The sequence below is a fragment of the Microtus oregoni genome, unplaced genomic scaffold, assembly GCF_018167655.1.
Source record: "Microtus oregoni isolate MIOR12 unplaced genomic scaffold, Mior012 000034F_ref0000314, whole genome shotgun sequence".
In the NCBI taxonomy this organism is placed as follows: Eukaryota; Metazoa; Chordata; class Mammalia; order Rodentia; family Cricetidae; genus Microtus; species Microtus oregoni.
In genome coordinates this window covers 25206449-25274521 of record NW_024543093.1, presented here as the reverse complement: position 1 = coordinate 25274521, position 68073 = coordinate 25206449, and the positions used below count along the sequence as shown (strand labels likewise).

Genomic DNA, 68073 nt, shown 5'->3' with positions numbered 1-68073 from the left:
TCCTACATTTGAGGTACTATTCCATATCTGATAAAGAATTAAATACAACATAGTCTACAACTACATGGAACTGGAGATGTCTGAGATGGACTGTCTTTGTTAGGCACTTAAAAATATTTCAAAAGCTGACCCAATGTACCTCATCCTTGCTATCTTCTGAAGACATCACCACACTGCACTGTCAGCTTAGGCCCTTTGCACATCTGTTTCTTTTATTTGGAATGTTCATTCTTCTGCTGTGGCTAGTCCATTATACTTTTCTACTAATCTTTTCTTTAGAAAATCTTATTTTTTCCTAAACGAGACTCAGTCTTGTTGCCTTTATATGCATTTTACATCTTTTCCACAGATTTCTCCCAGGATAGATTTTGCATTTTTTTAAATGTGATTACTGGTTGGTAGTGTTCTCCAATAATTTATAACTTCCCTGAAGTCAGGAATCGCTCACTTTATTACCCATAATATTAAAATTGTATTGAGCCTACATTTTGGATGCTAAATAACATTCATTGAATAGATTACTGAAAGAGCCTTCTTTAGAGTCTTCTATGCACCTGCCCAAATGAATTTACCACAGGTTCCCATGCCTACTCCTGCCTTCCTTCCTGTTGTATTCTGAGTTATTCCTCCTGATTTGGAATGTCTTTACCACATCCTCATAAATCATCTTTCTACCCATAACCATGTGCTGTGAAATGCTCCTTTATACACTGTAAAGATTTGTCCCTTGAATTGACAGGAAGTATAAGCAAGACAAGCAGACTAAGGTTGCTGGGATGAAGAAGAATGGAGCCAGAGGTACAGCGAGGAGATGCAGAGGGAAGTAAGGTAGGCAAGCCGTACTGAGAAAAGAAATATGGTTAATTTAAGTGAAAGAGTTAGCTAGTAACAAGCCTGATATGTTGACTAAAAATTTATAATTAATATTAAGACTCTGTGCTGGGTCAGGAAAACTCCGCCTACAATCCTGTGTGTAAATAACACCATCCCTACAAGGCTTACCCTCATTCTCCTGCTATAAAGTCTCTCTTTCAAATGCATTCGTTGCATTATCTTTTAAAAACTTGGTTATTTACAGAGTTTACTATTGTTATTCTTACAGGTATTTCCTCACACACTAGGTTGGCCTATGCCATTACAAATTGATGCTGCATTCATTGTACATTCTTTTCCCTCTATCTGTGAAATCTCATTTTTTTCATTATTCCCAATGGGGATAGAGTCACTGTTCTCAGCTATGAGAACAGAAAAGTGATCAAAACCTAACCATCTGAAAAATAATGTTATTCTGTACAGGCAGGACTGTGAATAGAGGAGAGACACAAAAAACTACCAAGCAGCTCTGTTAATAACAGCTCAAATTTGGAAATCCAAACAAACAAAAAACCCAGAATAAAACAACAGCAACAAAAGATTCACCAGGAGCAGAAAATGTGAATGAGTCATGGTACTGTGGTAGACAGAGATTTTCTGTGTTCTAGCAGCTCCCAAATAATCACTCAGAAATTACTATTATTTATAGATGCTCTTCTGATAGCTCAGGCTTGTTGATAGCCAACTCTAACACCTTAATTTCACCTATATTTCTTATCTATGTTTTGCCACATGGCTTGGTGCATTCTCTCAGCACGACATGCCCACCTTGCTTCTCCCTCCATCTCCTGGCAACTTCCAAGACTTTGCCCTTCTTCATTCCAGCATCTTTAGTTTGCTTGTCCTGCCTTTACTTCCTGCTTGACTACTGGCCCATCAGTTCCTTATTAGTGATGAGAGTAATACATATTAACAGTGTACAGAAAGATTATTTCACAGCATTTTACCCTTTTTGTCTAATTAAAAAGGGTTTTAATTATAACATAGTAAAATTATACAAACAACAGTTATCAAGTAAAAATTATAGTTATAATATCTAGTTCATTTGTATTAAGCAAAATTAGAGAAAATATTCTATTATATATTTTATCTTTGTGACCTTTAAGGTTTTATACAAAAATTTATCTTTTTATCATAACTAAGAAAAACCTTAATTATGATTATCTAGTCTTCAACTCTGTCAAAGTCCCCAGAAGGGTGAAATGTTACCTAACAACAGAGATATCTGGCTGCTTAGGCAATTACCCTAAGTTCTTCTGCAATGTTGGGGCATCCATCCATCTTTCTCTCTCTCTCTCTCTCTCTCTCTTTTTTTTTTTTTTTTTGAGACAGGTTTTCTCTGTAGCTTTGGAGCCTGTCCTGGAACTAGTTCCAGTAGACCAGGCTGACCTTCAAACTCACAGAGATCCACCTGCCTCTGCCTCCTGAGTGCTGGAATTAAAGGTATGTGCCAACACTACCCGGCCCCCACAATGTCCTGGTTTCTGGATGTCCTGCAATGTCAGAACTGTGTGACACTTCTTCCTGGGAAGTACGTTCCTCCTCTGGCTAGAACAAAGGGTTCAGCCTTTCCCTTGACCCAGCATAAAATCCTACAGAAACTCCAGTTCTTATAGTATGATAGCCAAGAGAGGGGTACAAGCATCTCTCTTCAGAATGTATTTGCTTTTGCTAGGATGGTTGGAGCGAAGCATCAAAAAATATCTGTCAGAGACTAGTAGCTTATAATGTAATTGCATCACCTAGAAAACTGAGGCAGGAGGACCAACCTGAGCAAGAGGCCCTGCTCAAAAAGAGAAAATAAAACCCAGTTTACTATTTAGTGAACAAGCAAGTCAACATTGGCACAGCACATAGCTGTCTGGTATTCTGGTATTATATTAATAATATTAAGTTAACATTGGCACAGCACATAGCTGTCTGGTATTCTGGTGTTATATTAATGAAGAATAATAATAAATGTTAACTGCAGAGCAGGGGCCACAAACAAAGTCATTCGTTTCACTCTGCTTGCCTGAACAAAAATAACTGCAACATTTCATTTGGTTCTCATTTTAAATGTGAAAGAGGAAAACTGGGGTATAATGAGGAAGGTGTATAAATTCAGGGTGTTGTTAGAGCTTGAGCAATGAGCGATGAAGACGGGTCTACTACAGAGGAAGGCCTGTCCCCCTCAATATCATGACCATGTTTGTGTGTACACATGTGTGTGTTTATGTTTTTAAAAAAACATCTTTTAATCAAGAGTTCCTCACCAGCCAGTAGGTTTGTAACATTTTCTTAAGTAATTACTTTTAAGAGAGATAATTTTAGTAGTAGTACTGACAGGCATACATAAAATTATTTTGGAATGACACCTTAAATTACATTTTGGCAAGGGTTGAATCTTCAAGTATATTTTGCCTAATTAACTATGGAGATTTTTGATGATGCAATAACAGCTACTATTAGCCTCACTCCTTGAAATTCCTACCAATCAAAAAGGAATGAAATCTTTGAAACTATAATTTATTTTCTAACAGGGATATTTTTAACGAGGTCAAGTGTTTACCTGCTTCGCTAGTGCTATGTGCAGTTATGCATCCCAAGGTTTCCCTTCTCCCAGGAAAATGGGCCAGCATTTTGTCGGACCTTCTGCGCATGTTAAGAGTACTTCTCCTACATTGTAAGAATTATGATTCAGACTATTGGATCTAGTAAATGATTTAAATATCTTATCAGCTATGTTCTCCTTATGCATGCATTTCTTCAATAAATATTGATAGGATGTCTACAGTGTGCTAGGCTCTGTTTTCCAAACTTCGAAGACACTGGTGAACAAAATAAATAATAACCTCTGTTCTTAGGGAAAGCTTTTTAGAGGCAGAGGAGATGGAGAAGAAATAGGCTACAAACCAAACTAGCACACAGTAGGTGGTGTCAAATAGTGCTAATGAGGGATGGGAGACTGTGGTGCTAGACTATGAGAAGGCAGGGTAACTATCTTAAACACGAGGGGTGGTAAGGACGGAATGAATAACATGTGGGAACTTGCAGTGGCAGACCTCTTCAGAGGAGCAGTAAGAGTGTACTCTGTATTTCAGTCATGGCCAGAAGGCCATGGGTTGCAGTGGACCAGCCTGGGCATGGGGGAGTACATGGACAGGTGCAATTATTCTGGTGGAACGAAGATATTCTAATGAGATGTTTGTGCCTCTCCCTATGGCTCATCAGACAATTGAAACAATTGTCCTTGGAAAATTGGAATTTCCCCAAGAATTCCATGCCGGGAGAAGAAAAAGGCCAAAGGCTGGTGCCAACCAGAGGAGAAACTTGTCTTCCAGAAAGAGATTCCATACAGTTCTGTCAAGTTGTCAGATCACCTTTCAGGGGAGACAAGCAGAGATCATGGTAAGACCACACTTTGACCATGACTGTTCTGCTATACACTTTTCTCCATTTCTACTTATCATCAGGACCCAAGACGAATTTGGGAGTATGAGCACATTGCGTACACCTCTCTCCTCTTGAACATTTTCTATTACTGTATGCATAACCGTCTTATTGGGGATTGGTGGGCAAGACTAAGACCCAGGTGTAATGGATTATGTAAAAATGCTGTGGATGTCCAAATGGCGGCAGTGGGCAGTGGGTCCCTAGAGCAGCCAGTCCCAGGCAGGGACAGCGCAGTTCCCCAAGTGGCTGTAGTGGGCCATGAGGGGCAGCGAGTCCCATGAGGAGAGAACAAAAGATGGGCATGCCATGAGACCATGCTGCAGGTCTCCAAAGGTGGCTGGTCCCGGGTGGGGAGCCATGCAGCAGGCATGAGACAGACACATGGATAGGCATGAGGTTGGATATTTATTTAGTCTGTTATGGAAGAGAAGGGGTGAGGAGTAAGGGGAGAGGGGGTAAGGGAAGAAGGGGGAAGAGCAGAGAGAGACACACACAGAGAGAGGGGGGAAGGGGAAAAGTGGGGAGAATGGAGCGAGGAAGAAGCTGTCTCCGAGGGAGAGACAGAAAAGAGAAGTACTCAGGCTGAAAGCTGAAGATCAGCTTGCCTTAGTGGAGGGGGGAGTGGGCGTGGCTTGTCTCTTAAAGGGACAGAGCAGACCATTACACCAGGACCTAACACTAAGAACTAGAGTAGCACAGAGATTGCTGTGAATAACAGGGCTTGGTATCACCGTCTGTCTGGATTAAAGGTATTTGTTGAGGACCTTGGCGTTATAGTAAGGTAGGAAATTACTGTAGGTTCTGACTCAGGTTTTCTCTGTCTCTGTATAGGAGGACTATGGCAAGATCATGTGTTCAGAGGGTGTTCTGTTATAAGTCTACTGGTACACTTTCGGTAAGAGGTGACTATAGCCCCTGGCACAGTATTTCAGTGGAGACAAGCAGGTTTACAGTCAAATCTAAGAACCTTTGGATTCCTTAACATCTTTCTAAGCAGGGAGGGATAAAGAGCTGTTTGTCACGACTAGTAACAGGCACTATATGCTTTCCTTTTGAATTAGGGCAACCAAACGTTTAGTTTTACAAAATTGCTACTTTTCATTATCATTATCTTTGCGCTCATTATTGTGGGTGTGTGTTTGGCTCTGAGAAACAGCAACTCCTAATGAAAAGAATGTGTACACGCTTGTTGAGCTGCCTAATGTGCAGCTATCGATGCGGCTCTGCAGTGTGGTTAAAGGCTGATTCTTCTCTGCTGCTCTGAGAGCTCATCTGACATTCTCAAAACTGATGCAGTTTCAAAGGGTAGCGAAAATGTATCAATTATCCTGACATCTAGGTCTCTTTAGCAGATCTATAAATTTCCAATTTCCTTTGCCATCTTAACCATGGTAAATCATCTTGAACAAGATCATTCTTTTGAACAACAGCCTTCTTATTAGCTGAGATCAATTGAGATTAGAAAATGAAAAATACTCCAGACTCCGAGAACTCTGTATGAAACCACATTTGTAGGATGAATATTGAATGAAGATTAATGCGTTATTTTCAGCTTCTAAATCATTGATTTACAAATTTCTTTTCTACATTTCACTGCTGGATTAAACACTAATGTATGTGTGGATGGTTTACTTGCTGGCAAGCATTATCTTTCTCCCGCTGAACTTATATAGTTATGGAAGGGAATGATTTTTAATTTCAAATGTGCTTTGCTTTGCATACTACATGCGATTTTAAAAGTGCCTCATATTATACTGGGTGAAACAGTTTTCTATTGAATTACAAATCATTGACTAGATTCTTAATTTTAACTATTGATTGATTGTATCTATTTGGATAAAATGCTGGACCTTTAGTGTATGTATAAACCCTGTGTGATCTGAACTCTGGGTGCCTTTGAAGGAAATCTCACCAATTCTTTACTATAGACTTTTTTCAAACTCTAATACTATGGACTGGAAATATTTACACATATTGTGTGTAATGTATATTCTATTATAATTTTGCTGACATTCTTCCCTATTTTAATACAATATACTACTTTATTAATTGTCTGTCTTACCTTAACAAGACTGTAAGCTCCAAAGACACACTCAAGGGCTTGTTTAATGGTTAAGAATATTTAGTGCTTGCCTAAGTTAGGGTTCATGATGTGTGATGAAAGAACATGGTTATCTTGTCAGGTTTACTATCACTGTGGAAACACCATGACCACTGTAATTCTTATAAAGAAAGCATCTAGTTGGGGCTGTCTTACCGTTCAGAGGTTTACTTCACTATTAAGATGGCAGGAAGCATGGGAAACACAGGCAGACATGGTAATGGAGAGGTAATCTATATCAGGATCTGCAGGCAGCAGGAAGAGAGAGGGAGACACTGGGCCTGGCTGAACATTAAAATATCCAATCCATTCTCCAGCAAGGGCACACCTACTCCAAGGCCACACCTCCTACGCCCTGTCAAATAGCACCACACCCTAATGAGCAAGCATCCACATCTATGAGCCTATGAGAGTCATTCTTATTCAAACCACCACATGACCAAACACAACTTGGGAAGGAAAAGATTTGGTTTATATACCTTGAGTCACAACTAATTGAGGGAAGTCAGGGCAGGAACTCAAATAAGGTAGTGCAGCTTACTGACTGGTTTATCATGGCTTGCTCAGCCTACTTTCTTACTGAACCCAGGACCACAGCCCAGGACGGCACCATCCACAATAGGCCCAGCTCCAGCCCAGTCTTATGGAGGCCATTTCCTCAACTGAGGTTTCTTTCTCTCAGATGACCCTAGCTTGTGTCAGGTTAACATGGAACTAGGCAGCATACAGTTCCATCATGAAGATCAGAGTTAGGATCCCAGCACCCATATTGGGTGGTTTCAAACAACTGTAACTCCAGCTCCAAAGGCTCTGACTGTCTTCTGGCCCCTGAGGATACTCTCAACATGCATATCTGCATATACACTCAGAGATAATAACAATACAGATAAATTTTTTAAAAATTCACTCAAGAAAATGATAGCTAAATGGATAAAGGAATTTTTTTTATTGGGGCAATAATTTCCTTGTGCAAGTTTTGGGGACTTCTATTCATTTTTCTTTTTTAAGATTTATTTATTTATTTATTTATCTATTTATTTATTTATTTATTGTTTTTTTCGAGACAGTGTTTCTCTGTGGCTTTGGAGCCTGTCCTGGAACTAGCTCTGTAGACCAGGCTGGTCTCGAACTCACAGAGATCCGCCTGCCTGCCTCCCGAGTGCTGGGATTAAAGGCGTGCGCCACCATCGCCCGGCGATTTATTTATTTATTGTATATGCAGCATTCTGCCTGCATGCATTCCTGCACTGAAAGAAAGGGGCACTGGAACACATTACAGATGGTTGTGAGCAAACACGCAGGTGCTGGGAACCGAACTCAGGACTCTGGAAGAGCAGCCAGTGCTCTTAACCTCTGAGCCATCTCTCCAGTTCCTATTCATTTTTCAAATTACAGCTTAATTTTCACTTTTTCTCCCAACCTCTTCTTCTTTGATTTCATGACAAGATCTGTTTTCTTTATTATTTGTTATTATAAGCCCCAGTTTTCTCCTCAGAAATTCTTAGAACTTTCCTTCACTAAGTCTATCATTTGTGAGACAATTTGTTTAGCTTCTGGGTTCTCCCCTAAGCTGTATGTTCTGTGACAGCAGAAAACATTTCTATTTGTTCTTAACTATATCTCCTAATATCTCTCCCACAGTAGAGGATGTAGAGATGGTCCGTGTGCATCTGATAGATGAAGTGTGGATGGATGGGAGCTGGCTACATAGCTCATCACCCTTTGGTTCCCATGTTCTGACCGTTCATTGTTCTCTGTTGATTGCCTTGGCGGGTCAGTTAGTCTAGTTGTAACCCGCCTGGCAGTTCAGTTATTCCAGGGTCCCGGAGAGGCACTATCTGTAAGATATGTGCTGAGAGAGAGGAAGAAGGCCATGCTAGGTTTGTCAGAGCCTCCGTTTATTAGAGATGGGGTACAGCTTATATAGGGTAAGGAGTTGGGGGGTGGGCACAGGGGCCTGGGCTCTTGCCGCATGGTTTACGTTGGTCACGTGGTCCAGGAGGTTACCTTCGGTTAGGTCACGTAGGCCAGGAAGTCACAACTAGGAGTTGACACACCTAGTTCTCTAGATAGTTTGGAATGTGGGGTGGGTTCCGCTAACAGATAGCTCTCCATTAACAGCCAATTTGGGTGTGGGGTAGGCTCTGTCAATAGAATGATTCCTAACACAATTGGGGGTGTGGGGTTCTCTGCAGTCTCCCCAGGGTGATGGTTCCTGCAATGATTTTAGGAGGACACGGCTCCTGACAGTTCTCGCAGCACCACTACCAACAACAACAAAAAAAATGTGTAATTGGTAACCACCAGACAATGTTTTAATACACTGGATACATTTCTATTTAAGCATACATGAATGCAATAATGTTTATGGTATCCATTACTTTTTTAATTACAAAATTTTGAGATTTTCATATATGAGCACTGTATTTTCATCATTTGTAGCCCTAACTTCTCCCTTATCCCAACTCCCTCTCAAGTTCATGATTATATATATATATATATATATATATATGCATATATGTGTGTATGTATGTATACATATGCATGGCCTTTAGTGTTGTTTGTATGCATATGTTTTTAGAGATGGCTGATTAGGACTGGATAATCCTTACCCCCAGATGAAGTGCTACAGGCTAACAATAGCTGCTAAGAGAAGGATCAACCTTTCCCTTGGTGAACTTCCAAGGGAAGTTCATAGTCATAGGATCTATGACTTTCAAAGCCTCCTAACAACCTGTCCCTTCATTTCACATCATAATTAAACAAACATTTAGTGAATTTCTCTTCTGAACCAACTGGGGGCCTATATAATCAATAAAAAGAATATACTCTTACTGTGTAGCCTAGGCTGGCTTACGTGGAATACAGGAGCACACCGCTGGACTTCACCGGGAAGAGCAAAGAGTGAAGATTTAAGCCTGAACCATCTCTTCCATTTTGATTGCCTGTGTGAATCTGGTCTAGTTACGAATTGAATCTAAGGCACTTCATCTGCTGGAGAAAAATCAACTATTTTCATCCTCAAGTGTGTGGTCTTGAGGCAGCTTCACAAAAGAACTTCTGTGTAATTACAAATGAGTTAGCAGTTTTTTAAAGTTGTTTACAATAAATGTGTGGAAATAACTATTTTGTCAAGTTGTCTGCAGAGGACTGATATGTGTATGGTGTGTGTAAACACATGGTGGTGCTTGAGAGATTTGCCTTGGTTACTACTAACCTTAGAAGGGAGTTTCCTAACCAGCTTGACTTCCCAGCAGTTTAGCCATAGAAGACACCCAAGAAGTATGCAAACATGTTCTAGGGGCTTTTAGATAATTATCAAAGAAACTGCTTACATTTGGATACATACCAAATTAGAGCAAACCATAATGCTTTAGATGGACAGTAGGAAATGATAGGAACCTGTGGCTGTTACAGTGAGTTCCTGTGTGTGTGTGTGTGTGTGTGTGTGTGATACTAGTACATCTCAATGTTCAATTTTTCACAAAATTTCTGCTACATACACCACTGTTGGATAAAAATGGATTAATTTGCCAAAATAGCGTGCAGCATCAGCTACTGTTCTCAGGTACCAAGGTGAATTCGTCACCCACGGATGCCGTCTTTCGAGTAGTCTGTTTATGATCACTTACAGATTCTGATGAAGCTGCTCAAACACAGGACCCAGAACTTAGTCTAAATGCAGCGGACCTTGTTTTGGCGGCGTACTTCAAACAGGTTTTCAGCTGTATCCTAGCAGCTGACCCTTGCCCCTCCAAGAGATGGGGCTGACCACACAACCGTGGAGTTAAGATGATTTATTTTTTTCAGGGTATCTTCTACCTCCTGTTACTAGGATATTTATGGAAAGGTGGTAGACAAAGATCCAAACACAAGAGAAGTCCCATTTAAGGTTCAGATACACAACAATCACACTGCAAGCTTGGTATTCCTAATTACAGAAGTGATGTGACCACCAAGCACATACAAAAGTCTTGCAGTTAAGAAAAGTGGTGACTGCCATCTTCGGCTCTCTTGAAGACTTATGGAGATCATCTAATCCCAAAGGGTAGTCAAGTGTACATCAGCCTGCAGGATCACAGAAATGCAGAGGCCATTTAAGCAAGCCCAGCCTCTTCTGTGCCCACACTTTCACGATGGGACAAGTCAGTGTCCTGGACATGACACACGCTTAAGAAGACAGAATGTTCTTCTTAAGACAGAGAGTGGAGTCGGAAATACTGTGAGCTCTCTCATACTCTGAAAAAAGCAGTTTGCATATCTAGGTGGGCCACCTGCACTCACGCCCACAGTCTTTCAGAGCCAGTCAGAGGCCCTTGCAACGTGGGTTTGCTTTTCTCGGGTTATTTTTCTCAGAAGTCGCTCCGGGATGTGTCCCTACTGTGAATAAAACAGTCCCTCACTTCTGGCCAACTTTTCTCGGCTCCTTGATTCCCAGAGGGCTGTGGCGCCGGCGCCCAGCCTCCTCCGGGGTGGCCATCCGAGGGCGGGGCCGAGCCTGGCCAGGAAATGCCCGAGAGTGGGTGTCACCTGCCTAAGCAACTTGTTGACTCCCGGGAGCGCGGCCGGCTGGGTGTGTGGCTCACCTGTCTCCAGCGCACAGGGCCGCTCGCCCCCCACTGCCCAGCCATGAGCAAGTTGGGCAAGTTATTTCGAGGGACCCGCTCCTCTCGGGCTCGCGCGGCTCCCAGCCCCCAGGAGGCTCTGGCCCGCCTCAGGGAGACGGAGGAGATGCTGGCCAAGAAGCAGGAGTACCTGGAGAGCCGAATCCAGAGGGAGCTCGCCCTAGCCAAGAAGCACGGCTCCCAGAACAAACGAGGTAGGCTGCGCCCGCCCCAGGCCAGGCCTCGCTCACCCACTCCCAGCCCTTCCCCAGGGACAATCTGAAGCTAGATGTGCGAGTCCCCCCAGGCCATCTAGTTTGCCTTTCTAGGAACTGACCTGACCCCCAGGGCCTGGTGATTGAGAGGAGCTGAGCCAGGCACCTGCCAGGCAAGCAATAGGTTCAGCGCCAAAAATTCCAGTAATCGCCCTGAGCACCATTTGTATGTAATACTTAAATGACTCAAATCGATTAAAACTTTAAAGTTAGGATGAATATCACTGATCATTTTCTCTTGTCTTGGGTTTTAGTGGTACTTCCTTATTAAAATTATTTTCATGTGATATTTTGCTCATTGTCATTTTGTATATTATTTTTGAGTTTTAAGAATATTGCATTCAAAGGACATTTAGCTTGTGACTGCATTTTCTGGATCCCCCTTGGGTTTTATCCCTTGCTCACCACTTTCTAGCCCAGGTCTGTTGACTCTACTGCTGAACATACCAGTTTTCTCCTGTATGTTTGTATTCTAGCCGCACATGGTGAAGTGTGTTCTAATATGCTCTGGTTTATTTTGTTCCTCTGCTATTGAAAACTTCAGTTGCCTGTTGTACAGTTGCAGTCTTAAAGAAGAATCAAAGAACTAAATATTAAGTTTCCTTAACTGGCTTTTAGTACACACAAAGGACTTTGAGTCAATAATGACCCTTGAGAGCCTGTCATACCTTGAACCTTTTGCTCAATGTCAGAGTCCATTGGTTCGTTCGGCATTGTCCTCTCTGTGTAGGAGTAGGCCTCAAGAGCACGTGAGGTGTGCAGTGGAGGATCCTGCACTAGAAACGGCAATGAATGGTGCTCATGAATAAACTGAACACTTGTGACCCTGTGTCTGGCTTCTCTACTGTTAGGAGTTTTTCCTAACGCGAGCTCTCTGCCAACTCAAAAATCCCAATCAAGCCAAATCACAACAAGACAAATTAAAAAATATCCAGGTTTAATGGGATTCCTGCACTCTTGGGTGGCCCCGAGGGGGAACCATAGGGCACTAATGCAACCACCAGGGGGAAGGAAAAGAAACCAGGAGAAAACCGTTCAGGGAAGCAGTTTAAATAGACTGGGGGAGTGGTCAAGATTTTGGAGGGCACAGGGACAGGGGCCTCCAAAGATGGAGGCCAGAGACTGGGGGCTTACATTTACCGTGTCAATGATTTGGGGGAGGAAAGAAGCTTCCTCCTGCTCCTCCTCCTCTTGCCCATCCTCTTCTCTCCATCTTTGGTTTTCATCTTCTATGGTCTTGAGGATACTGAGGACAGAACCCAGAACCTCATGCATACCAGGCAAGTGCTCTACTCTTGGGCCACACCCTCAGTCCAGGTTGGTTACAGGGAAGCCTTGGGAAGAATTAGCTCATCCTTGTGAAGCTTCTTTTGTTCAGTGCAGGGGGAGCAGGACGTCTCCTGGAGCTGATCTTGAGAGCTCCACCTCTGAAGTCGGCCTGACACAGGCTCTTGTTATTCACTACAGAGAGACCAAGTTTCATTCTTCTCTGTAATTGTCTCTAACTTTTGCCACAATACAGTGCTGCTTAGAGCTAAGGGCTGGTTTCTATTTTATTCCATGTTGAAAAGTATTTTGGGAACTTATTCGGCAGCATTTTCTAAACAGAGACCATGCCATTATGGTTGGCTAGAGTCAGTATTCACGATGACAACACCCTTCCTCTTCAGTTGGTTGTGCCCTCTTAAGACTTGCTTAATGTCCCCCAAAGTGCAGACACCTTGTCGTTTCTTTGGAACTGTGTTTACCTTTGTTTCCAGTGGCAACTCAATGAATATTTGTTTAATAATATGAGAAATTGGACATCTACTTCTAGGAATTTATAAAATTGTGAATTTGCTTTCAGAGAATGAAGTGTAACATAATATGGATTATATTGGCTTCCACAGTGTTCTCTAGGTGACAGTGCACTAAAGTGTATCACAAGCTTATAAACAAGGACAGGACATCTGAAGGGAATGCCAAGTACCAATCCAGCTTCCTTAAATCGAGGAAGTTACAGATGCACTTGTGAGCAAGTAATTAATTGGAGTAAATATTGATTCATCATCATTTAGATTTCTGAGTTCACTGATGTTAGCCCAGGCTTGGGCTCCAGTGGCCCTGGGAATAAGTAGGGACTGGCTTCTATGAGACCATCTTTTATCTAAGCTATGGAATGAATTCAGTCATAGCCTATGCATTAGGAGCACCATCCAAAGTATTGTGTCTCCCAAATAAACCAAATAACTCCTTAGATACATGGTCATTCCCATCCTTTAGCCACTAAGAATACTTTCAGAAAGATTGGAAAATAAGACCCTATAATACCGAGCACTAAAGTTCCCTGGGCTACACAGTAGCTGTCATTTACACTGTAATCAGAGAGATGCAGTGTATTTTCAGTGGAAGCTTTACCTCTTTAGCTAGCCACCGAATGTGTCAGCATCCCAGCTGAATGGCCAGGTAGCATACATCAGAAACTACAAGTTCTTCAGTGAGGAATGTCTCTACAACATCAGAAGCTTGGGCAGCATTTTGAATACCCAAAGACAGCTTGGTGTTACTGGTAAAATGAGTAGCTTTTATTTTTTTAAATTTTTTTTTGAGACTTGGAATTCTCTGCATAACAGTGAAGACAATAAGTCAAAAAGGGTGGACTTCTCTGAAGCCCAAGCTCGGAACTACATGCCAAATAATCTGTATAATAATAACCGTATGAACTTCCTTAAGAAACTAGCTCAGGGTACTTATGAGGTCCCATGAGAAGCTCCTCAAATGTTTCTTCTGGAGTAAAATAGAGGACGTGGGAAGTAGAGATTTCTCATTCAAGTTTATGGATAACAACAGAAGGAAAAAAAAAGGAAGAAAACAGTCCCTCCAATTTACCAGCTCTTTAAATATCAAATCATTAACTTCTCAAGTTTAGTGGGCATCAGTGTGGTTCTAGGCTGGTCTCGAACTCACGGAGATCCACCTGCCTCTGCCTCCCGAGTGCTGGGATTAAAACATCATTTAATTCTTTCCTTACTTCTTTGCCACATCCCCCAGATCAGTGTTTTGCCTGCCTATTGGAGCCACCCGAGCCCTAGAGTCCTGCTCCCAGGGATTCAGAGCTAACTGCTTGGAATGGGAGTCAGGTATCAGGTTTTCAACAAAGGTTTCCAGATGATTCCTCCCTGTTGCCCAGTTCTGGGTGGAATTTTCTAAAGTTAATGAGATGGAAGAATCAGCTCTCCTCCTCTCCCCAGGTTTCTGACTTTCTTGTCACAGGCCTTGAGTATTTGTTTACTTCCTTTAGATAAGGAAGCATTTAACTCTTGGTGTCCCAGGCTGGTGGTATCTTAGCATACTTCAAACTAGCTGGCACATTGACTTGGCAAGACCCTTTGGAGGTGTCTGTTCTTATTTCTTCTTAAGGTCTCTTTTATAACATCCCAGACAGATGGCTGGGGATTGTGCTTAACTATAACATTCTAATGTTACTCTTATAATTTGACACAGAGTGTTTGTTGTTGGAGCTCAAAGCTTGGGCTTTAGAGCTGTCAGCCCTGCTTTGTTAAAGTCCTTGTAATGGGTTGTCCTGTCCCTTTAAGAGTCAAGCCCTACCCACTCCCCCCACCACTCCTCCCACCCCTCACCCCAGGCTAGGAGATTTTCACTTCAGCTCCCAGCCCAGCTCCCTGCCCTGTCTCTCTGGGAGAGGTGGCTGCTGCCATGGTCCCTCCCCTTCCCTTCCCTCCCCTTTCTGCCTCTTCCCTCCCCTCCCCTCCCTGTCCCTTCCCTCCTTTCCCCTCCCTTTATTCTCTGTTTCTTTCTCCCTCTCTGCCCCTTCCCTTTTACTGAATAAACTATCCAAACCCACTCTGCATGGCATGCCTGTCTGTCTCTGTCTCTCACCCGCCTGGGAGCCACAGAGGCCTCGGGTGCTGGGACCCAGCTGCCCCTCGGGTCCCGTTTTATCTAAACCACCGTAGTCCTTACACCAGCCAGCTGGCCTGTCTAGTTACTTCTCGTGTGGCAGTGACAACACAGACATCCAGAGCTGTGTGGATGAGCGACATCACTCTATGAAGCATTCGGTGCTTAGTAAATATCAGCCTCAGTCTGAAACAATATTAGTTGAAATTGGCCTAAATTTTGTCACAGCGCTGAGTAAATCTCCATTTCATTTCATATATTTGAGTACAGTGGTCACGTCTCCCTTTCCTCAAATGCCCCGTTCTCTTCCCTTGAAGACCTTTCTTGTGCTAAGACTGGCTTGCTATGCTGGGCTTAGAAAGAGGCTGTTGCAATGCCTGGGACAGGATACGGTGACCCTTGGAGTGAGTGTTGTCCTGGCTTACAGACCTGTGGCTCCTTATCCTGTCTGGTCCTGGCCCTGCTGCTTATCTGGCCCGGGGCCCCAAATCACACACATGGAGCAGGAGCTCCAAGTATGTAATTATGTGAGAAGGTGTGATCCAGTTGAGGGTCATCTGGAGGTCATAGGCATTGAGCGTGTTGATAGAAATGGGCAAGATAGGGAGAGCAGATTTGGGCAAAAAAAAACCCTCGGTGGCATTTTACAGGTGTCCAGTGAAACACGCTGCTGGGGCCATTGACCGTCCTTCTCAAGGGTCTGTTTGAGGATGTGAACCTGCAAGCAGAATCCTCTATGGAAACGAGCTAGTTTACTTCGGGGCTTGGGCTGTGAATGGGCAAGGCTGAATTTCCTTTTGGAGTCTGGATGCAGACTAGTTCACTGGGCTGGTGTCCTTTTGGAGTGGGGCTGTGGACACAGGCCGCTCTAATCTCAGTTTGAGGAGCCCTTTGTACTGTTGATTTAACTTTTTAGGTAGTTGTCTTTACTAAATTCTCCCGTCAAAGACCTGGGGACTTTGGTGTGAAGAGAGCTACTGTGGAGTCCGCTGGCTGAGGGACGGTGAGGGCAAATGCACTCAGGCTCGGGTAAGGCTAGACAGCCACAGAATGCAGGACTGGGGAGAAAGTCTCCCGGGAGAGGCAGCTTAGCTCATGACCTCCTTTCTGGAGAGAAAGGATGCGGCTCTTGGACCATGTGTTGGTGTTCTTTCTGGATTATTAAAATGCCCACTCCCAGGTGCCCACAGGGGATTCTAATTTAGGAGCCCCTTGTTAGGTTCCACACTCTGAACTTGGAGCACACTCTATGATTCTGATAGCCACTACACTTAAGAAGCTATGCCTTGTTATTTCTGGAGCCACTAAACTGGAGGGCCTAACTGCTATTGTTTTCTTCCCATCGTTTCTCCTTCTGCTGTCATTCAGAAACCTGGATGAGAAATCTCTACTCCCTATTCCCTCTGTTTACTCCAGAAGAAATGTTTGAGGGGCTCCTCACGGGCCTCCATTAGCACCCTGAGTTAGCTTCTTTTTTTTTTTTTTGATTTTTCGAGCTGAGTTAGCTTCTTAAGAACTAGGCTTATGATTTTTATTACTGATAAAATGATGCATATTAATTATGCAAATTAGTATGTTACACTGTCATATTTCAATATACATTTATATACAAATTCAATTTTGGTGAGTGCACCCTCTTTTCCGTGTCTTCTCCCCAGTTTCTCTCCCTACCCCATAGCTCCATCTCTACTTTCAATGCATTTGTTTTGTTTCCATATCAGTAAAAGCATGAGATAATATTTTTCTCTGTGTAGCTTATTTTGCTTAATATGAAATCTTTCACTTCAACCCATATGCTTGCATTTGAGAGACTTTCCTTCTGCATGGCAACACTCTCTGGTGTATATGTTGTATATTTAGATATTCCCCAAATGCAACATGGTAAATAAAGGTTTGGTTCCCAGCTTAGCAATGTGCAAAGTGGGCTTTGGGATTTTGGGAAAATTAGTTCTCTGACCTTCTCTGTGGATTTGTCCACTGATGGAGCTCATTTGATTGGCTGTTGGAAGAGGATAAGAACTCAGTAGGTGAGTCATTGTTGAATAGTACGGATGCACACTTGGGAGTTTTGTCTTGGGTTGTCATGAAGTGATCAGACTCTAGGTCTCACGCCCCTCTGGCATAACGTCCAGCCTGGCCGTAGGTCCTGAGTAATGGAGACTGTGGACCATAGTCTGAAACGGAGCTGAAGAGTTTTTGCCTCCGTTAGGTTGGTTTTCTCGGGTATTCTCATCACGAGTGAGTGATGGTGTGCAGACTGGCACAGTAGGCACGCCACAGGTTCACTCTCTGTTCATCTGCTGTTGGGCGTCTCGGTTGTCTCCAGGCTTGGCTTGTGTGAGCAGTGTCTGGTTCTCCTGGTTCCAGGACTCCTTCAGATATGGAAGTTCTGTTTTCTCATACAACCAGCCACTACCACATGTTGCTTTCTCGACTTTCTGGAATCTGATTGGTTTGTGCTACTCTCAGTATGGTAGCTCTTGAAGGAAACTGAGGTGTATGATTAGAACACTAATCAGTATTCTGCAAAGTGTTACGTGAACCCCACCCACATAAGCTGTTATTGAGAAATCTCTAACTTTCCCCTCTATCTGTGTCCCTATCCCCCCTCCCCCCCGGAAAGGACTTATAAAGCTTATACTCTCAGCCACATGCTTGGGGACTGTACAGCATGGAGTGAAACAGGTTTTTCATTTTCTTGGTTGTTTTTTAATTTTTTTGTTTCCAGATTAAATAGAGGGCTTCACATGGCTGTAAGGGAGAAAAACGACTTGCAAAAGTTGTTGTCTGACCTCCACACATGCACCATAGCATGTGTGTTCACGTTCATGTATCACACCAACACGCTTCCTCACACACATGTGCAGAGAGAGAAAAAAATAATAAATAAAAGTGTAAAATTGTAGGCGGTGTAATAACCAGGCTAGCTTAATATGAAACAGCAAACTTTAATGAAGGAATAGCTTACAACACCAGGGATCCAGCGATGAGCAGGAGATACAAAAAAGAGAGAGAGCAGAAGGGCTCATGCCGCCAGATTTATATGTAAACCTTAACTCGAGGCGAACATGCCCCCCATTGGGCGGAGTTTCCCCTACATCGCCCCTTTTTGTCTAAATAAGACAGAACTAAACCAAATACAACTATATACAATAGCAACAAATAAATATAACAATCAATATTGAGCAAAAAATATAACAAAAGTTTTGCTAAACATTCTATCTCAAGAAGTTTAAATAAGGTAGAGAGTAACTACAATTATCTAATCTTTAACTCCGTCAAAGATCTGAGAAGGGAATTAATATTACTTAACAAATGAGAGATATCCAAAATGTGCAACAAATGACAGAGACAACTGACTACCTGGGCAATCACCCAAAGTCTCGTTTGCAATGTTGAGTCAACCAACATTGGCTAAGGCCTAACATAACTGACATACCATTATTAAAGGCAAGGAACTTTCTTAGAATTATCCTACCCTGTCTTGGGAAGATAAGACAATCCTGTTTCATCCACTTGTGAATATTTTGTATTTTTGTCAGTAGTTGAGGTATGGGCTTTTCTTAACTCAAAGGCCAGTTTTGCCAAGAAGACAAGCTCCCAGTGGAGTGTCTTTGGTGCTCAATGTTCTCTCGGGGGTAGAGTGGTGTCACCAGGAGTGATTGTGTCTCGTTGGCACAGAATTGTAGGTTAGATTAAAGGTCATTTTCTACAGCTCTTTGAAGAGGCTGAAGATTATACTATCTATACTAAATATAATATCTATGTATCTAAAAGACCTGATTAATTTTCAATACCTATCTAACTTGAAGACTAAGAGAATAAACAACTGTGGAATATTTGAAGACAATGATCTTCAACTGTAAACAATGTTATTACATATCAAATGTAAACAATGTTATTATATAAATAATATCAGAGGTATAAATGTACATTGTAATATGGTAGATGTATCAATACAATATAGACAAAGTTATAAGCATAGTCTTATACAAAAATAGAGGTAGGAACATTCACATTTAATATTTAATATATCAATATACAAGAAACAGTACCAATACAATTTTCTAAAAACAGTAAATCACAAATACCAATCATCCCATCAAACCAGTTAATCCCCTTCTTTTTTTTTTAACTGTGCCCATGTTCCCAAATATTGTTTATAAATGTTCTTTTACATTTAAAGGGGGATATGATGTAGATATAAATAATTTGCATTGGTATGGATTTTAAGGTCAATTTTGTTATATGTATATGTATTTCTGTTCTTGATTAAGGTATTGTGATTGTGTAGTTCATTTTTAAAATGTAATGTATAATTAGGAAATATAGGTTGTTAATGGATAATCATTGATAATAGTAAAGCTTGTAGTCATATGAGTTAGATTTTCTAGATATATAGAGATATACTTCAGTTAGATAGGCATTCTTCATATCTTTCAAAGACTGCAGAATATGGCATTTAAAATATTTTAATAACTTAGGGCTTTTCATGACAATGAGACACGTCTGCTCTTGGCAGCACCAATCTACTTCAAAAGGAAGATGGGCATCAAAGAGGCTCCTTATGGAGTTGGTTAGCCATTTGGGCAAGAAACTGCTCTTGCCTGGACTGATGCATAAACTGGACACAAAGAACCCGCAGAAAGAGGACTGTTGAACTTGCCTAAAGGTGAGATGGTCTTTCGGGGTTCCTGATTCATGAAAGAGTCTGTGAGACATTCTGCAGGATACAGAAGAAAGTGACTGAACTGTCTTTGAAATTTCCTGCTTTGTGGAGGTGTCTGCTGGATACTATGGGCCTGTAGGCCAAAGATGAATGCCCCAAAGGTACAGAGGAACTTTGGGTGACTGTCCAGGCAGCGAGATGTCTCTGTCGTTTATTTCTTATTTGCTTAGGTAATATTATATCCTTCTGGAGTCTTTGATGGAGTTGAAGAATGGATAGTTATAGTTTTCCTTAGTTATGATAAAAGATAAAATAAATATAAATATTATAACTGTAATTCTTGCTTGATAACTGTTTTGCTATATGTAATTTTACTATGATAAAATGAAAGCCTTCTTTTTTGTTTAAACAGAAAAAAGGGGAAATGATGTGGGAGTGATTTCTTTCTGATCTGTTGCTTTCATTGGTTAATTAATAAAAAAACTGCCTAGGCCTATTTGATAGGCCAACCCTTAGGTGGGTGGAGTAAACAGAACAGAATGCTGGGAGAAAGAAGCTGAATCAGTGGGAGTCGCCATGATTCTCCCACTCCAGACAGATGCACGTTAAGATCTTCTCTGGTAAGCCACCTTGTGGGCTACACAAATTATTAGAAATGGGTTAGATCAATATGTAAGAGCTAGCCAATAAGAGGCTGGAACTAATGGGCCAGGCAGTGTTTAAAAGAATACAGTTTCTGTGTAATTATTTCGGGTATAAAGCTAGCCGTGCGGGCGGTCGGGTGCCAGGAACGTAGCCTGCCACTCCTATCACAACATAAGATTCTTGTCTTAGTTATGGTTTCTATGGCTGTGAAGAAACACTATGACCATGGCTACTCTTATAAAGGAAAGCATTTAATTGGAGCTGCTTACAGTTCAGAAGTTTAGTCCATTTTCATCGTGGCAGGATGCTTGGCAACACAGACAGACTTGTTGCTGGAGAGGTAGCCAAAAGTTTTACATCTGGATTGGCAAGCAGTCAGAAGAGAGAGTGACACTAGGCCTGAATGGAGTATCTAAAACTTTAAAGCCCATCCTTCAGTGATGTACTTCCTCCAACAAAGCCACATTCTATGTGCCATTTTCACTCAAACTACCACAATTCTCATGCTTACAAACATCCTCTTTCCTTGCTCAAATAAGTATATTAAGCTTATGTCTAGTATTTTATATTTATAAACAATATCTCCAGTTGTCTTATAATTAAAAAAATTAATTCCAATTTATGTGTACTAGTTCATTTAGTTGAACCAGTTACAATCAGACTTTTTTGTTGTTGCATAAATATTTATTAAAGTGTCTTGGTAAGATGCAAGGACAAGGCCCTGTGGCTGCTGCCAGAGACCTCATTCCAAGATTGCTGCTGCAGAATAGCAGTGTCTTTCACCGAAGGAACGGCCAAGCCTGTGATGGACTTTGACAGATGCACACTTGGCAAGAGAATTTATTCATCAAGATATGGAACAACTGATCCATAATTCTAGTCATTGTCATCTTATTTCTGGTATTTTCTTTTCTTCCTTGTCAATTATATTTCCAAACCTAAAATATCAGCATATATCTGTGGTTCATAGATGATTTTTTATGGACTGATAATGTGTTAGTTCATCAGATCCACTAGAGGGCTTTTTCAGTAACATACCAGAAGACTGTTCCAAGAGATTGAGAATGAGTGACAGGATTGAGGTGCTCAGTTATTTCTGGATGATTCTGTTGTGCCCGTGGGTAGCCTGTGGCTTTCTCTTGCACCTGTACAACTGCTGAGAAAAGAAGCCATTGTTGGATTAGAACATCTTTGGGAAGTCCTACTGGATCCTAGTAATTGCTGTGCTCTTTTTCCATCCTCTCGGAGAGTAGACTTTTGAATCCTTCTTCATATATGTGTGGCTGAATTTTTCTAGTTTTCCTTGATTTATATTATTTTGCATTTTATTGATGTGGTTGTACCATAATCATAAGCCTTAAACATTTCTGAGAAGCTGTGGCAGAGGATGTGAGCTTCTCATGGGTGTCCTTAGCGTTACCATTATGTTTGTTGGTATTCAGAACTACGTATTTCAGATAGTTTCATAATAGAAAAGTATGTTCTAGTCAATGACCTATAAGACAAACTACTTAATACTCAGGTTTTTTGAGTTTATGATTCTTGCTTTGTAGGTCAGTTTTGAAGTGGGCATGAGTGATCTATTTTGGTATATGTCTTAGTTACTGTTCCATCGCTGTGAGGTGACACCATGGCCAAGGTAACTTAGAGAAGAAACAGTTTAATTGAGAGCTTACTTACAGTTTCAGAGGTGTCATGGTGAGGAGCATGGTGGCAGGCAGGCAAACATAGCACTGATCCACAGGCAGGACTCAGAGAGGGCAAGACTGAGTCTGGTGTAGGTATTTGAAACCAATAAACACACCATTGGTTTCAAAGTTTAAAAAAGGAGACGAAAGAGGGGAAGCAAGCATCATACATAATAAGCCATTTTCTGATTAGTTCTCTTGCACTGCAGACTTTGGCTGCTTTCCTTAGATGGCTGGTGTGCACAGGGAATTTAATTACATGAGAGGAAATATTGAGGACCCATTCTAAAGCTATGAGGTCATTGTTTAATGTGATAGGAGCTTGGACATCTGCACCTCTGACTCTGCCCATCACTGCTAAGCACTGACCTGTAGGCATTTCCAGTGAGCAGCTGGGCATGCTTTAGGATGGGAGAAGACCTTATTCCCACAGCTCTGTGGAGCCTCCCTTGTCATTTCCTCAGCCTGCTATTGACTCACAATACCAACACAGTTGATTGCTATCTGGGAGAGAAAACACTCAAGCAAGCATGAGCAGTGGTTTTTAGTTATAGGCAAGAAAAAGGAATCATTCTCTGTTAAAGATGGAAATCTTACATTAGAAGTTAAATTCCTGTCTAAAAAAATTAAAATTTATTATCTACCTTAAATGAAATAGTTTAAATATTTACGCTAGGCTAGAATAGAAATTTAGAATAATAAAATTATTATGATTATTATAACATTTCTGTTTTATCCGTACGGATGGCACATGCTCTGTGTCTGCAGAAGCCAGAAGATGGCATTGGAGGCTCTGGGTCTGAACTTAACAGACAGTTGCAAGGCATTGTGGGTGCTGGGAATTGAACTCAGCCTTCTGGAAGAGCAGCCAGTGCTCTTAACCACTGAGCCATCTCTCCAGTCCCTACTGATAAGGTTAATTAAGTACTTGTTAAACATTTAAACTTTAAAACTCTAATTTCTTGTGATAATTTTAATAATTACAATATAGAACCATGGTGAATATGTATACAGTAACTATATAAGCATGTTATATATTGCCACATACATCCCTAAGCACATCTCCCCTGTGAAGTTGCTATTCCTGACATTTTCTGTTAATAGTCACTAGTTTCATACCCATACATTTTCCCTACATTTTAAATCAAACATGTTCCATAAAGCTTGCTAATTTGTGAGGTTATGAATAACACCAGTAGCAAATAAAAACAAACACTTCCAGCTAGTTATGTATTCTGCCTGGAATCAAACAATTTAATTGGCTTTTATACAAAGAATATCAAGTAGATTGTAATGAATTTATTTGTATGCTGCTGCAGTAACTGAGTACTTCACCTGCTTGGCAACTGGTCTCTGAGAAGAAGATAAGGGATGAGAGCTGTACCGGGCATTTGACGTTCGTCTTCATGCTTATGCTACTGACAACTCTAGGACAGTAACAGTTTTTTTTTTATTTTTTTATTTTTTTATTTTTTAAATTTATTTATTTATTAAGGATTTCTGCCTCGTCCCCACAACCGCTTCCCATTTCCCTCCCCCTCCCCCGATCAAGTCCCCCCCCCTCATCTGCTCGAAGAGCAATCAGGGTTCCCTGACCTGTGGGAAGCCCAAGGACTGCCCACCTCTATCCAGGTCTCGTAAGGTGAGCATTCAAACTGCCTAGGCTCCCACAAAGCCAGTACGTGCAGTAGGATCAAAAACCCACTGCAATTGTTCTTGAATTCTCAGTATTCCTCATTGTCCGCTATGTTCAGCTAGTCCGGATTTATCCCATGCTTTTTCAGACCTAGGCCAGCTGGCCTTGGTGAGATCCCAATAGAACATCCCCATTGTCTTAGTGTGTGGGTGCACCCCTCGTTGTCCTGAGTTCCTTGCTCGTGCTCCGTCTCCTTCTGCTCCTGATTTGGACCTTGAGATTTCTGTCCGGTGCTCCCGTGTGGGTCTCTGTCTCTGTCTCCTTTCATCGCCTGATGAAGGTTAATATTCCTGAGGATGCCTATGTGTTTGTCTTTGGATTCACCTTATTTAGCTTCTCTAGGAACATGAATTATAGGCTCAATGTCCTTTATTTATGGCTAGAAACCAAATATGAGTGAGTACATCCCATGTTCCTCTTTTTGGGTCTGGCAGTAACAGTTTTTGAATCATGAGTTTGCTCTCTTAGATTTACCTTCTTTAATATTCTCTCCATGATACTCTGGTGTTGTCTCTAGAATGAGGACAGAAGCTTCATCTTTATCAGAAAATAATTTCAATTTTCTTGGTCCATTTGCACGCTCTCTGTCCTTTTCTCTCTCTGCAGGAGGAAGAGTGCCCTGGTCAGCCTGGCTTTCTCATTGTTTACACTGTGTGATATTAATCCATCACGTATATTTTAAAATGCACTGATTGGTTCAGAATCAGTGCTCTGCTTACGGAATACACCACTGCCAAGTGCTCCTGCCTCAGAATATGTTCACTTGTTTTTCCAGCTTCATTCTCTTGCCGTCCTGCATCTACTTTCCCATTACATCACTGCTGTGGTCTAGCTCTGCCCCTAAGCTTGCTATTTATCGTCTTTATGAAATTTACTATTGGGGAGACCTCTGAAAATGCTTAGGTTATGCCTAGGAACCAGCTGGTGTGATTTGCTGTTATTTTCAAGGTAGAAGTTCCTGGTTTCTCATACATTCAAGTCAGGAAGTTCACGTTGGTCTGAGATTTGCAGTAGGATAAAAGTCATGCATTTTATTGATCAGCATGTTAAGTACATGTGTAGAGAGCTTTGAAATATCTGTGTGCCCACTGTACCTTGCAGATCTCTCCTGTTTTCCTCTACGTTTTCTCTATCACTAGAGACCAAGTGTAATTTATGCATGTTAGTATCCATGGGCCCATTACACTGTGGTAATAAACACTACCTCTCCTGGTTTTCCATAGGACTTCCAAAGCACTTCACAAATCCTCTGTCACTGAGCCCCACTCCATCCATAATAGATGTGTATGGCTTATGGAATGAGGAATAGGTGATAAAGTGCCCATTTCATGCCTTGCCTTACTGAAATTGTCACCTTATTTCTATGTCCTAACAGTGCCAGGCATATGGTAGATACTCAGTACATACTTAAGAGATTGAAATGAATTAAACAAGAACATTTATTATAAGTATAAAAGTGCAGGAAAATTCATAATAAGATGGTCTTGGGCAAAAGTCTTAAAATTTTATATTGTTTCCTCAGATGTTTTGAATTTAATCCATAACTTTGAACAGTACTGTTTAAATTGATATTGTGGGAACTAAAGCCATGTGCTGCTAATGGAGGTATTTCCTAATGGATAAAACATGTATGTGTAATAACAGGGCTTATTCTAAAATTCTCCAATTAAACACGATCATGAGACTTTCCAGTAAAAAACAGAAGATGACATAACCAATTATGTATGACATCTGTCTCTCAAGCACTCTCATGACTTGGCCGAGTTTCTGGAGCCTCGTTATTTAGCTCTTCCCTAGAGTTCATCATCCACTCCTGGGCAAGAGAAGGGCAATGGTATCCAGGTGTCAAGTTCACAAACAGCTCCATATCTACTCACTGCATTGTTTGGCTCCTCAAAGGTTCTTATGGCTTAATAGTGGTCCTATTTATACACCCTGGATGAAGGGGAATAGACTTTAAAGTCAAGATGTCGTCTTTTTTTAAGATTTATTTTTATTTTTAACTTTCTTTTTATTTATTTCTCATGTCTTTAACATCATGCATCTCGATCTCATTTCTTTCTCCATCCCTTCATATCTATCCTCTGCTCTTGCATCACCCCGACCACCCCCATGAAAATAAAATAAAATTTAAGAGAAAAAAAGGAAAAAAGAAAAGAAAGAAAAATTTCATCATGAAAGCTGTAGTGTGAACAATGAGTCATGCAGTAACCCGTTTATCCATATATTTTTACTTGCAAGTGTTCATGGCAGGGTCATCTGTCTAGTTAGAGGCCTCTGGTTTCTATTCGCCGGTGGATGCTGGGCCCTCACTGGTTTTCCCGCTGTTGCCCTGTGTCATGGAAATCCTGCAGCTTTGGGTCTGTAGGACTGGTACCTTCATGTGCTCTCACAGGTCATAGACCGGGTGGATGTTGGGGTTCTGGCCTTGGGTAGTTGCAGGGTTGGTCAGCCCACCAGCTTTCCCCCATTCTCACCACCAGGGTGAGCTCTCCAGAATTGCCCCAGCTAGTTCACACTTTACAGCGATGACCAAGGGGTGGGGCCAGTTCTGCTGCGTTCACACCCTCAGGGTTGGCTCTCCCACACCTGGACTCTGCTGTGCTGCCCAGGGGAGGTCCAGGCCCACTCTTCCGAGTGCTGCAGCTGGTGAGGGGGAGGGCATCTTTCTCTCACTCCTACCACCATGATGAGGGAGGTGGTACCAGCTATGCCCTTCTTATGCCCTCAGGTCAGGATCTCCCACGCCCCTGTCTCCAGGGTCAACTTTGCTGTGCTGCCCAGGCAAGGTACAGCTGGTGAGGGCTGGGTCAAGTACTATAGGCTGCTAGAGGTGGTGAGAGGCTGAGGGGAGGGGTCATTTTCCCGTGTTCATGCCACCACATGACATATGAGAGAGGTTCAATCTGCTCTCCCTTTCTCACACCCTCAGGGCCGGCTCACCCAATGCCCCTGTGAACAGGGTCAGCTCTGTTGTGCTGCCAAGGTGAGTGGAGGGCCCTCAGAGTGCTTCAGCCAGTGAGGGGCAGGACCAGTTCTTCTTAGTGTTGCAGCCAGTGATCATCAGGGCCAACTCTGTACAGCCCTATCCTCTCAACCTTGGTGGTGTTAGGAGCCACAGATATCAACAGAAACCGCAGCTGCCCGGGCCCAGAAAGATTGTCTTACTTATAATGTAATCAGTGAAGTGTCGACTCTTCCTGCTGCCTTGGATTATGTGACACCGACTCCTGAAATCCTTCCTCCCTTGGTGACATGGTAGACTGGAATTATATAGGTCTGGTTTAATTTTCGATTGCACGGATAATTCTTACATTGGCCGTAGTCCCCAGCGAGTGAAATGTTCCGGCAGGTGTCCTGCTAGCGATGCAGGTTCTGCAGCTCTTGAGCTGAGGGCACTTTACTGTTATGGGAGGGGACAAAGCCCTGGCTGTTCCTCACCCAGACGAGCAAACAATAGGTGCCATTGTTGTAGAAAGACTATTGCCCAGGTCTCACCAGCTGCTCAGGGGCACACACAGGAGGTTGAAAGATTGAGTTGTACCTTTAAAGTGAGTTAAATTACATGGTTCCAAAAGTGTCCTTTGCCAAATCAGAGCAATGCTTGCTTTGTCACTCTTGTTTGCCTCTGGAAAAAAAAAAAAGACAGCTGTTTCTCTCTCCAGTTGTGGACAATTGGGAACCAAAGTTAAGGCCAGTCTAGCTGTGTCACTGGCGTCATGACGCCATTTAGCAGCAGCTCATGGAGAGAGCAACCTGTACCTCTTGGCTTTTAGGAACTGACAGCTACAAGCTAAAACTTGTCACAACGATTGAGAGAGAAGCTTTAATGTGCCAGGAAAAAGCCACTTTGGTTTTCAAGAGTCTTGGGATCAGATTCAACAATACAAAAGCTGCTGGTTTTATTGGCACAGGATTAAGACAAGCAATTCAATTTTCAGTTCTGAATGCACTCTAGATGCGTTGCTCTTGGGAACACGTGGTTGAGTGCCTCAGTGGAGGGACCCAGCTGTGCCACATCTGCTGAGACAAGGCTACACTCCCACATCGCAGGGCCCCGCCTTAGTGTTCTCAGATGAAAGCCTGTGTCCAGTGCCATGTCTTACCATCGCGGCACTATCATCATCCTTATTATTATTATCACTGCCATCTTACGGAATCCTTTTTTTCTCTCACAGGAGAGAAAGCAACACTTGCCTTTTTAGTGACTCTCTCTGCTTCACCCATTGTCATTTCCTGTTGACTTCTGAGTCTGGGACTCTGTCATATCTGGAGTTTGCAGAATCAGGAATTATAATGTAGAGTTGAGATCCCAAATCTAGACGAGTTTTTCCCATTCCTCCCTTGTGTTTTGAATGTAAGAAGCAATGTCTTGGCTTCGGCATTTACAACCATGGCTGCTTCTCCACTGGAAAGTCATGCGAGCCAGCAGCCTGCATAGTCTGCTGCACACTGGCAGGAATAAAAAGAGAGACCTTATCTCAACATGGAAAATCAGAAACCAAATCTTGAAAGCTGTCCTGACCTCCACCTGCGTGCAGTTGGCAAGTGTGCACTCCCCTCCACATGTGCACATGGACACACATGGAATAAAATAGTCTCTGATAAATAACATGTGTAAGGTTGGGTGTTGTGTCTTGTAGCTCCGTCTGTGGGATTCTGACCACCTGTGAAGGAAATGAGCATGATGTTCTAGACACCTCAATGGACATTTTCCATGTTTATTTGGCCTAACGCCTAAAAACCTGGATGGCTTTTTATCCATTCAAATCCATAATTGTTTAAAAGTAACAGTCTGGGGAGCACAAGCTCCAGGGCACAGTGTCCTACTGTCCTCTGGGTGTGGCTCTTACTATCTGGGAGAGGAATATTACCAGGACTAGGGAAGGTCACACATCGAGGTCAATATACATCCAGGTTATTAAGTGCTTGAGGTAGTATTCAATCATAGGCACAGACCAAATTGTGTTTCTTGATTTTCAAGAGTAATCTATACATATTTTAAAGAGTAAATATGTCATATTTATTAATGGAGAACTAAAATTATCTTTAAAATAGGAAGAACACTTTCGTGTTCAAAATATGCTGGTGAGTTTTTAATGAGCACAGACCCTGAACCAGTCTTCTAGGATAGGGATGATATACTGGCCTTCTACTTCCAGGATGTTGGGTAGAGATGTACAATTGAAAATTAGCTTCTCAGGCTATCTGCTGAATAGCATTGTTTGTTGTGCCAATGGACAGATGGAGATGTTTTATTATATTTGTTCATGTTGAAAGTTATCCTGAAAACAGTTGGCAATTTGTCAATGGTAATTAACAAATAAAATGTACAAACTCATTAATTGAGAATGTTATATAGAGAGCTAATTATTTAGTTACTAAATAAAACACAAGGAGTATATAAGATGGTCTCATAATTTATCACCAATTCTTGGAATTCCCTGGTCTCATTTAATATAAATTTCTGGACTAGCAAACTGAACTTTGAAACAAGGGAGTGGCTTTCCCCAAGAGCAGGTATTTGTAAAAGTCATAGAAAACTCACACCCCAGGCTTGAGGGCCGTATGTTTTCTGCGGCACTGTACTATTATACAGGTTCAGAAAATTATGGCATTTTACAATTAATACTCACTTGTGGTGATATTTTATTTGTGCAGCTTGCCTAAAGATCAGAGAATCAGAGCAGCCAGTCACGAGAGTTCTTGCTTTACGATTCTCAGAGGCTGAACTCCTGTCTCCTCCTATAACTGGAAGTTTCTCGTTTTGCCTGATCCTGCAGCTGCTCTTAAAATAATCACTCAGATGCTTAATATTAGTTACATACTGTTTGACAAATTGCTCAGGCTTATTACTAAGTAGCTTTTTACAACTTAAATTAATCCATAATTTTTAACTATGATTAGCTATGTGGCTTAGTACCTTCTCTCAGTAAGGCATTCTCATCTTGCTTCCTCTGCATCTGGCTGGTGACTGCATCTCTGCTTTTCCTCTTCCCAGAATTCTGCTAGTGCTATGCCCCACCTATACTTCCTGCATGAGTACTGGCCAATTAACATTTTATTAAGCCAATATGAGTGACAAATCTTTACAGTGCCTTATCCCACAGCATTTTCCTTTTCAAAACAAGAACTCTGAATCTAATCTCCTTTGTTTAGCTTTTTCCCGGGTCTTTATCCATAACAACTTGTAGCCAACACTCTAAAAAAAGCCAAACATCCTTAATCCATTTTTGGGGGGAATGTGGGTGTGGTTTTCTAAGCTACTTCCTGTTGATTGGGGGTACACTGAAAAAATTTAGGATTATGATCAAATCCTGACTGGAGAATTATGTGAGGCTGGTCCACCTCAACCAGCCACCTTGAGACATTCTAGATGTAGAACTCAGAAGAAACTGCAGCAGTGGTCCTCTGAGATTGGATCATCTGGGCCACCCGCTCCTACAGAGATTTTTCAGGGGATCTTTCTCAATCAAACCTGATTTCTCCTAACTCAGAATGAATCCACAGCTTCTCATTTCCTGTGGAAATAAAAACAGAACCTCTTTCCCAAAGAGAATATGTTCTGACTTAAATTTTGAAGTCAAGGTATTTTTAAAATATATATGTTGGATTAATCCAGCATCATTTATAATCAAATGTCTTTTAGCAGCTGTTGCTCCTTCCTCAGCAGTCAAAAAATTCAAAGAAAACACAATAACATACAGTATTCATATTCTCTGTATATTTTCCATCTTTATGTGGCTTTTATTTATTATTATATTTCTTTTTAAAGGACTTCCTTTATTCTTTTTTCTTCCAATCATATATATATATTGTCGAGACAGGGTTTCTCTGTAGCTTTTGGTTCCTGTCCTGGAACTAGCTGGAACTAGACCAGGCTGGCCTCGAACTCACAGAGATCCCCCTGCCTCTGCCTCCCGAGTGCTGGGATTAAAGGTGTGCACTACCACTGCCCGGCTCCCCCTACATATATTTTTAAACACACTGTAAAACTGTTTAAAGGTTCTTTTTTATTTGAATTTGTCTTTACTGTCTCTATTTTTCTGACCACATAAGTCTTTAATCTGCTAAGCAGCATGGCTAGGATTAAAACAGTGGCTTCGGAGGCTGGCTCTGCCCCATTTCTTGGCTTCCTAAGAGTCTAGCTTCATGGTGGAGGTATTGGCAGGAGCTGTGTTTATTGCCATAACTCTGTAGAGTCTCTAGGTTCATGCCACCACCAATAAGCATGTTGTCAGCTGCTCATAAACACCATTTAAGTGTTTGGTAGCAGGGCCTCTTAAAAGTGTCGCATGGCAGCGGTGGTGCATGTCTTTAATCCAAGCACTCAGGAGGCAGAGGCAGGAAGATCTCTGTGAGTTCGAGGCCAACCTCATCTATGAAGCAAGCTCCAGGACAGCCAGAGCTAGAGCTGCACGGTTTTTGCTGCTAACGTTGAGTCAGGACGCCTCTCTTAAAGTAGCTGTGTCTCTGCTTGTCTCTATCAAACAGATCCCACAAGAGAAATTGCTGTTACCAGGAAGCTGTGCTTGTCTCTATTCTTTTGTGTCTAGAATTCCTTCCCAAGGTCTCTCAGGTTTTATGTGGATGTAGTTGCTGAATGTTGGGTGCCATTTGTAAGTGAAGGTTTCATGTCCCACCTGATGCGATAGCTGCTTTTAAAATAACCACTCAGAGGCTTAATATTAGTTACATACTGTTTGACAAATTGCTCAGGCTTATTTTGGCTAGCTCTAACAACTTAAAATTAATCCATAATTCTTATCTATGTTTAGCCACGTGGCTTGGCACCTTCTCTCAGTGAGGTATTCTCATCTTGCTTCCTCTGCCTCTGGCTTTCCTTTTCCCAGAATTTTCCTAGTCGGGTTACCCTGCCTATACTTCCTGCCTGGTTACTGGCCAATCAGCATTTTATTAAGCCATAATAACTAACAAATCTTTACAGTATACAAGAGCATTATCCCATAGCATCTCCTGCTTTATATTCCTCTCTCTACCCAGTCATTTCACTTTCTGTCTCCGTCTCCCTAGTGATGGGATCAAAGGCCTGAGATCCCAATGCTGGGATCAAAGGTGTGTGCCACCACTGCCTGGCCGCTATGATTTACTAGGGTCTAGCTCCATCCTCTGATCTTCAGGCAAGCTTTATTTGTTAGAACACAAGCACAATATCACCATTCATTGCACCTCCTGTAAAATTGCGAATAAAATTGCCTTCTCTTGGTACTTGAGGATTAATGACACAAATTTCATAAATTTCTTAATCCCAGTCTGGCTATTGTAGTTAATACTCTCTTGCTATTAAGAGTCACCATGACTAAGGCCACTTTTATAAGATAAAGCATTTAATTGAAGGCTTGCTTACAATTTCAGAGGCTTAGTTCATTATTGTCCTCGTGGGGAACATGGCAGCACACATGGTGCTAGAGAAATAGCTGAGAGTTTTATATCCCAATCCTCGGGCCAAGAGACAGAAACTGGGCCTGTCGTGGGCCTTTGAAACTTCAAAGTCAACCCTCAGTGATACACTTCCTCCAACAAGCCCACACCTTTTAATCTTTCTAATTCTTTCAAACAGTTCTACTCTGTGGTGACTAAGCATCTAAATATATCAACCCAAGGGGTCATTCTATTCAAACCACCGCACTGAAATATATAGAAAATCATTAGTTTTTGTTGTGCTTTTGGTTGATTATGTACCAGTAATTGGAGCAGGTGCTAAGGCAATAGGTCATAAGGGGCTTGGTCTTTTTTTTTCAAAGGGTTTATAATCAGGCACAAGTGAGGTGGGGTGGAACAGACTTTGTACGTAACCACAGACCAGTGTCATAGACCAACGGTAGTTCTGAATTCATGGTGACGAAAGAGGGTGTCATCTGGCCATTCTTGTGTGCACTGAGAGCCCCCCTCCCACCTGGTCATTAATATGCTCATCCTTACTTAAGTGTCATGTTATACCAAGGACTTTAGATCAGTTAACTTAAAAAAATAATTTTAGATATTCCCTAAAGGACAGGTTGCATACATAAAACCTAGTCTGTAATTAAATTGTAGATGCTTTTTTTTTTGTTGTTGTTGTTGTTTTTCGAGACAGGGTTTCTCCGTGGTTTTGGAACCTGTCCTGGAACTAGCTCTTGTAGACCAGGCTGGTCTCAAACTCACAGAGATTCGCCTGCCTTTGCCTCCCGAGTGCTGGGATTAAAGGCGTGAGCCACCACCGCCCAGCTTGTAGATGCTTTTTATCAAGGTGCCAACTGTGGGTGTTGCACCTGAAGAGGAAGAGAGAGAGCAGTTCCCAAGTATATCTCGGCCTCCAGCTGGGCAGGTGGGGATGGGATCAGGGAGGGTAGGGAGGGATGTCAGTGTTTACAAACCCACAGGCAAGCCTTTAGTAGCAAGTGCAGGAACTACCAGCTGTGTATTTTGTCCTGCCATGGAAGGAGAGCATGACCCTTCCTTCACAGGACCATGGCCTTCTCTGGGAGCTGTAACAACACACAAAGTGCACTATTCGCTAGTATTTAGTTTACAAATGTGAACCTGTAGAAGAAGATAAGAATCTTGAGAGAAGGCAGCTGTATGAATGAAAAGTATCTTAAGTAAAGCAAGCAATGGGCCCAAGAGAGAAGAAATGTTGGGAATAAAAGGTGTAAAAGAATATATATTAATATTATGACTTGGGAGGCAGAATCAGGAGGATCAGAATTTCAGGGCCATTTTGGGCCTCACAAGACCCTTGTTGGGGGAGGCTACTTGTTCATTTCCCAGCTGCCCAGACTCCCGAAATAATCACATAGAAACATTATTATTTAAATCACTGCTTGGTCAATCACTTAAGCGTAATTGTTAGCAAACTCTTATATCTTTGGTTAACCTACTTTGAGTAGTTTATATTTTATCATGAGGTTTGAGGCCTATGGGCAAGGTTCCAGCTAGCAACTTGCATCTTTCCCCTCTGGCAGCTACATGGCGTCTCCTGACTCCACCTTCTTTCTCGCAGCATCCCTGGTGTCCCTCCCCTACGTACCCCCCACCAGCTGCTTAGCTTTGTTTTGCCCTGCTATAGGTCTAAAGCAGATTCTTTATTAATCAATGGTAATTACAGCATACTGAGGAGAATCCTACATCAAAATATCTCAAAAAGCTCAAACACTTTCTTTCCAACATGGGTGCCCAGAAAGTCTCCTGCTAGGAAGCATGTTGAGAAAAAGAAGGGATATTCTGCTATCAAGGAGGTAGTGATACCAGAGTGCACCACGAATATTCATAAAGCACATCTATGAGTGGCCCTCAGGATTTGTATCTCTCAGGCACTCAGAGAAATCTGCAGCTTTTCCATAAAGGCGATAGGAACTTCAGAAGTGCACATTGATACCAGCCTCAACACAGCTGTCCAAGACTAGAGGAATAAGGAGTGTTCGGAGTTGTGTCTGTCTGTGTTTGGCCGGGAAATCTCATAAGGATGAGTTCACCAAGCAAGCTGTAGACTTTGATAAACTATGTTACTGTTGCCATTTCCAAACATCTATAGACACTCATTGTGGATGAGAACTGAGTGTTAGAGTTACCAAACTGAAACACAACAAGCAAAATACTTAAAAAAAATAGCAGAAATGAATGTAGCTGAAGATAAATTAGAGATCTAGAAATCAAAGTCAAGGAGTCCTAGAACTTCTAACAAAAATGCAGAGATGTTAATTAAGACTTATAGGGATTTTGAAACAGAGACAAAAAAGAGAACGTTCATTAAGGGAGCAAACATATAGCCAATAAAATATAGCTAATAAAATTAAAAAAGATATGGCTAAAAATAAGGATTTCAGAAGAGAGTACATAGAAATAACAGAGAAGAAGTAACAAAGGAAACAATAGAAAACCATTTTCTCAATCTGAAAGAAGACTGGTTCTCCAGCACAGGAGTGTCCAGACACTATGCTGGAGGAGCTACAGCCATGTCTTCATGTCTGGAATGGATGGTGTGGAACTTCCTGGGCAAGAGGAAGGAGCAGACGACACAGCACTGTCCCCAGTGCGGAAGACATTTTAGACGTGTAGGTATTCAGAGAATTTATGTGTCCACCTTTATATGTTGTGTGTGTGTGTGTGTGTGTGAGGGTGGACAAAAGAAGACTCACTCCAGAAAAATGTTTTAAGTCTAAGAATGAGAACAATGTGGGATAGAGGGAGCAATAATAAGAAAATAAGAAAGAATAAACACTATAATTTAGTGTAAATAACTGAAATTGTGAAGTTTAATACAAGTATTAACAAGAGTCTTTTAATATTAAAAGGATAAAAAGATTAGCAATAATCAACTAACAATACTGCTGTTATTAATAGTAATGTATTTTGATGAACAAAAGGATCTCATTGTATAGACCAGGCTGTTTTGAAACTGGCTATCATGCCCTATGCTTTCTTCCAATTTGTGACCCTCAGCCTCTGAAATGATGGGATTATAGAAGTAAAATTTTTGATTATTTTATTTAGATATTGTAGACTGTGGTAATAAGATAATCTAATTTCCAAACAACATATAGATATAAATTTTCTTTTTTCTTTCTTTTTTTATTGTTTTTAGTGTGCTATACATTTTTCTCCATTCATCTTCTTCCCTCCCCTTTCCCATGACCCCCACACTCCCAATTTACTCAGGAGATCTTGTCTTTCCTTCCTATTTAGATCCATGTATATCTCTGTTTCTCTTAGGGTCTTCTTTGTTGTCTAGGTTCTCTAGGGTTGTGGATAGTCGTTTTTCTTCGGATAAAGGTTTGTCTATTTTTTGATTTTTCTCGAAGAATCACCCCTTTGTCTCATTGTTTCTTTGTATTGTTTTGTTTTTATTTTGTTGATTTCAGCTATCAATTTGATTATTTTCTGGCCTCTAGTCCTCCTGGGTGTGTTTGCTTCTTTTTGTTCTAGAGCTCTCAGGTGTTCTGTTAGCATACTGGTGTGGAATTTTTCTAGTTTCTTTATGCAGGCATTTAGTGCTATGAACTTTCCTTTTAACACCACTTTCAGTGTGTCCCATAAGTTTAGGTACGCTGTGTGGTCATTTTTGTTGAATTTTAGGAAGTCTTTAATTTTTTCCTTTATTTCTTCCTTGACCCAATGGTGATTCAGGTAAGCATTGTTAAACTTGTGTTCGTGGATTTTCTGAACTTAGTTTTGCTGTTAAATTCTAATTTTAAGCCATGGTGATCTGATAAGATACATGGAGTTATTCCAATTTTTTTTTGTGTGTGTCTGTTGAGGTTTACTTTGATACCAAGCATGTGGTCAATTTTTCTTTTTTTAAAAGAAAACATTTAATTGGGGTGGCCTGCTTACAGTTCAGAGGGTTAGTCCATTGTCATCATGGTGGGACATGGCAGGCAAACAAGGTGCTGGAGAAGGAGCTGGGATTCCTACTTCTTGACTTTCAGGCAACAGGAAGTGATCTGAGACATTGGACAGTATTTTGACCTTAATAGACCTCAAAGCTCACCCCTATAGTGACACACTTCCTCCAACAAAGCCGCATGTGGTCAATTTTTGAGAAGTTTTCATGAGGTGATGAGAAGAAAGTATATTTGTTTATGTCTGGATGGAATGTTATATAGATGTCTGTTATGTTCACTTGAGTCATAACATCTGTTAGTTTCCTTATTTCTCTGTTAATGTTCTATCTGGCAGACCTGTCCAGTGGTGAGAATGGGGTGTTGAAGTCTCCCACTATTAGTGTGTAGGGTTTAATGTGTGATTTAAGCTTTAGTAATATTTCTGTTTACATATGAGGGTTCCCTCATATTTGGGGGCATAGATGTTCAGTATTGAGATTTCCTCTTGATAGATTTTTCCTGTGACTAATATGAGATGTCCTTCTTTGTCTCTTGATTGATTTTAGTTTGAAGCCTATTTTGTTAGATATTAGGATAGCTACACCAGCTTGTTTCTTAGGTCCATTTGATTGGAAAATCTTTTCCCAGCCCTTTACTTTGCAGTGATATCTGTCTTTGAAGTTGAGGTGTGTTTCTTGTATGCAGCAGAAGGATGATTCTGTTTTTGTATCCAATCTGTTAGCCTGTGTCTTTTTTTTTTTCCGAGACAAGGTTTTTCTGTAGCTTTGGAGCCTGTCTTGGCACTAGCTCTTATAGACCAGGCTGGCCTTGAACTCACAGAGATCCACCTGCCTCTGCCTCCTGAGTGCTGGGATTGAAAGAATACACTGCCACCGCCCGGCTTTAGCCTGTGTCTTTTTTTTTTTAGGTGAGTTGAATCCATTTATATTAAGGGATATTGATGATCAGTGATTGTTAGTTTCTTTGATTTTAATTTTTGCTGGTGGTGATATTAATTAATTTTCAAAAGGGCTATAAAACTCCACAAATACATTACATGTAAATACAAATATATGCATCTGAGGAAAAAATGTAGTATACACAAGTAATCATAGTAAAAAATGAACAAAGGTATTTATCGTCTCACATAAAGGGAAAAAGAGGACAAAGAGTATAGTAGTCAGAAAATGCATAAAATATATCCATAAACCAAAAAATTATTACAGTAAATAAGACGAAAATATGTATTAAATAGTGACTATTGAAAAAACTGTCAATTATATGCTACTTAAAATAAGTATCACCGGCCTCTTGGGAAGAAACTGAGACACATCAGAAGTACGAAATGGAGCCATTAAATACTGAGGATGTGGCAGTGAACTTCGCCTTAGAAGAGTGGTCTATGTTGGATTCTAGTCAAAAGAATCTCTACAGAGATGTGATGAAGGAAACATTTTCTAATCTGATCTCCATAGAAAAAGCACTAGAAGAAAATATTGAAGAGGACTATAAAGATCTCAGCAGGAATATGGAAATTCAGAGCACTGAGAAAGATTATGTAAATGAATGTCATAATGAGTGTGATAAAAACCAGCAACCTATTCCAGAGAATGTGATCAATAAAGATATGTCTTCCCGAGTAAGAGCTCATGAGACTCATTGCTTGTAACAAACATCATTGGTGATTTATCCTTACATGGGTATCTCAGAGAAAAAGGGAGAGGGAAACCACCGCTGTATAAGCGAGCTGTGGCAAAAGCTTTTAAACATCAGAAACATTGGAAAGATATCATTTATTCTGAATCACTTCCGGTACTTGAAGCTTCTCCTGAAGAGAAACCCAGGGAAAAACAACAATGTAATGAAGCCTGTAAGAGTCTCTGTTTTGATCAGCCTCAGGAGAGAACTCACACTGAAGATAAACTCAATGAGGATGTCTTCATGAGATACACACATGGCCAGAATGATGAACAAACCCATAAAGATGTGAAACAATATGTATGTAGTCTCTGTGAAGAATCCTTCATTGATTCCAGTGAGCTTACCAACCATGAAAAAAGTCATATTGAAGAGAAGAGGTACATTTGTAGACAATGTGGCAAAACATTTAAATATGCAGCATGCTTTGAGAAACATAAAGTAACTCACAAAGGAGACAATACATTTTGGAAAAGCCTTCACCCAATTCAATCATCATAAAAGTCACGAAAGCAGTTACATTGAACAAAAGCCTTATGCTTGCAAGCATTGTGGAAAAAACTTCACCCATTTTTCTTATCGAAACATTCATGAAAGGAGCCACACTGGAGAGAAACCTTATGCATGTAAGCATTGTGGAAAAGCCTTCAACAATCGCAGTAATCATAACATACATGAAAGGAGGCACACAGTAGAGAAACCTTATACATGAAAGCATTATGGAAAAACCTTCAGCCAGCCCTGTAGTTGTTACAGACATGCAAGAAGCCACACTGCAGAGAAACCTTATGTATGTAAGCATTGTGGAAAAGCCTTTTTTTTTGTTCCAGTAATCTGAATATCCGTGAAATAATCCACACTGGAAAAAAGCCTTATGCATGTAAGCATTGTGGAAAAGCCTTCAACAGTTGCAGTAGTTGTAACAGACATGAAAGGAGGCACACTGCAGAGAAAGCTTATGCATGTAAGCATTGTGGAAAAAACGTCACCAGTTTTTCTTATTGAAATATTCATGAAAGAATTCACACTGGAGAGAAAATGTATGCATGTAAGCATTGTGGAAAAGTATACACCAATTCCGGTGCTTGTAACATTCATGAAAGAATGCACACAGCAGAGAGAAATTATACATGCAAGCATTGTAGAAAAGCCCTTTTCTGTCCCAGGATTCTGAATATGCATGAAATAATTCACACTGGAAAAAAACCTCTGCATGTCAGCATTGTGGAAAAGCCTTCAACCACTCCAGTAATTGTAACGGACATGAAAGGAACCATACTGCAGAGAAATCTAATGCTTGAGCATTGTGGGAAAGCCTTCAACAAATCCAGTAGGTGTAACAGACATGAAAGGAGCCACACTACAGAAAAGCAGAAGACTTATACATGCAAACATTGTGGAAAAACTGTTTCTGGTGTAGGCATCTGAACATCCATGAAATAATTCATACTGACAAAAGCCTTATGTGTCTAAGCATTGTGGAAAATCATTCAACAACACCAGTAGTTGTAACAGACATGGAAGGAGTCACACTGCAGAGAAACCTATAGGCATTGTGAAAAAGCCTATACAAGTTTCAGTTCTTGTAAGACTCTTGAAAAGAGTTCACATTAAAGAGAATTCTAATACATTTAAGCAGTGTGAAAAAGTGTTTACCTGCTCCAATCACCTGGACATTCAGGAAAAGATTCACATGGGAGAAAAGTCTTGAGCATGTAAACATCTTGGAAAAGCCTCAGTGACCTCAGTAGTCATAACAGATATGAATGAAGTCACACTTTAGAGAAGCCTTATTCATGTAAGTATTGTGTAAAAGCCTTCACCAATTTCTATTTATGTAAGGTTCATGAACATGAAAGAGATCATACTGAAGAGAAGTGTTATATATGTGTGCATTGTGGGAAAGCATTTACCCACTCCAGTCAGCTGAGCATCCATGAAAAGGTTCAAATTGGAGAGAAGGTTTTTGCATGTAAACTTTACAGGAAACCTTTCAACACTTACAATTTGTCCTGATTTGCATGAAAAACAATCACACTGGAGAGGAACTCTTTGTGTGTAAAAGATGTGGAAACTTCATTTTGTAGACAGACATAAAATAGTACACTTGAAAGTAAAGCCTTATGCACATAAAAATTGTAGAAAAAGCCTTCAGCTGCTCTTGTGATCATAACAGACGTGAAACTCTTCACACTAGTCAGTAGCCTAATGTGTGTAACCATTGTCAGAAAGTCTTTACTAGATTCACTTGGTCCAAGAGTAAAAACATTCACAATGGATAGAAACCTTTTGTATGTACACATGGTATATAAACTATTTCTTTGTTCTTGTCCTTTTAACAAGCATAAAGATCTCACACAGTGTCTGTAATGTGGGAAAGTCTTCAGCACATCCAGTTTCTGTAACTCACGCACAGATTTATACTGGAAAGAATTCTAATGCATATATCCATTTAAGTATTGTTCAAAGTCTTCAGCAGTTCCTGTTGCCATGATGTTCTAAAGAATTCACTCTGGAGATAGACTTCACATGTATAACCATGTGGAAAATCTTTTAGCATTCAAAAAAAAAACCCCAAGTATCCTATTTTTGAGTTAGACATGGTAGTGCATGCCTGAAATTCTAGGACTTTGGAAGTTGAGTGAGACAAGGCATTCATGAGTTTGAATCCAGTCTAAACTACATAATGAAATCCTGTCTCAAAGACAAGCAAACAAGCTAACAAACCGTGTTTGAAATAGAGATTTACATAAAATTATTGCAGACAGATTATAATAAAAAGAATTTCAAAATACTAATTTTAAATAAAGTAAAATGGGATTTCAGGGGAAAGGGATAAAAATAGGATAGGGTATTTTTATACGGGTTTTCAAAAAATTTTCGCTGTCCATGAATCTTTCACAAAATAGTTGCCTATCTCCACAAATAAAGTCACTGCAAATCTCTTCTGTATTCTGTCAACATGGGTGCTGGCTTCTGCAGTCCTGAGTCTCTTCGTATCTGTCAACACGGGTGCTGGCTTCTGCAATCCTGAGTCTCTTCGTTTGCTTCTTAGATTTTTTCCCATGGTTCGCTTGACTGTTCCTTCTCCTAATACATCACAGCCATTGCATTTGGGTTAATATTTCTTTGTACCATCGGAGGAATCACAAACCATACCACAGTACTTTAGTGTTACCAAGGTGGACTCTGAATACAGACACCAAGGTGGCTTGGGGTGGGGTGTGCATGCTCCTTTATCATTTTCTTGGATTTCTGCCTTGGATTCTGTTGTTTTCCCAGGGTGGAGGGTTTCATTAAATAAACATTAGTTTTCTGTCAAGTCCCCGCTTCAGGCAGTTACTGTGTCATTTATGGTGGTGGCTGCCCGACATGCACTTGGGAAGAATAGAGCTCCATCAATCACTAGTAGAACTACCAAGAGGCCATGGCTGCGTGAGAGTCTGGGCACAATGGAATAAATAGCGGAATCCACTGGATCTGCAAAGAAGCCCTTGGCCAGCACAGACTGGGAGGTTTCCCCAGAGATTTGTTGTGATAATTTGCCTGGTTCCTTCTGAATCCACAAACCACTTGACTTCCTTTGCCAAATCTGTTTAGTTATCTTTTGTCTGTATATTATACATTGTATGTATTTTAACACAGTCCTACTGTTCTCTTCTTGGATTTTCCCCAAATGTCTTGTCAACCTGGATGTTTTGAGCCCTTTTGGAGGCTATGTCACAGGGTGCCACAGTCTAAAGGACTCTTGGTTTTGTGGCTTCCAGGTGGAGCAAGTAACTGGCCAGGGTAGGATTATTCAGATCTTGTTTCTCAGAAACAGTATTCTGCCTTCTCAGCAGAGTGCCATCTGACCCCGGAGCAGTACTCCAGCTGCACTGATTTTGGGACATCAACCTAAGGGCCATCTCCCTTCAAATCAATATGCTCAGCTCAGGACTTTAAGTTCTAGCTGCCTTAAACTGGCTGTCTTTAGCAAGTCACTGTGTTTCTTTGAGTTTTAGTAAATTTGCCTTCAAGAAAGGAGGCTAGATTTGACAGCCATTAAGGTCTTTGCCTCTTGTAAAGATTGATTTTTTTTTTTTGGTATGGCTTTTCCTAATATACTTAACCTTTACCCCCTATATGACATGAACATACATATTTCTGTGGCATATTTTGTGACTATGCAAGTTGACTTTCCCTCCTCTTACACTTGCCAGACCTTCGGAAGAAAGAATAACCGAGTGTTTTGAGAGAATAGCTGGTGTAGAGACGGACAGACAGATGTTCCCCATGTCTTGGGGCTGTTTAATGTGATATCGGTCCTCAGGTTTCAGCAGTTCTGGGTACATGCATGGTCTGAGCCTCTTAAGTGAGTGTAGCTGTTTCTTCTGATACAAACACTGGTTTCTTCCTTGTTTAGCTGCCTTGCAGGCGTTGAAAAGGAAGAAGAGGTTTGAGAAGCAGCTCTCGCAGGTTGATGGCACCCTGTCCACCATTGAGTTCCAGCGGGAAGCGCTAGAGAACTCGCACACCAACACTGAGGTCTTACGGAACATGGGCTTTGCAGCCAAGGCAATGAAAGCTGTTCATGAAAACATGTGAGTGACCCAGACTCCTTGTCCTTAATGTTGGGGAGAGCCTGTGAAACCGTATGACGATTCTGGTATTGAATGGAATGCTCTCTCAGAAGTAGTTTTGAATTTCCAGTGACAAAATAAAAAAAAAGGATAAAAGTATAGAATTTTGTTTTCACCATTTCTCAGTTCCTTTATGAAATCCTATCTGTAAAAACAGTAATTCTAGGATTCTAAGGTCAGTGAAGGTGTTAGAACTGTAGAATAGTGGTTGCCATTCTTTGGTGCCTATGACAATCATCTAGATAAAAGCTGTTAAGAGCATGCAGATACCCAGCCTCCGTGAATTTAGCCTGAGAATAGAACTTCTGTTTTAACCGAGTTCCCCAGACCAAGACGGACATCACCTACTATTTGAAAGCCCCTGACACAAAGTATTAGTTTCTGGGACCAGGATTTATAGTTTTCTGGCTGTAATCCCATTCCCAAAGTTGACTGTACCCTGGCAAATGACTTTCTATGTCTCCCTGACTCAGTTTCCTCACCTGTCATTTCTTACTTACTTCGGCTTGTTGAGAAGTTCAGTGAGATGCTAGACATAGCACAGTTCCTGCTGCAAGCAAGCACTGAGCAGTCAGTCTCTGAGATGTGGGAAGGTACCGTGGTCTATGTTCACTGTGGGCAATGCAGACCTGGGACCTGGCCCTCTGCTGATTAGGGACAGTGACAGTAGACTCCTGGCCAAGGAGTAGTAAGTGCTGAGATACAGACTCGGTTCCAGAGGGCCAGAAGAGGCAAAGGTCTTTGAGGCCATCTTCTTGCCTTAGTAACTCATCAACCAGCTGCCATCCTGGTACTTCAGAGCCCATTATATGCACGATGGGACTCCCAGTACCCCATGGTGGGACTCCCAGTACCCCACGGTGGGACTCCCAGTACCCCACGGTGGGATCCCAGTACCCCACGATGGGACTCCCAGCACCCCACTTGTGACTCCCAGCACCCCACTGTGTGACTCCCCCCACCCCACTGTGTGACTCCCAGCACTCCACTGTGGGACTCCCAGCACCCCACTGTGTGACTCCCAGCACTCCACTGTGGGACTCCCAGCACTCCACTGTGGGACTCCCAGCACCCCACTGTGGGACTCCCAGTACCCACGATGGGACTCCCAGTACCTCACTGTGGGACTCCCAGTACCCCACGGTGGAAAACTTGAGTGCTGAAGTGGATTGCAAAGCTGGGCTTTACCTCTAAGTCCCTTAGCAGCATGAGACAATCGTGCTCTTTGGAGAGAGGTTTAGTCTCAGCCCCAGACTTTGGTTGTACATGCCCTGTACTCCCTTTAGCAAACACATTTGCCACAGCTCTAATGAGGATTGAGCATAACGGGTGGGAGGAAAATGATAAGACAATTCCTTTCCATCACCTATGAAAACATGCCGAAGTTCTCAGTTCTGTCTTAGTAGAGTCTGAGGAACTGAAAAGATGGGGAGTCCTGGGCTCAGCCTTTCAGTGGTGAGGCTACCTCATCATGAAGGACGCTCACTTCTCTTGTGTCTAATCAGCTTGGCCTGCTTTCTGAGCTGGAGGAAAGATTCAGAAACAGGGCTACAAAAGCAAGCTAGAGCCTGGCCTGGAGACCTCGGACACTAACTGCGAGGCAGCTGTCCTTAGACCTGCTTGCTTCTGCGCCACTGGCTGAGGTTGGAGCTTCCCTGAGGGTGTGCTGGGTCTCTGCAAGGGAAATCCTCATAGAGTCAGCGTTTCAGAGCTACTGTGTTATACAAAGTGACTCTCCAGTCCCAAAGTTTAGTTTCTCTACAGAGCTGCGTCAGGATTGGCCGCTGAGAACTGCTGTGCTGTGGTTCTCAGCGAATTAAGGGGCATTCACAGAGGGGTACTGCACTCTTCTATGTCAAGCGATTCTCGAAGGTAGAAGGTAATATTGAAAATACATGTGATTGTCCAGGGTTACTAATTTTTTGATACTCCAATTACTATTTTTCTTAATTGATGACTGTTGAACCAGGAATTTTTGTTATGGTGCTGATGTAACTAAAGAGTATATCTGAAATAAACTTGTTTTCATATGGAATTAAGTCTAAATTCATAATTGTAAGATGAAACTCTAAAATTCCAACTAAATGTTCCCCAGGGATCTGAACAAAATTGATGACTTGATGCAGGATATCACCGAGCAGCAGGACATTGCCCAGGAAATCTCAGAAGCGTTTTCTCAAAGGGTTCAGTTTGCCGATGGCTTTGATGAGGTAGGTGCAATCCTAAAGAGTGTGGCAATGTGGCTGCTCTCGAGGGCAGCTTCCTATCACATATGGCAGACAATGTTTATTGCTTAACAAATAAATGATATTTGTGGGAAGTATCATTTTCCAGGTGGGAAATGAGGTGTTAGTAGCTGATTTCAAGGAAAGATGACTATGGTTTGGCATACAGCTTCTTAATTAGGTTTTTAGATATTAAGGAAAAAGAAAACAGCGAGGTTATATGGGGTTAGAGATGTTTAATGGCTGGAGTATAAAATAGTCTCATTATGAGGGATCACGTGCTCTCACATCTGCCCATGGAGCAGACGCTGTCGCTCTGTAACAGCAGATGACTGCTCTGTGGCTGCTAAGTTAGGAGTTAGGCTGCTCCGTTCATCCCTCAGTCTATCAAACAAGTCATTGTGGAGTGGCATTGTTTACACTCCCGTTCTGTTCATGTCAATCAGTCCCACAGCCCGGGAAGGCTGTAGCTACAGTGGTGGTGCTCACAGTGGAAATTTCAGTGGTTCCATTCAAGTTACGCGTGCCCAGGGTGAGGACATTCTTAGGCACATTCCCGAGGGACAGAATAGCACAGCTTTCTGAAGATTTCTTTTTTTTTTCTTTTCTTTTCTTTTTTCTTTTTTTTTTTTTTTTTGATTTTTGAGACAGGGTTTCTCTGTAGCTTTTTGGTTCCTGTCCTGGAACTAGCTCTTGTAGACCAGGCTGGCCCGGAACTCCCAGAGATCCACCTGCCTCTGCCTCCCGAGTGCTGGGATTAAAGGCGTGCGCCACCACCACCCAGCTAGCACAGCTTTCTGTTTCTATGTGATAGGACAGATTGTTGATTGCCTTGGCGGGTTACTTAGTCTAGGGTTTGTAACCCGCCTGGCAGTTCAGTTATTCCAGGGTCCCAGAGAGGCACTATCTGGAAGATAATGGACTAGGAGAGAAGAAGGAGGCTAAGCGGGGGTTTCTGTCAAAGCCTCTGTTTATTAGAGATGGGGTACAGCTTATATAGGGTAAGGATTTGGGGGGTGGGCACAGGGGCCTGGGCTCTTGCCACGTGGTTCACGTTGGTCACGTTGGTTACCTTTGGTCAGGTTGACACACCTAGTTCTCTAGATAGTTTGGAATGTGGGGCGGGTTCCGCTAACAGATAGCTCTCCATTAACAGCCAATTTGGGTGTGGGGTCGGCTCTGTCAATAGAACGATTCCTTACACAATTAGGGGTGTGGGGTTCTCTGCAGACTCCCCAGGGTGATGGTTCCTGCAATAATCCTAGGAGGACGCGGCTCCTGACAACAGATGATGAGTCACAAGCGACGATGTGGCCCACAGAGTTTTAGGAAGTGAAGGTTTGCTGCTAGCAATGTTCCAAACTGCTGTGGGAGTGGGGCTGGAGCGATGGCTCAGAGGTTAAGAGCACTTGTTGCCTTTGCAGAAGACTTGGGTTCTGCTCCCAGCATTCACAGCAGGGATCAAAATCATCCATGCTGCCAGTTCTGTGGGCCTGATGCCCTCTTCTGATCTCCGTGGGCACCAGACACGCATGTGATACGCTTATAGACATGCAGGCAGGACACTCATACACATAAGGAGTTGACCTGTAGGTCAGATCAGTCATGGCCTGTTCTTGTGTAGCTCTCAAGGCAAGAATGGTTTCAACTCTCTGGAGCTGTAGAAAATAAGAAAGAAGAGCCTGCAACAGGAAGATATCTGGCCTACAAAGTCCAAAATACTACTGTCTGGCCCTATGTAGAAGAATGTGAGGATTGTGAGTTCAAGGTCAACCTTGGGTCACATGGTGAATTCAAAACCAGCCTGAGATACATAGGGAGGCCTTGTCTTAAAACAACAGCAGCGGAACAACCAAATATGGAGCCAATTATATGTGCACAGATTCAACATGGCCCCTGGATGTAGGGCGTGCTGATTTACCCCGGCACTGCCCAGTAATGGGTTCTCAATAACCTTGTTGAATGATGGGTGAATAAAGAGTCTAACTGGAGGAATACACAGGTAGGCTAGACCTTCTCTGATAGCTCCCTGCTGAACGACTGCACCTCCCAGTTTCCCTAGTGGATGCCGAGAGGGAATGTAGTGTATGGAGGTAGTCATCCCTGCTCCTGTTACACACGTGGGTGACAAGATGCCCGTTTGCTGTGAGTAAACATGGTCCCGCCTAAGGTCAGACCGGGCTCTCCCCCTTCTGTCATCTAAAATCATTTCTCCTCATGACAGCGTCTGAAGTTCTCACTTCTGCGGGAGCTGATGCATGCTGGAGGAATTCCCAAATTAGGCAGGTGTGAGCTATCTCAGATTAGGCAGGTGTGAGCTATCTCAGATTAGGCAGGTGTGAGCTATCTCAGATTAGGCAGGTGTGAGCTATCTCAGATTAGGCAGGTGTGAGCTATCTCAGATTAGGCAGGTGTGAGCTATCTCAGATCAGGCAGGTGTGAGTTATCTCAGATTAGGCAGGTGTGAGCTATCTCAGATCAGGCAGGTGTGAGCTATCTCAGATTAGGCAGGTGTGAGCTATCTTAGATTAGGCAGGTGTGAGCTATTTTAGATTAGGCAGGTGTGAGCTATCTCAGATTAGGCAGGTGTGAGCTATCTCAGATCAGGCAGGTGTGAGCTATCTTAGATTAGGCAGGTGTGAGCTATCTTAGATTAGGCAGGTGTGAGCTATCTCAGATCAGGCAGGTGTGAGCTATCTCAGATCAGGCAGGTGTGAGCTATCTCAGATTAGGCAGGAGGTGACCGCTGTCCTTAAGACCTCAAGATGATGGGAGTTTTTCTTTTTACAAGTGTTGGGTGGAGGATAGTTTGATTAAGCCAGACTTTCTGAGCCCACTATAAAGGAAAAATCCATTATACCAGTTTTGAGTTTCCCTCACACAAACACAGGGGCTGGGGTGTGATACAGTGGCACGGCACTTGCCTAGCATGAGCAGACACTGCTGTTCCATCCCCAGCACTGTGAACAAAATCACCTAAACACAATTTATATTGCCCTCAATGATCTGATAGAGGATCTATGGTTTTTTTTTTTTTACTTTCTGTGCAATATATTTTCTATGCTAGTTTTAGTTTCAATAGTATTAACTCAACTGAAAATATTTATTTCCTCTAATTAAAATTGCAGAGATTCTCAACTGGAGAGAAAGAAAAAGAACATACTGAAAAAATGACAGTCAAGGTGTAAATTTCCAGAACCAGAGGAGATTATATATTCAGCCCAAATTACTTGAATGGCTGTTTACTGAAGTATTATAAGATTAACTACAACAAATTTGTACAACCCGAAGCATTCATTTCCAATCACTGCTCAGTGTTGCTTAATTTTAAAATAATAAATATTCCGTTCCACTGGGTTAGCACACATCAGTTGGGTGGCAGATGTTCTCTTCGCTGTGTTTAGGGAAGCCACCTCCTGTAACACTAACTCCGTAATTCTCTCCTCTGTGTTCAGGATGAGCTACTGGCAGAACTTGAGGAACTGGAGCAGGAAGAATTAAATAAGAAGATGACAAAGATGCAGCTTCCGAATGTGCCGGCCTCTTCCCTCCCCTCACAGCCCAGTAGGAAGCCCAGCATGCCCTCCAGTGCACACCGATCTCGAACAGGTGTGTGCACACCCCACAACCCGTGCTCACGTAGGTTCTCAGAGCAGTAGGCAGGCTGCTGCTTTCAGCGCCTCCTTATACCTGACCTGTATACATAAACACATCTAGTATGCCATTCCTACCCGTTTCCCATGTGCAGTGTAAATGACACTCATGACTTGTTTCCTCACTTTTGTGTTCCAGCGTCGTCCAGGAGGACAGAGGACGATGACGACTTCCAGCAGCTGGCAGCTTGGGCTACTTAAGCTAAAATGGGAACCTCTGACACCTAAATTATTGAACTACACATAAGACATAAATGCTTTTGCAAAGCTTAGAAGATAGCAGTTACCTGTTTTATGAATTGCTGTCTTTTACAAAGCAGTTAAGTCATGTGTAGACACGTCAGGCATGGAAAGGGGCTGGTAGCATCATAGAAGACCCTTCCAGACTGATGGAGTGGGGGCTATCTGCTTTATTCTCTACTGTATTTTAGTTCTGGTACAAGTTGATTCTTTGTGTATATGTATTGAAAGAAAACTGATTCTATTGATTTAATACATATTCCAGCTTGTAAGTCATCCTCGAGCGATACCTAGGGTAACTGGGGGCGATGTCTATGCAAATACAAGGCTGCTGTGGTCCAGGTCACCCACAGTAAATGTAAATACAGTTCTAGAACGGGTCTGAAGAGAAGTCCTTAGTGAGTCTATATATACAGTTTCAATTGAGTCTCAGGGTTGGAAATCTTCGCGGAGCTTGAATTGACATTTATTATGCAGGTTGAGCTTTGAGTGGGGGCGATGCGTCGCCCCAAATGTCTGACTGCACAAGCAGTTTAGCCTGCTCACCAGGGCTCTCCGGGGTGGGATTCAGCCACTTAGAAAGCCAAGTGAACACAGGCCGCCATGCTGCTGCTGGGATGCCCATTGCTTCCTGTTGTGTGTTCTCCTGTGCACTAGCAAAACGAAACAATGCTTCACAGCATGCGCCTTATAAAAATACTAAAATACTGGCAATTAAAAATATATCTGGAGTAAAATTTTGCTCATAATTATGGTTAAATGAAGATAAATTATAAACTTAGGTATCTCGCATGCCATATCAGACGGTAAAATGACAAGCACCACCATGCGAGGTTTTCTGATGCCCTCTGCACTCCTTTGAGCAATGCTGCGGCACGGAGGAGCACGGAGGAGGAGCACCGCCGCGGCCGCATGTCTGAGCCCTTGTTCCGGCTCAGTGGTCCCATTCTGCAGCAGGTGTTTGGCACTTGTTCTTTCTCTTGGCATTTTTCCTGCCCTGCCCAACACACACACCAAATCTTCCTCATTCTTTAAATTCTGGCTAAAATATTCCATCTTGGGAGACTTTAATTTTTTTTTCCAGACTATATGCTTGCTTTTATAGCACTCAGCTTTCTGTGGTGGCATTGTCCATGCTCTCTCTCAACACTTAACCTGAGTGCATCCCCCTGTTGGACTGTGGTAGGGTGAAGGACGAGACTGCTTTAAATAGTGAATTTTCAGGTCTCTTCACAATCTCACATATACCCGAGGCAAGTCTTTCAGCATTGACTCGGTGTCAGCAGCTGACAGACGACGGATTGGCCCCCTGTCCCTAAGCAGTCTTGAGATCGGGCCAAGCCTGTGGAGCAGCAACAGTGTTAGACACTGAAGGGGAGACAGCTCTGGACAGTGATCCCCAAGACAAGGGAGGCTGATGCAGTGTGCTCATCCTGTGTCCTGGCTCGCACACCACCCACATGCCCGCTGAGTGCAGCTAGCTGCAGGGAAGGGGACGGGAGGCACAAGTCCCCCACCAGACTCGTGAAACTTGTAAGGCGAGTGACTTTTAATTATGCTTAATTTTAGTTAATTTAATTAAAAAAACATTTCTCAACGCATTCATTAGAAACATTGAAGTATTTCAGCACCTTAGCTCTGCCTTTTCAGCAGTTAAATTTGTAAACTGTTTAAGGGCCAGTATTTGTATCTGCCCTGTCTTTACGCCTCCCTCGCTTCTTTCCATCTCTCTGAGATTTTAGACACAGCCTCACCATGTAGCACACGAGTTCACTTTATACCCCAGGCTGACATTGAACTTCACTCCTCTGTCTTTAGCCTCCAAAGCCCTGGAATTACGGGCTCCCATCGCTGTGCCCAGCACGGGGCCGATAGTTACAGCTGATCTAAGAGGCACTCTCAGTGTAAAATACACATTGGATTTCAAAGACCTGGTGAACAAAACTGTAAAATAGCTCATTAGCAATTGCATCTTGATTATATGTAGAAATGTTATTTTAAATGCTTTGCATTGAATAAATAAGTATTTGAAATTTAGCTTTCCTACGTCTTTTATTTTTTTAAAACATGTAGTTCCTGAGAAACTTAAAACTGTAACTATGGTCTCATTACATTTCCACTGTTTAGTTCTGGGCAGGACCAACTCCACTCTGTCACCGAGTATACAGGTAATGTGTGAGTTGAGGCACTAAAATGCTGAAATACAAAAAAAAGAGATGATATTACACTGTAAAGACACAAGAATACTTTGAAGTGAATCTTGACAATCCTGTTGACAACACGGAGGGAATAGTGAAGTGGAACAAGTGAGCCACAAAGGCAGGCTGCCCTAATCAAAGGCCTGATTGGGCAATCTTTTCTCATTTTACATACCAATCCCAGTTCCCACTCCCTCCCCCTCCTCTCACTCCCTCCTCTTACCCCCACAACCCTGATCCACTCCTCAGAGAGGACATGGTTCCCATGAGGAGTCAACAAAGTCTAGCACGTGGCTTTGAGGCAGGACCAAAGTCTTCCCTTCTATATCTAGGCTGAACAAGAAATCCCTCCATAAGGAGTGGGCTCCAAAAGCCAGCTCAAGCCCTAGGGATGCATCCTGGTCCCACACGGTAAAGCATTCTTAGCATAACAAAACTCTGAATTTATACATTCTGGGATGTTTGCTAATATATATTCATATATATTATATATATGTATATATATATACATATGCATACATACATATATATATATATATGCCACCCCCTTTATCAGGGATTGCAGTAGTAGACCTCTGGCTTTTGTTGTGTAAGAAACACAGTCAAGATAATTTAAAAAACAAGCCCCGGCTCGTGATGAGAATCAAAGGAGATTATTAAAATGCAGATGGAAGGAGTGCCCGGAAAGAGGGCAGCCATAGCTGACAACGGAAGGGAACAGCACACTGCCATCATTCAGGCAGGTGTTCTGAGGAGTCATGGTCCAGGGTCAGCACATCGGCTGCTCAAACTTGGCTCCTGTACGTACTCCTTAGTCAGCCATCTGGACCCCCCAAATGAGAAAGCAAGTTGGGGGGTGAGAGTGCTGGAATCAAGGTGACCTTACCTGCCACTGCCCACCTAACACTTCAACACACCACCTGCTGCCATGGTTGTTCAGTCAACAGTGGAGAACTGTTCAGTCCTAACTAATATTTCTTCCATGGAAAATGGAGTCAGAGAACCGACTTCTTCAGCAGAAACTGAAGTAGTGAAGAGTTTACGCTCCACAGCGGCATCTGTCTTGGTAAACAAATTGGATTGTATGGTAAAGCCAGCAAGCCTAGCAAGAGAAAAGCAAACAGACAGCAACAAAGATGCTAAGACTAATCAGGAGCCATTACGTTCCAGCCCCAGGAAATAGAGTGAGGACGTATGAGTCCATGTTCGTCTCCTCGCCCCTTCCTTTCTCCCATCTCCTTAATTTAAGACAAACATTAATGATTCTGTTGGAGAAAATGCTTCTTATAACAGCTGCAATCCTTCCCCAACTTCAGACCCACTTTCTATCGTCTGTTTCTTGGCTTACTAGAAGTTCTGCCACGCTATCTATAGAACACTCGAGCTAGGAAACACGGAGCACATGAAGCCAGGACAAAGCCGTCGAGTGTTACTCAGAAAGGACATGGTCACTTCCACACGCACACGGTCACCTCCACACGCGCACACGGTCACCTCCACACACACACGGTCACCTCCACACGCACACCCGGTCACCTCCACACACACACACGGTCACCTCCACACACTCACGGTCACCTCCACACACACACGGTCACTTCCACACGCACACGGTCACCTCTACACGCGCACACGGTCACCTCCACACGCACACGGTCACCTCCACACGCACACCCGGTCACCTCCACACACACACACGGTCACCTCCACACCCGGTCACCTCCACACACACACACGGTCACCTCCACACACGGTCACCTCCACACACACACACACGGTTACCTCCACAAACGGTCACCTCCACACGCACACACACGGTCACCTCCACACACACACACGGTCACCTCCACACACACACACACGGTCACCTCCACACACGCACGGTCACCTCCACACACACACGGTCACCTCCACACGGACATGGTCACCTCCACACACACACGGTCACCTCCACACGCACACGGTCACCTCCACACGCGCACACGGTCACCTCCACACGCACACGGTCACCTCCACACACGGTCACCTCCACACACACACACACGGTCACCTCCACACACGCACGGTCACCTCCACACACACACGGTCACCTCCACACGCACACGGTCACCTCCACACACACACACGGTCACCTCCACACGCACACGGTCACCTCCACACGCGCACACGGTCACCTCCACACGCACACGGTCACCTCCACACGCACACGGTCACCTCCACACGCGCACACGGTCACCTCCACACACACACGGTCACCTCCACACACACACGGTCACCTCCACACACGCACACGGTCACCTCCACACACGGTCACCTCCACACACACACACGGTCACCTCCACACACGCACACGGTCACCTCCACACACGGTCACCTCCACACACACACGGTCACCTCCACACACGGTCACCTAGACACACACGCACGGTCACCTCCACACACGGTCACCTCCACACACATGCACGGTCACCTCCACACACATGCACGGTCACCTCCACACACGCACACGGTCACCTCCACACACACATGGTCACCTCCACACACACGCACGGTCACCTCCACACACGGTCACCTCCACACACGGTCACCTCAATACACATGCACGGTCACCTCCACACACGCACACGGTCACCTCCACACGCGCACGGTCACCTCCACACACACACACGGTCACCTCCACACACGGTCACCTCCACACACACACGGTCACCTCCACACACACACGGTCACCTCCACACACGGTCACCTCCACACACACGGTCACCTCCACACACGCACGGTCACCTCCACACACGCACGGTCACCTCCACACGCGCACGGTCACCTCCACACGCACACGGTCACCTCCACACACACACACGGTCACCTCCACACACGGTCACCTCCACACGCACACGGTCACCTCCACACACGGTCACCTCCACACACGCACACGGTCACCTCCACACGCACACGGTCACCTCCACACGCACACGGTCACCTCCACACGCACACGGTCACCTCCACACGCACACGGTCACCTCCACACGCACACCGTCACCTCCACACGCACACGGTCACCTCCACACGCACACCGTCACCTCCACACGCACACGGTCACCTCCACACACACACGGTCACCTCCACACGCACACGGTCACCTCCACACGCACACGGTCACCTCCACACACACACACGGTCACCTCCACACACACACACGGTCACCTCCACACACGGTCACCTCCACACACACACACTGTCACCTCCACACACGCACACGGTCACCTCCACACACACATACACGGTCACCTCCACACACGCACGGTCACCTCCACACGCACACGGTCTCCTCCACACGCATGCCACACACACAGGTATCCTGTGATGATTGATACTGCTTCTGTGATGACACGCCACAGAGGGCTGGAGACACATCTATAGTGCTCGACAGTAAGCGGTCCCTTGCCATAGCGGTCCCTTCATTTGGGCATCCCGTGCGATGCAGATGTGTGCAGTCATTATTTTGACTATAGAAGTACCAGCCCACCACCTCACCCTCTGAGTTTTGGTTTCCATGGTTTCTATTACCCATGGATAGCTACAACCTGAACATGTCAAAGGAAAAAAAAATCAGAAAGTGGAATTGTAAGTGTGTGCTGATGAAATCCTACGCTCCCTGTGCATCTGGCCTCGGATGTGACGTGGGTTTTGCACTCTGTGTCCACACGGTGTGTGCTACCTGACACATACATTAGTGGCCTTGGTTATCAGACTGTCACAGTATAACATTGATTGTGATCAAGTAATCCTTATTTTACTTAGTAATGTACTCAAAGGGTAAGAATAGTTGAACATGTAATTTTACTGTTATATTGTCGGAATGATTTAATTTAGTCCTGACTGTGTCTAATATAAGCTATATGTGTGTGTGTATTTAAGCACATGTATACATGTATGTACATGGTTTGGTCTGCCCATGATTTTCAGATAAGGTCTTGGGTCATATTCCCTGCAGATATGTGTGTTTGTTAACCACAGATGACATATTTGTGTTTGAAAACCTCTTCCTTGCTTTTACTGCTTACTTTCTCGGTTTCTTTAGCCCTAATTCTTGCCTTCCCTTTTCTTTGCTTACTAATGCAAAGTTACCGTGTCCACCATGATTTCATTATTACCATCTGTCCCCGTTATCGCCTCCACAGCTCCTAAGTTATACCCTGTTATGACCACCTCGCAACCACGCCTTTGTTTCAGAAGGTTGCTATGACCAAGTTGCTATGCTTGTGTTCTGCTTCTGTGACCCCTGATTATTTCCTGCCAAATCCCCCATTGGGAAAGCCCCTTCTCCTGAGCTATAAAACCCTTAACTTCCCCACAACAACGCTGATTTCATGAATCCCACCTTAGGGGGAGACAGTCTGTTCACATGAATAAAGCTTGCTTTAGTTAATTTGGCCATGGTTTCGGTTGGTGGTCTTGTTCCTCGAGTTTGAGGGGTTAATGTAGGAGAAAGGACCAGGTGGCTATGAGAGGAAACGCTGTGGGTTTTAGATAAGAAATAGTGGAGCAGATACTGCAGCACAGGCACAGAAGCAGAACAACCAAAGCTTAAAAAAATGTGGTTATGCGAGGGCAAAGAATGAAAAATAAAAACAAAGGAGTCTTTCCGGGTCGGGCTGGCGCTGGATGGCGCTGGATGGCTCTGGATGGCGCTGGATGGCTCTGGATGGCGCTGGATGGCGCTGGATGGCGCTGGATGGCGCTGGATGGCGCTGGATGGCGCTGGATGGGCGCTCCCTTGAGAGGGATTCCAGAGTCAACGCTATTGGAGGAGCTGTTGTTGGTGTCTCAAGTCCAGATTAGATTCCTTCTGTGGGCAGTGTCTCGGAGGGGTTCAAACAAGTAACCCTATTTCTGTTGGATTGAATTTCTACCCAGAAGTCACTGGGGGTAGGTCAGCCCTCCCTTAGCAATTGTCTAGTCCTCAACTGGAGCGCAGCTCAAGGTAATTTCCAGCCACTTTCTTTCTATGCTGGACAACCAGCTTCCCCCACGTGAGTATCACTGTGTAGGTTCTCTGTGTGGCCAACTCCATACTCGCATTTACCTTTCTGGCAGGGTGCGCTGGTGTTTCCAGAGCCTGAGCTGTCTGCAGACTCCTGTGTGGTGTTCATGTGGTTCTGTGGGTTTCCAGGTCTCTTGGCGCTGCCTCCTGCAGAACCGCTTTAATTAGAGTTGTAGGGTCTTAAAACAAGCGATGTAGACCGGCAGGAGCCTGGTGGTTCCCAGCATCTGCTTCATGAAACGTGGCTCTGCTTTCAAACTTGTATTTCTGCTCTATTCACTTCTGGAGCCGGGAGGGACAATTCTTCTCTTCCCCGTCGCTGCATTCAGGGCTGTGGGTTAAGTTGGTAGTGTTCCTATCTAATCCTGCGTGTTGTCTCCTTCCCAGTGCTCTTTATGAAGGCCCTCCACTGCTTTCCCATACTCCCACCCTCCTTCCTGTGCAGCAGGGTTTTATTTGGATTCCTGAAGTCAGGAGCTGCAGTGAAACAAACCTTTAGGCTGAGTCTGTGTGAGAGTTTCTCGGTTAGGTAACCTGAGGCAGGAAACCCACTGTAATTGTGGGCAGTGCTGTTTTGTGGAGGCTGGGACTAAGGAAGTCATCTGGGCAGCGTAGTCTTCCTGTCTCCAGAGCGGCAGCATCCAACTGTCCCAGGCTCCTGACACAAGAACTTCCCCACCAAGACGGCCAGGACCATCAGACTATGAGCCAGAAGCAATTCTTCCTGCATTGTGACTGCTGGGAGACCGTGAACAGCAGATCAAACCCCACTACCGTGACTTCTCTCTGTGGCGGACCACAGCATTCATCTGTAGTGGACCACAGCATCCGTCCTTCCTGCATCCTGACTGCAGACTTCCTTCCTGTATCGTGACTGCAGGTACAACGCGTGGTGGACTGTACCCTAAAGCTGAGCCATCATCAGGACTTCCTTTCCTAAGTCACTTTTGTCAGGTACTTGACACTTCAACAAGGAAAGTTTCTAATACACAGTTAAAATAATAGAAATGAGTAAATTGAAAATTTATTAAAGACAGAGACAACAACTCAGAATTGTGTATATTAAATATTATCATAAAAATATCCAGGGCAAAAAAAAATATGGTTTATATTTGATATATCCCCCATGGGTTCATACAGTGTACTCTTGATTCCCAGGAAGGTTCTGGAAACGTTAGGTAGGGAGTACTTGTAGGAATTAGATGGCGGAAGGTTAGCCCTTTGAAGGTGCATCACAAGGTGAACTGCCTCCTTTAGTACAGGCTCTTGCTTTCTTGCTATTCTGATTTATTGCTAGCTCTGAATCGACAGAACCAAAGCTCCGAGACCAGAAGCCAAAATAAGTATTTCTTTTCCTTTAAAATTTCCCTTCAGGTATTTTGGTCACAGACACGCACAGGATCTATCTGTGTTCTCTTCTGAATTTGCCAAAGAAGTCTCAGTAAATGAAATCCACCGTTGAGACTGAGAGGTAAATGGAGAGAAGGAACACACAGATTCGGCTGGTTCCATCTTAACTGGGGCAGTCGCTCAGCCGTCTCAGATAAATCTTGGGATGTATCTCCTCCCTTAGGTCAGGCAAGTCCATGAAATACGAGCTGGCCAGTCGTCTGAGACCTTGGGATTTTCAATCCTCAGCCAGCCTGATTCTCCCTTGGGAGTTGTTTTCTTTGCAGAATGTCATCGTGTGCTGTTACTCATATCGCCACGAGGCGGCGCTCTAATCCCGTCCTAAATGCGAGGAAGGCGCACTAACTGCGGTTGTAGAAAATTGACAGCAGTTTGTATTCTATTAATTGGGCTTTGTAAATGAAAATAATTGCTTAAAAACGAGGTAATAGGCCAGACCATATGGTTTAACGAAATCTCTGAGCGCATACGGTATTTGAGAAGGCGTTTGTTTGCATTCTTCCTTTTCTCATCAGTACAGCTGGGGTCAGGCTACGGGAGGCTATGACACTTGGGAGTGCGTGCCCACCTTCCACTGTAGACACTGGGACTGTAGAAACTGGGACGTGATACCTATGCTTAGGGAAGCAATTTATGGAAGACTCAATAACCTTGATCAGAATAGATGTTAGTCTAACCAGCAGTCTCAGATACCTGGGCTCGGGCTCCTCTTTGCAGAAGGGACAGAAGCTGGGGGAACCATTGCCTTCCTTACAGGCAGGGTCCAGGCACTGCACTGTGTCCCGCAGTCTCGCCTTTCATCCTCGCGGGAATCCACCTAGGCGAGCGTCCTTTAACTAGGAAGCAGAGGTTTAGAATGATCCGCTCTGGCTTGTGAAGGGCCGGGGATTGTGGCTCTGCGTGTTTCCTGTTGCTATTAAATCTAACAGATCGTCACAGGATACGGGGCTTGCAATGAGCCATCTTAAACCTTATAGGCCGGAAGTTAAACACTCAAGGGTCTCAGAAGGCTACAAAGAAGGTGGGTAGTAGGGCTGTCGTCTTCTGGGACTAAATGGTATTCCTACCTCTCCCTCAATCTTCAAAGCCACCTCGTTGCACTTATGATCATAGTCAGGAGATGGCGCTCTGCTTCACAGGGATACCAGACAGTCAAGGGTAGTCTCCTCATTCCAAGGCCTGTCCCCTCAGCCCATCTGCAAGGCCACTCAGAAAGGATGGGGCCCTTTGGGAGTTAAGTTGACACAGCTCTTGCTTTGGGAGTCTGTTCATGTATAATTCTGTTCAGTATTTTGAATTGGCATGCATGTGGGGGCTCCTTGTTATTAATTAAAACATGCAACAATCTATATTGAAATATCTCCAAGTGTCTCTAAGCATGTATTACTAATGCATCCTATTAGGTGGTAGCCATGCAGTGGTAAAAAGCCGAGCTCTTTTCTCTCCAGGCAGTAGGGTGAGGGAAGCTGCAGAAGCAAGTTAGTGTATCTAAGCCACACTGGCCGTGTGGGAAGAACCGCATCAGGGAAGGGACAGGGGCGAGAGTTTAAACTCAGTGTTCTGTGATTTCTAAAGCAGCCATGCACTCCGAGTGCCTTTCCCCCTTCTCACTGTGGGTTCTGTGGCCAGGAAGAGTAAACCCTGTTCAGAGCGAAGAGCATCACACTAAGTTACCATGGCCATAGGCTGCTACGCTTCTGTTCTGAATGCAAGGGGCCTGGGTGGCCCTGAAATAAACTCTGAACTTGACAGGTAAAAATATTCATCTTGGTTGTCTCCATGTTCAGGACTCACAAGGCTCTGGCTCCCTGAAGCTGCACCCGGTGAGTTCCCTCCTGTCTGCAGGGCTTCCCACTCCTCCTCTAGAATGCAGAGAATGAAGGCGAGGGTCCACCTCACTCTTTGCTGTCGAAGCTAAGGAGGTAAGGGCCAGCATCCTTCCTGGAACCTGCAAAGGAATGGAAGGAATTCTGAAGAAGAAAGTAGAGATTGGGGCAGATGTCTTCGTTATAGTTACTACTGATGGGATGAGACACCATGGCCAAAAGCAGCGTGGGGAGGAAAGGGTTTATTTTACCTATGCTTCTGCATCACTGTTCATCACAGAAGACAGTCAGGGGAGGAACCTGGCGGCAGGAGCTGATACGGAAGCCATGCAAGTGCTGCTTGGTGGCTTGCTGGCTTGCTGTCTGCTTCTTGAAGAACCCAGGACTGCCGTCCCAGGAATGTCCCCACCCACGATGGCTGGGCCCACCGCCTTCAGTTGTTAAGAAAACGCCTTACAGGTGGTATGGAGGCAGTTTCTCAATTGACTGTAGACCTCGCCGGTGACTCTGGCCTGTCAAGCTGACTTAAACCAGCCACTGCAGGAGAGCAGCTTTATAAGGGGCTGAGATTTCTGTTTGGTTGGAAGCGCCACCTCCGCTCCCTGGCACCCTTTTATCCAGAGAGTCTGGACTGTTTGGTTGGGAGCTTCACCTCAGCTCTTGGCATCCAGTTTGGAATGTTGGGTGGAAAGTTCTATTTCAAAGTCCCCTCCCCGCGAGCTGCCTCAGTCCAAACCCCACCTCTGAGAAAGCCCACCAGCTGTGACCGTAGAAGGAGCAGCAGGCTGCACCCGCCACCCGGCTCCCGCACCAGCTAGCTTTACCCAAATTAATTACATGGAAATTGTATTCTTTTAAACACTGCCTGGCCCATTAGTTCCAGCCTCTAATTGGCTGATTCTCACATCTTGCTTTAACCCATATTTAATAATCTGTGTAGTACCACGAGGTGTGGCTTACCAGGAAAGATCTTAACCTGCGTCTGTGTCGGGTGGGAGAATCATGGTGACTGCCTCACTGCCTTCTTCCTCCCAGCATTTTGTTCTGTTTACTCTGCCTACCTAATTTTCTGTCCTATTAAAGGGCCAAGGCAGTTTCTTTATTAACCAATGAAATCAACACAGAACAGAAGACTCCCACATCAGTGACCCCTCCCCAGGAAGGGTCAAGATCACTCCCACAGGCTGTTTAAACTGCTCCCCAGAGAACAAACATGTGGTCTTCCTAGTTTTCCTTCCCCTTCTGTGTGTTTTCCCAGAGGGCCACCTGGGAGCACTGGCACCCATTAAACCTGGGTTTCTTCTAATTTGGTTTGATTTGACCTGTCTTGCTTGAGCTCCTGTCAGGAGAGACGTCCTGTTTTGCTTCCAGGTCCTTGGGTTCTTAGTCTTTAGCTGAGTCCAGGAACCGTGGGCTAACATGAGGAGTTAGCACTTGCTCCAGGGGCTCAGGGTCTGTGGGCCAGGGGATAGTGTTGGTAGGGTGCTCAGGGTCCGTGGGGCCAGGGGGTAGTGTTGGTAGGGGGCCCAGGTGTCTGTGGCCACCTCAGGTGGAGGTTGTTGTCTTGGTTGGTGGCATTAAAATGTGATCCAGAACACTCAATTTAGCCTATGAAATAGACTTGAACGCAGGGGTCAGGAACGAAATGGAGAACTGCATCCCCTGGCTTGATGAACGTGTGTTTCACAGATCACACCTGAAGGACTCTAGCAGGCAAACGCAGGCCCAAGCATATCAAACGGAGGCCCAAGCATGCCAAACATGGCACCAATAGATTTTGCCTTTTACCCTTCTCTCCCTTGCTAACCCATTAGATTGTATTTCTAAAGCCAGCCCCCAAGGCCTATTCCCTTGATTGGTCAATGACTCATTCCTGAGACTGATCACCAAGGTGCAACTATCAAAACACCAAGGTCCAGCAACCAAAATTTATTATTTTGACTAAACTAATTAAAATACGCAATCAGAACTTACTAACCCATCCTAGCTCCTTCTAACCCAGCTCCCCCTTTTCCCTCATAAATCAGTACTTGCAAAGCTGTTTGCTGCTGTTTCTGCCCTATTCAGATTCAGCCTTCTTGTCTCTTGGCTTCACTTAATAAAGGGGGGCAGGGAGGAGCACCCAGTTTTCTTTAAGGGGATGGCTACTGGGAGTTTGACCATGATCCAGTGAGTATAGGGGCAGCCCTAACTGGACTTGGTATCTTTTTTCTTCTTTTGATTTGAGGGTGGAATGGTGGAATGGACCTGGGAGGATTGGAAAGTGAATGGGGTCAGGGCGCATTATGTGAAATTTCCAAATAATCAATAAAAACATTAAGTTAAAGCAACAACAGAAATGAATTTCTTTGCGTTTGGTTTGTGCTTAGAAATTTGCATCTGTGTTTGTGTTTGGGTGTGCTTAGCCTGGGGTCCAGAGAGGAGCACTGTGAGGTGTGCTGGTCCGGCTGGGTCCGGCTGCCATGAAAGCGGCCGGCCGAGACACAGTCTTTCTGCCGGAGAGACGGATAGGAATCGCTCGGCAGGCAGTCAAGCAGCTGTTTTCCACAAGGCTGCAGTGCCCACTGTATCTCACATCACCTTCCAGATCTGAGGTTTCATTGTGAAATGAGCAGCTAGGAGTGAAGGCTTGGAAGGTTCTCTTGGGATGCAGGTTTCAGGCTAGTCAGCTAGGTTAAGTTGGTCAGCAAACTGCTACCCTGCTGGGAACGTGGAAGAGCTTCCTGAATTCCTGGCATGCGTGAATATGGCAGCTTCCGGAAAGGATCAATGTGCTGCGGTAAGTTGGTCCAACTGCTTTCTGAAGTACTTTTGGTTATTAAGCTTCTAGGCTCTATTACTTGTGTGTGGATTATAAAATATTGATTGGCTGGGGCCTAAGAGTTATGAATACTATTTATTTATTTTTGAGTCAGACACTCAGTATAAAATACAATCTAGCCTGGCCGTGAACTTGTGACCCTTCTCCCCCAGACTCCTGAGTCAACTATACAGGCACATTTGGCTCCAAATAGTCTATTTGTGTTTTTGTTTTTTTATTTTTATTTTATGTGCGTTAGTGTTTTGCTTGTGTGTATATGTCTGTGTGAGGATGACAGATCTCACTGGACCTGGAGTTGCAGATGGTTGTGAGCTATGATGTGGGTGCTTGGAATTGAACTCAGGACCTCTGGAAGAGCAGCCAGTGCTCTTAACCACTGAGCCATCTCTCAGCCCCCAAATAGTCCATTTCTAAGTGCTCTTTTCAGGACTGTTCAAATACAAGAAGTATGTATTGAGCCCCTGCAGAGTTTGTCTTGTCCTGTTACTAGGACAGGTAGCGAGGGTCCTTAGAGTCCACTCTTGTGGATAGACGTAGATGAAGGAATGCAACTCAGAGTGGCAAGTAGGCTGCAAGAGAAACATTCTATGGTAGCGCTAACTTCCTGGGAACTCTGGGAGGAGCAGCACATAACAGATGGAACAAAGAAGGATTAGCGCAAGGCTGGTGGCGATCACTGTTGTGCAGAGGAGACAGGAGAAATATTAGTGTCATGAAGGTCTTTGCTTATTGTAGCACATGTCAAAGACACATCCTGCTACGCAGAGAGACAGAAATCTGTGTGGATTAGAGATTAAACTGCATTGGGCTATGGAGCCGGGGAAATGACTCACTGGATAAAGTGCTGTGCTTGCTGTACAAGAATGAGAACCTGTGTTAAAATACATAGAACCCACATGAAGCAGGCTGTGGGAGTGTGTGCCTGGAAGCCCAGCACTCCTATGGTGAGACAGGAGGCAGAAACAGAATTCCCGGAAGCTGGTTGACCGGTTGGCCTGGCAAATGCAGCTTGTACAAAAAAGAGACTCTGTCTCAAACAAGGTGGAAGGTGAAGATGGACAGGCGAGGCTGTCCTCTGACCTCCACAGATGCAGTGTGGTACAGGCATACTTATATTCATCCAGGAACTGGATACGTGCCAGTGAACAGAGTGTTTCTGTTATTCTCTGTTCCAGAGCTCCATGGAAGAAGGTAGGGATCTCAGGATAGAGGGGTGAACGGGAGGGAGTTCTTATTCATATCAAGTTACCTTTCTAAAGTTTAGAAGACAGCTGGTGAAGAAAGGTGTGGAAAAGGGGTTCAAACAATGTCCACTTTTAACGACGTTAAATCAAAACCTGTGCCATATGAGCAGTCAGCTTCCAGTGCGCACTCTTTTATCACGTGACCATTTTGCACTTTGGAAATGAAGAAATGCCTGTGTGTAATGTCTTTGTCTTGACAGCAAACAAAATCACCACTATTCCCTTGACACAGTTGACACTCAAGCCAAAGGAAAAAAAGGCTTCCAAGAAAAACTTAGAGGAATCTGAAACTTGATCCTGACTAGGTCAACGTTTACTTTTTGATTTCTTTGTGGCCATAATTAATACCTCTGTAAAACTGATACATTTATGTGGAAAGTTTTAATTTTCAGTGCTTATAAAAACAATTCTTAAGCATTATTTAATGGCACATGAAGGTGGATTGTGTCTAGGCATTATTTCTCTGTAGAGAGGAAATGTGGAGAAAAATATTGCTTCAAGGTTTTAAGGTAGGGATGTGCTCCGAACATTCGAGAAACAGGAATTCTCTATGTGAATTTAACAAGTACTGGGAGACAAGACTGAAAAGGTTAATCTTCCATTTATTGCCTAGTTAAGTGCTTTAAAAATATTTCACGGCAGTGTCTGGGGCTCCGGCATCTCCACACAGGCCCATGAAGGTAGACCGTGACTGGCTTGACACTGCAGGTGCCATCTTTGCTTAGCTCCTGACTCTCGGGGAGCGGTTATCTTCTTGGAGCACAGTGTAGCAGGCTCTGGGGAAACAGAAGTGTCTAATGAGGAGAATACCGTAGTTACCTGACACAGAAACCAGCACACTGCTCAGCATGGACAGGACATCCCTGCTTCCCGGGGTCAATGAAGCTGGGACCTCTGACTGTTGTAAAGATTTTAAACATACTGCTGGGCATATTGTATACTCTATCCAAGTCCTCCCTTACACATGATCACCGATACTCAGAAAAGTGAATGAATGTGCCTCTTTGATAAGAAGCAGAACGTAAATGTAAGCATAGGTCTATACAAATTTGAAATAGGTTCTTAACATGAAGAAATTAGGAGGTAGGATTGAGCATGGGAGGCTCTAGGGCTCTAAGACCTGTTGCAAACTCAGAAACGTTTGGCAGACACAAAGCACTGGAAAGGGAAGTCAAGCATTTGGCAAACCTTCTGTTTATGTGCTGTGTAGGTAAGAGCAGGCCTCAGGAGGGTAGCTGTCATCCAGTTGAGAAATGAAGGAGTTCCAAGTTTATGACTTTTAGTAGAGCTAACAAAGGTCTTGCTTTGTCCCGGAAGTTGTTCACATATTACAAAACCACCCTCCAGGGCCCTGGCAAATGAGGTGCTATCCTCTTGGAGCAGAGTGGGTGGAGGTCAAAGGACGAAACTACTAGACTGTCCTCCTGCCTTTGGGCTAGCAGCCTTGTTCCCTGGCCATCTTTCTGCCCTCTGAGATGATGAGTGCACATGCTGTGACATTTTCTTCCCTTACCGGACTGCACATCTTTTAGCTAATTCAAGTAGACACAAGTTCACATTTCCTTTGCCAGCTATGCCCAGAAACCCTTTTCTGTTTTAGGCTGGGTGTGAAGCACATGCCTGTAATCCTAGCACTCAGGAAGCAGAGGCGGGAGACTGATCACAGCTTCTAAGTCTCCAAGATAGCCCAGGCTACATAGTTTACGTGTCTGTGTAGGTAAGGTCAACCCTCAGGTGAGTTGCGGCCATCAAGCTGACAGACGACAGACAGCTCTCAGGGTCTTAGTTTATGGTTTTCAGTGCACACAATAAAGGCCTTTCTCGGCTCTAAAGCTGTTCACATGTTATAAAACGACCCTCCAAGATCCTAAACAGTATTTCCTCAAAACAATAAACAAATAAAAACCACAGTTAGTGATTGCCCTTTAGCAGCTTTGCCAGGTCTAAAGCTGCACTGTGTTCACGCGCAGGAGACAGGCCCTTCAGGGCTGAAGTGGCCTTGCCGGGTCTAAAGCACTTGCAGCAGTAAAGTCGGAGCCAGGGGTTTCTTTGTTCCTGTGACTTTGGTATACCATCACCCAATGTGCTCTGCAAGAACCTGAGAGGACTTCCCATGCGGATCCACAGAAGATCCAGACAGCGCTGTCCTTAGTGATTTGTGTCCTCAGGAATCAATCTTTTGCCATGTTTTCTGCTGCATTTAGTTCAGGCGGTCCACGTCCAGTTTTAGCAGCTTCCATCCCTGTGTGGATGTATGTGGGTTCAGTTCCCAGTCATAAGGTGTCTTACACCTTACAGCTGTCAGTAGCTCCAGTTCCAGGGACTCTGACTTCTGCAGGGACCAGGCATGCATATGTGCACTGTCATACATGTAGGCAAAACAATCCATACGCATAATTTTTAGAATATATACCTATTTTATGAAAAATGAGAAAAGATGGGCAAGTGAAAAGAAGAAAAAGATTCCTTCATAATTCATGGAAAAAGTACAGCCATCATCCCACTATTCTTGCTGTGCAGAGACACACAGCAGAATATTTTCAACCTCTGCCAGCGAGGTCCTGCTGCTTGAGACTGCTTCTTGCTATTCCATGAACACCACTCCTCCTCTTTGGCTGTGTCACTTCTCCAAAAATGTCAGTGTGGGAGACTTGTGTGTCGGCAGTGACCTGACAGCTGTCCATACGGAAACGCTGTGTTGTGGTGTTTGAGAACAGTGCACTGTGTGACCTGACAGCCGACCACACGGAAACACTGTGTTGTGGTGTTTGAGAACAGTGCACTGTGTGTCGGCAGTGACCTGACAGCCGTCCGTATGGAAACGTCATGCTGAATGTTTGAGAACAGTGCACTGTTCGTTTTGAGACCATCTATATCAGGCATTTGTTTTCAGTTTTCTCGTGGAAAGACTGCTATAAACATCTTTAACAGTTGGATCTTGTCAAGTTAGTCCCACCAGCCATGCAGGGTTCATGTCCATACACTACAGTGGAAACACAACCACCCCACCCCACGGCCATGGCTGTCTTGCACTTCTGACTACTTATGAGCTCAAATGTACTGTGTTTGAATGTCTTTTTCTTACCATTTGTTTTACACAGGAAGCTTTTATTAAAATAAGCAAAAATGAAACTGTGTGGTACTGTGCTATTTTGTATTTCTTTGGAAGGAAAACACAATATTCTGTGATAACCAATAACTTGAGGAAAGAAAAGCAAATGAACTGGATGAGACGCCTGGGCCCTGCAGGTGTATTTCCAGGACACTTGTCACTGTGGCACGTGTGGAGTCTTGTCTTTCAGGACACTTGTCACCGTGGCAATATGGAGTCTTGTCTTTCTGAACTTCATTTCCGTTCTGCTACCATATGGGCCTCTACCGCCTTCTAGACAGGGCGGCATGCGTGAGAGACACAGAGAAGGAGAGTACCTGATAATCTGACCTCAGTTCCATGAAGTCAGGCACTTCCCCTTCATTTAGGACAAGTGTATCTACCGTCTCCTAGAGCGCTTCAGCTGGATTCTCGTCACAGTGTCTAGCATGCTCCACTGAGCCAGGATTGTGGGTCTGAGGCGCCACCACCCTCTCAGTCAGGAGCGTGACACCAAAGAGTATCAGGCCTCGGACTAAAATGTTTTTTCAAACATCTCTTGCTTTTGACTTTTAATTTCTCCAATAACCCAGTTTCAGGTTTTATGATATCAGTCACTCCATAACAACTGAATATGCACTGTGTGATAGCTCTTTTTCTAAGTACAAGATATAGGGGAAAGAATAGAGGGAAACAGAAAATGTTTCCTGGAGCAACTGCAGAGGAAGACAGTTGAAATAGACGACTAAAAAGCAGACAGCAAACTTAGAATTTGGGGCACTGTGAGGATGTTTTCGGTGGATAATGAGATTAGACTTGAGAAGGAGACCCCAGCGAGGGGATTAGGCCCTTTATTATTTATTGTCCAGGGATGTGTCAAGGTGGGGAAGGCACTGGGGTCTGACTGCCTGGGGAGCAGGCAGGCAGCATGAGGAAGGTTGGCAACAGTTGGGTTTCTATCTTGGTGATAAAGACTGTGACCACAAGCAACTTGAAGAAAAAGGAAAAAAAAAAGACAGAAAAGTAGATGTTAGACTGGAGACTAGCTGACAAGTTGGGGCTATCAACGGAAGGATAACAGAGGGAAATGGAGATGAATATAATTATAAAACAAACTGTCAAAAAATAAAAATGGCATCAGGATGCATGGTCTGTGCTTGAGCAAAGGAAGTGATCACATGAACATCATGAGTACTACCTTTGAGCAAAGCAAGTGCTGACGTGAACATACATGAGTCCTACCTTGCCAGCTCCTCAATCTTCAACATCTTGCCTCTAGACCTATGAGAAAATAAATTTGTTGTTTAAGCCATCCAGTTTGTGACTTTTACTATAGCAGCCTGAGTTTGATATATATGTATGTTCTATTTCATACATACTTTATGCAGAAATAGGAGTGTCTTACTTAGGGTTTCTATTGCTGTGAAGAGACACCATGAACAAGGCAACTTATAAAAAAGAGAGCATCTAACTGGGGACTTGCGCACAGTTCAGAGGGTCAATCCATTACCATCACGGCAGAGAACACAGTGGCAAGCATGTTGTTGGAAATAGCTGAGAGTACGTGTGATCCATAAGCAGAGAGGAGAGAAAGACTGGGCCTGGCAGGAGCTTTTGAAACCACAAAGCCCATCCCAGTGACACACTTCCTCCAACAAGGCCATGCCCTCAAATCCTTCTATTCCTATCAAATGGCTCCACTCCCTGGCAAAGAAGCATTCAAATAGATGAGCCTATGGGGGCCCTTCTTAGCCAAAGCACAACATTTCAGTCCCTGGCTTTCCTAGGCTTG

The 68073-nt window shown here is 43.5% G+C and overlaps 1 protein-coding gene across 1 annotated transcript; it reads left to right on the top strand.

Moving 5' to 3' along the window:
* The first annotated feature begins 10965 nt into the window (after nt 1–10965).
* Nucleotides 10966–50662, top strand: Chmp4c (charged multivesicular body protein 4C). The gene is made up of 5 exons (XM_041630304.1): nt 10966–11228; nt 42313–42490; nt 44625–44739; nt 48210–48363; nt 48547–50662. The coding sequence occupies exons 1-5, from the start codon at nt 11039–11041 to the stop codon at nt 48606–48608; spliced, it is 699 nt and encodes a 232-aa protein (XP_041486238.1). The 5' UTR covers nt 10966–11038; the 3' UTR covers nt 48609–50662.
* The last annotated feature ends 17411 nt before the right edge of the window (nt 50663–68073 follow it).

Bases quoted from the DNA above. Each gene is read 5' to 3' on its own strand.
- Chmp4c (XM_041630304.1), top strand. From the start codon at position 11,039: ATGAGCAAGTTGGGCAAGTTATTTCGAGGGACCCGCTCCTCTCGGGCT. The intron at 42,491-44,624 runs GTGAGTGACCCA...AATGTTCCCCAG, and splicing joins AAAGCTGTTCATGAAAACAT to GGATCTGAACAAAATTGATG. The intron at 44,740-48,209 runs GTAGGTGCAATC...CTCTGTGTTCAG, and splicing joins TTGCCGATGGCTTTGATGAG to GATGAGCTACTGGCAGAACT.